The sequence below is a fragment of the Thalia democratica genome, chromosome 2, assembly GCF_965202585.1.
Source record: "Thalia democratica chromosome 2, ktThaDemo2.hap1.1, whole genome shotgun sequence".
In the NCBI taxonomy this organism is placed as follows: Eukaryota; Metazoa; Chordata; class Thaliacea; order Salpida; family Salpidae; genus Thalia; species Thalia democratica.
In genome coordinates this window covers 66,061,349-66,133,437 of record NC_139166.1, presented here as the reverse complement: position 1 = coordinate 66,133,437, position 72,089 = coordinate 66,061,349, and the positions used below count along the sequence as shown (strand labels likewise).

The window sequence follows — 72,089 nt, the reverse complement described above, 5'->3', positions numbered from 1 at the left end:
CAGCAATTTGAATTTGATTTGCTTGCTTTAAGAGTGTCTTTTGGATTATCAACTTTCTTTATGAAGCTGTTTTCACAGTTTTTGTTATCTTTTGATACAACTAAAATTTCTTTGTTAGACTTGTTTGAGTTGTAGCTAGTATCGCATTGTGCGATATTCTTAATATTAAGAGATTTTTCTGCAACCGATTCAATGATATTGTTTTCTTTACTCGCTAAGCTTTCTTTGCTACTGCTAGCATCATTCTTAAGACCTCCAAACTCTGCTACAGGCTCTTCTATTTGGTCTGACGAATTTTCTTTAAAATATTTATCAAGCGAGTCATTTCTTACGGAATTTAACGAAATTGAATCTTTTTCGTTAAATTTATCTACTGTTTCGTTTTTGCTTATTTGCTGATCATTTTTGAACATAGCCTTTTGCTGTTCAAACTGGCCTCCCAAATTGACGTCATGACTTTTTGGATATTTTGAATACGTATGATCTTCCAACCTTACATCATTTGTTGCGACTGAAGTATTACCATTGTTTTGTACTTGTTCATACAAAATTGTCTCCTTTTCTTTGGATTGATTGAGACTTTCATTGTCTTTATCAGAATGTAGATTTGAGCCGTTTTTGTGAATTTCTGCAACATTTTGCAATTTTTTATAATTATTTGAGGTCATTTTTGAGTTCTGTAGTTTGTTTCTTTCTAAATACCTTCTTTCTCTCCTTTCTGCAGTTTCGACTAATTCATCTGATTACAACAAATGCAAGGTATAATTTAACTTTAGTATTTGTTTAAAGACTTGTTATTAAAAGTACTTTAATAACCGTTAAAGCAAAATCTATAAGTAAAAGTTTTATTTAATGATGAAACAGAATTAAGTATCAAAATATATTTTTCAAATTATTTAGTAATTGAGATATTTTTTAAATAATGAACTAATTTAATAAAACTTGTAATGTTTTATAAGACTGTTATTATGTTTGAGTGTATTAAAAATTTTAGAATTGTCGTATTAATTTTTAAGGATTTCTAAAATTTAAAACTACATTTTTAAAGTTTTAAATTATAAAACTAGTTTTATTTTACAAAGTTTAAAAATTGTTATCACTTCTTAAAAACATATATAACAATTGTTAACTTTTTAAGATTTGAACTATTTGTGATAGTTAATTTTATAAAGTAATAAAAAAGTTATAATTAAAACTTTTTAAATATATACGCAATTAAAACTATTAAGTAGAAAATACTTGTCTTGGAAGATAAATAATAAAAGTACTTAATGTTTTTGAGCATGCTAAATAATTAAAAAATAAACATCTGTATAAATCTAAAATCTAAACAACACTTATAAAAAAATAATTTTTGTCAGTTCTTGTATGTTAAAATTTACAATTTCACTTTAAAACTATAGCATAAGAATATTATTTTATTAAAAAGCTTGATTAATAAACAAACTTGTTTTTTTAATGGATCTTCGTAGTCTAGGATCAGTAACAAAGTTTAGAGGGTTAAAATTTTCCACTGTTGAGTTGTTACAAAATGTTTGTACAAACAGTTTCCAGTGGTCAGCTTCAGCTATTTAATATTGTACAAATTAATGTTTATAATTTGAAAGTTTATTTTAATGTTTTTATTTATACATGGTTTAATATTGTTATTGACAACACTAGAACAAAAATACACAATTTTAACTTTTGTTCTATCAATATTTAAATACTAACTTAGAATGCCGAGTGATATTTATTACAAAAAACAAGTTGATAGTGAACTCGTTAACAAAATGAATTATCAAATTTCGTTCTACTGGTTAAATATTTGAAATTTAAATAAAACTGCCTAACCTAAAATTATAGAAATTTGTGTAGTTACAAGGAAATAACACTTTAAATATGAAGATTATGGAAATATCCCAAATTGTGTCTAAAAATAGTTAAGTGTAAACTAACAAGGAAAAGCTATTAAACCCACACTCAAAAAAATTCAGCTTATAAGTAAAAATGTTAAATTAAAAGTTTGAAAATAAAGCTTTCACACTTGTTATTTATGTATTAAAAATTATTAATGTATTTATTTTAAAAACAAAATACACTTAAGAAATTTTAGTTTTAATATAGTCATACTCTTAAAATATTGAAAATATAAAACGTTAATTAAACAATCAATTAAAGTTTGTTTAGAAACACCAACCAATTTTTGAAGGATTTTTAAATGAACGATATTTTTGTGGCGCTCTTGGAATGTCAATGTTTCTTTTAGAATTCCTTACTATCTTCTGTTTAAATTGTATTAGTAATACTTTATAACATCAAAGTAACAATAAACAGTTCTCTTAAACTATTTTCAGTTTACATAAATATATATGTTATGTAACAATAGACAATTTATATAAAGTTCGAAACAAAGCAAAATAAAGTTAAATAGTATATAGACTATAAAATTAAGTTTAGCAGTTGGAACATTTTAGTCAAACAAACTTTATTTACATCAAATTGAGTTTTTCTTTTACATTCAACTGTCTGAACTGGACTGACTCCAAGCTGCAGCTCTTCAAAGGTTTCAGCAGAAATGATGCTGAATTCTTCGAATAGGAACTCGGTGGGGCCTCTGTACTCCTTATGAATGAATTTTCTCTTTTGTTTGTTATAGCAATTGTCTGTAACAGTCAACTTTCTTTTCTTGCTGTTGTTTGATGAGGCAATTTTAAGGTTTGAACTTCCATCTGCTGGGTTTGTTACGCACCCATCATTTTTGTCACTAGCACCTGACGTGATTTGTGTTGAAGATTTTCGACTAACACTTTTGACGTCACCTACTTGAGTGACGTCAAATCTGGGCAGTTTTAACTTGGGATTCCGAAACTGCGGAAAAATTATCAATCAACCTTTAGTAAACTAACTTGTTAAGGTTCATAAGCAGGATAATTTTTTAAATAATTAAACTGTATAGTGTGTGCAATACATTTTTAAATAAAATAAGGCTATTTTTTATTTAAATGTCTAAAAAACTATAATAGTTTTGCATAAGTTTTTGATACTTTTATCTATCACTAAAAGTTATATAAATATCGTATTACGTATTCACAAACTTTCAACGATGAGTATGGAATAATTTTAGCTTCCTTAATGGGGTTAGACTTCACTTTTGTTGAAGCACTTTTATTTATCTCTGAGCTTTTCTCCTAAAAACATAAAAACCCCAAAAGAATTTTCAAAAACTGTATATGCTCATATTACTAATTTAAAAGTTTATGACTCATTTGTTAGTTAGCACACATAGTTTTTGAAAAATCTTAAATAAACTTAACCTACAATTTAATATTTTTATTTAAGCTCAAATTAATTAAAGATAAATATAAACTCAAGTTTGTTAGCACTAAAATAAGTATAATTGAACTTAAGTTTAAACAACCTAAAATTATAATTCTAAAAATAAAACTTAATGAAAAAAACTATGGAGCATTTTTGGTAAACTGAAACGATCTAAGCTATTTGATTTTTTATCATAACAAGCTATATAAGTAACTTTATTTTTTAGTACTAACTTTTTTATGGTATTTGCCACTTTCAAATTCTTGATTAATTGTCTCTAATTCCGACCCGAAATTTTCCTGAAAGAAATATAATAATTAGTTAAATGTTTGAAAAATGTTAAAAATTATGTCGTAACCACATAATTTTTTTTTTTACTTAAACTTATGTAATGTAGAACAATTTGTGATCAAACAGGGCTACTTTTTTCATATAACTATTTAGTTAATTATAAATATTTAAAAATTTTAAAATCAGATTTTTCTTTTTTTTTGTTTGATCAAAGCTGAATTATTCAAAATATAAAGAAACTTGAAAACATAAAAATCAAGATAAGTTACAACTAATTAAAATAAAAACAACATCTAATTAAAGTAACTGTTAACATTACATAATATAAGTAAACTAAATTTTAACATATAACAATTAAAACTTACAAGGCAACTGTCGGTAATGCTATAAGTTGATCTACCACTTTGATTTGATGTCATCGATAAGTATTTGTCAGACATTGAGCTTTTGAAGCACTTTCTCACATCTTTAAATAAAATTTTGTAGTTAGTTACTAACTAACAAAATATAAATTAATGAAGTTAGGAGAAATTTTGACAAGTCATATTTTTAAAAACATTTAAATGTCTCTGTTTTAAACTTCGATTATTCTTTAAACACACATGGCTGACATTTAAATAGAATTAGCTTTAATTAAATTTCGCATAGATAAACTAGTAAACTAACCATCTAGCTGCATCTCTTGATAGAAAGGGAAATTTTTCCTGATCCAAAGGATAGTTTCTATGAAAGTTAGATTGCGGTGTTCTTTGAACAGAGCAAATCTAAATAACATGCGAAAGGATATTTCAGGCCTCTCATGAGTTTCAATTTCCTAGATTAAAGTAACATTTATAATTAAAAATTAAGAAAAACAATTAATACTAATCTACTAATGGCTCACTTTGGGAAACCATGCTCTAAAGAATACTTGTTGATTTTTATTTTGTATTTGATTAAATTCGTTATTAATTAGAATGAGAAAAAAAGTATTTATTTTTTCAAAAACACTTTTAGGTGAGACTAATCAGTCGCACATTTAAAAAAAAATTAATCAAATAAAATAAAGCTTTTCCCTTAGTAGTAGAACTTTACTAACTGCTTCACTATGTTCTCCGCTTTGTTTTTCCTCCAACTCAGAGCTAGAAATTTCCTAAAAACCAATTTAAAATCAACAAACTAATCAAAAAGGCAAATTAAACTAAAGATAAAATAAAATAAATTTTTAGTTGTATTTGAAATCAAAATTTGATTAACCTAAATTAAAAAAAAAACTTTTATAGAACTAACTTTTTTATTAAATTCACCGCTTTTAAATTTTTGATCAATTGTCTCCAATTCTGATCCAAAATTTTTCTGAAAATTCTAATTGTCAGATAGCTTAAATTTAGTAAATAGAAAAATATTGACTATAATCAGATTTGTTTACAAGAATTTTTACACTGATTACGACAAGATCTAGTTAAAGTAATAATTTAAAAATCGTAAACGTTATGTAAATTATAAAAAATTAACAAGTTTATTAAAAAAAAAAAGTTATATTATTTTGACTTACTATAAATTTATAAAGCTGAATAGTAGTAATAACGGTTATTTTGTTTTCTTAAATTTAATACACAAAAATCAGTACATCTTATTTAGCAATTTTAAAATATAGTTAAGAAGTTTAATACTTTCAACTTTTGAAAGTTATCAGGCAAAAAAGATGAAACACTTGAAACTTATTAATGTAATTGTTCAAAAACACCTAATAAGCTAATAAAAAGTCAAAAAAAAGTAATAAAAAAAATTGAAATGATTATTGTTTTATCATAATTAATGTAAAAACCTAAATTCATTTATTAGAACAAATTGTTACAGAAAACTGTACAGAAACTTTATATTTTACAAGTAAAAGTTACTGTTTTTAGTTAAGTATTTTAAAAAGGGAGTTAAAAAATTTGATTAAACTTTTTTTTCTTTTGTTAAATCAAAACTAAAATACATTAATTGTATAACTAATTAAAAACCTACACATTTAGAGATATAGTATATGTTTGTATACTTGGTTTTTTTTTAGGCTGAATAAACATTTAAATAAATAAGTATATATATATATATATATATATATTTATCTACAAACAATATTTTAAAAATTATCTACTACACAAGTTTATTATTCAAAGGGTTGTATATTTCAATAAAATCAGGTAATATTATAAAACTCACAATACAGCCTTCACTTATACTGTAAGTTGTTATACCAGTTTCAGTTGCATGACTATTTAAGTGTTTGTCCGCTCTTGAATTGTTGAATTTTTTCCTAATCACTTTAATCAAGTTTCATAATTATATTTTGAGTTACACAAAAATAATAGTTTGTAAAATAAACTTGAAACTAACTATGCTTCAAAGATACTTAGTGAATAGTTAACATTTAATATATTTAGTTTTACGGATAAATAAATAATTAACTAACCATCAATTTGCATTTGTTTATAGAATGAAAAGTTATTTCTGACCCATTCTATCACCTCATTGAAATTCAAATCTGTTTGTTTTTTGAACAAAGCGAATCTGAATAACATCAAGTATGGTATACCCGGATCTTCAACTATGTTTTTCTAAATAAGAGTAAACTATATAAAGTACTATTATCCTAATGACAATTAATAGAAATATTCAGTTCTAGTTTGTTAATACTTGCAACTATCTTAATTTTCTTAAGTGTTTTCAGTAACAACCTTTACTAAAACAAATATTTATCTGTAATATTTACAATAGATGAATAATAGTAGGTTTTTATTTAGACAAACTAAAAAGATTGTAAACATTTAAAGACAAATGTGGATACAAGACATCTTCTTTAGAATTGTTTGATTTTTCTCTTTTCTTGGCAACTCCTTCTTCTGTATTTAGGGGTTTTTCCTATAACACAAGAATAACTAAAACACTAAAAAAATATTTTTAAAGAAATATACGTCGGTCATAGATAATATACTTTGATTTAATAATGTACAGTAACCTCTCGCATCTTTACGCACTCGTGACCTTATGCACTCTCGTTTAGTTACGCATTTTAGAATTCTAAAAAATTCAAAAGATAAAAATTTTAGTTTTTTTTTATATTGCACAATTTAGGTTTAATGTATATTCTATTTTGAAATATGCTTTTCAATGCTATCTCACCTCTATATATTTTTAGACTTTGCAAACTTATGTTCCTTGACTAACTAATAAACATTTAGTTGTACTTCAGTATATCAGAAACTATGTTAACAATAAGAGATTAAATTAAAGTTCTAAAAAAAATATTACTGTGTTAAATATTGAAAGTATAATGAAATAATGAGAGTTTAAAACACAAATAAATAATACAGCACTCTTGCCCTATGTATGAATAAAGCAACACAAATTTTAATATAGACATCACACCATTCCTTTTATGTAAACAAATGCTTAATTATAATTTGAATTTGTCAAGTAGAATAAGGTACAAATGTTTAGTATCAAATAAGTCACTTTTAAATAAAGATAAAGATAAAATCTATTTGTTAGAAAAAATAGTAAACTTTTTCTACAAGTATTATTATTTTAAATAAGTTAAAATCCTTTTTTTTAATGTATGTATAGTTGTATCTTTTGTTTTCATATTTATAATAAACTAAACAAATTTTTAAATGTAGGAAAGTCCCCAGTCTGCTTTTAACTAAAAGCAATATCAAAAACAGCCATTATAGTAAGTATATAAGGTACCTCTCGTATCTTTACGATCTCTCGCGTCTTTATGCACTTTTTCTGTGGACACAATGTGCGTAAATAAGCGAGAGGTTACTGTACTTGCCATTGACTTAATTAGTGTTTTGGGTTTAAATAACAACAATCATACAAACTAAAGCTAATTTAACCAATAACAATAATTTAAGTTTATAAATATTAGAAGTGATTAATAGTACTAACTGCTTTACTCTGCTCTCCGCCTTCAACTCTTTGTTTTTCCTGCGACTCAGAACTATAAGTTTCCTAAAAGTAAATTCGAAATTAACAAACCAATAAAAAAGTAAAACTAAACTAAATACTTAAAAAAAAATAACTTTTACGCTTGTTAAAATTTTGATTACGCTAAATTATTAATAAAGTATTAGATAACTATAATATTTAAAACTAACTTTATTACTGTAACCACCACTATCAAATTTTTTATCAACTGTCGCCAATTCCGACCCGAAATTTTCCTGAAAATATTAAATTGTTAGTTATATGTTTGATAGTTTTACAAAAGCTGTGTCATAGATAGAGACTTTGCTAACTTGTCAAAATTTTTAACGACTTAATTTCTAAAAAGGAACAAAACGTTATATTTCAAACTAATTTATTTATGCACATTTATAGATATAACATAAGTTTGTATAATCGAGATATTTTAAACTTTATGAATAACTAAAAATCTACATATCTACAAACGTTATTTTTAAAAATCACTACTACACAAGTTTATTTTTTCTAAGTGTATACTTAATATCAATAAAAACAAATAACAATAAAAAACTTACAAGGCAACTGTCAGTAATACTATAAATTGTTTTACCACTTTCATTTGTTGTCTTCGATAAATACTTGTCGGACTTTGAGTTTTTGAAGATCTTTCTCACCACTTGAATTAAATTTCACAATTTATTTTAGTCACTCAAAAAAGTGTTTAAAATTAACTAGAAACTAACACATGTTTTCAAAAATCTTAATGAAAGGTTTACAGTAAGCTAGTTTTTTATTTTTGGCTAGTTAGACCAATAAACTTACCATCAAACTGTAATTTATGATAGAATGGAAAGTTACTTCTGATCCATTGTATTACCTGATCAAAACTCAGATCGCGTTGTTCTTTGAACAAAGCAAATCTGAATAACATATTGTACGATATTCCCGGACTCCCATCAATTTTGATTTTCTAAATAAAAATTGATTATATGATTTAAATGTCAATTTGAGTAAACATTTAGTACTTTTTTGTAGTTATAGCATGAAACTATCTTTGAAAAAAGTAGGTTATTGTTTGACAACAATTCCTAACACGATACATATTTTTAAAGTTTCTGATTTCTCTTTGTAAAATATATATTGTAATAATATAAATTGCCTGAAGTTTGTTTTTTATAACATATTCGTTATTCAATAAAATTTTATAAAACTACAATAGATTTGTAATTATAAGTACATTAATGTTTTAAACAACTAAAAACTTTTAAAGAAAAAAATTAATTTAATACATCTTCTTTACAGTTATTCTTTACAGTTTCCTAAAAATGACTTTTTTTTTAGAACTTTACAAAGATTAAAAGGAGTAATTACAATCAACATAAAGTTAAATTTATAACCTTATTAAACAAATTTTAAATTATGAAATTAAAATATTTAGTTTTTATGACATACTAACTTTTTTATTGTATTCTCCCTTTTCCAGTTTCTTGGTAATATTTTCAAAGTCTGATCCAAACTTTTTCTAAAAGTTATTTGGTAGTTAACTTAACTATTTCGTCTTCGTTACAATTTATTAACATAACTGATAGACAAAAACAAATAGCTAGAATTTGTTAGAAATGTTGATATATGAAAATAATATTATTTTTTGTATATATTTCCAATAAACAAAGTTTTACAAGCGACTTAATTTAACTATGTTACTAAAAACGATCCTAAATTACCTCAATACTATTGTTTCAACTTATGGTTTTTTTAATTCAAAAACTTTTACCAAAAATCTAGTGTTTGCATTCAAAATTCATAATATAATTAATAAATGGACTTATGGAAGTAAAACAAGGGTTAAATAAATAGTTCGATATTGTTTAAACAGCAAGGTTTATATAAAACAGTATGTACTAAGAAAAATTAAATAACAAGGATAAATTAAACTTACAAGGCAATTTTCGCTTAAACGATAAGTTGTTACACTTGTATGGATTCCCGGGGTCGATTTAACTAAACAAATATCAGCCGGACAGTTCTTGAATATCTTCTTCATGTCTTAAATTAAGTGTTTAAGACATTTTTCAATTATCACAGTAAGATAGAAATAAAACAAGGACAATTTTATTATAAATTATTGCTTGTCTACAAAAATGTTAAATGTTTGGTTTTCCTTTTAAACAGTGATCATTCTATTTATACTCACAACTTATACAAATGTTTATATTAACATTTTTACTTCATAAAATTGATGAACTAACCCGCAATTTCCATGTTTTCATAATAAGGGAAGTTGCTTCTTATCCATTGTAAGGCCTGCATGTAAGTTTGGTCTTGCTGCTTGTACAGAGCGAACCGGAACATCATGAAGGAACCTATTTCCGGTTGCGCGTAATTTCCACCAATCTAAAATTAAACGCATTGAGTTGGTATACTTCTAACTAACAACAAATTAGCTTCATCGTTTTATGCAATTATTTTTTTTAAGATAAAAACTAAATTAACGTATTGATGACATACTAACTTTTTTATTGTATTCTCCCTTTTCCAGTTTCTTGGTAATATTTTCAAAGTCTGATCTACACCTTTTCTAAAAGTTTTTTGGTAGTTAACTATTCGTATTTGTTACAAATTTATAACATAAATAGTCGACAGAAAAAATAGCTATAACTTGTTAGACCAGTTGGTATTTAAAAGTTAATAATATATATTTTAAAGAGTTTTAGATTTTACAGGTTTAATAAATAGTTTTTTCACAAGCGATTAATTTTAATTATACTACAGTCCTAAATTACTAAACACTGTTGTTTAAAGTTAGGATATCTTTTTATTTAAAAAAAACTGTACCACAAATGCTAGTATTTGCATCAAAAATGCATAATATAATTAATAAATGAGGGCTTAAAAGCAAACACGGTTAAATTTAATAGTTCGTTATTGTTCAAATAGCAAGGTTAAGATAAAACAGTATTTACTAAGTAAAATTTAATAATAAGTACAATTTAAACTTACAAGGCAATTTTCACTTAAACGAAAAGTTGTTAAATTTATATGGGTTTCCGGGGTCGATTTCACCAAAAATGTATCAGCTGGGCAGTTCTTGAATTTCATTTTCATTTCTACAATTAAATTTTGAAAACATATTCAAATTTCATAGCAAGATAGAAAAAAACAAGTATGATTTTTAACTAAAGGTTGTTGATAATATTTTAAAACTTTATCTTTCATTAAAAAAATGATCATTATAGTTTTAACTCACAACTTATACGAATGTTTTTTTATTAACATTTTACTTCATTCAATTGATGAACTAACCCGCAATTTCCATATTTTTATAATAAGGGAAGTTGCTTCTTATCCATTGTAAGGCCTGCAAGAAGGTTTGGTCTTGCTGCTTGTACAAAGCGAACCGAAACATCATGAAGAAGCCTACTTCCGGTTGCGCGTAATTTCCACTAACCTTAAAATTAAATTTATTTTGCTTTGAGTGTACAACAGTAAACAACATGAAAATACAAAAGAAAAAAACAATAAGTAATAACAAAAAGTGATTTAGTGTAGTATGTATAACATTCAGGACTATATACTACTAAACACATTCACCATTCGGTCATTTCTTTCTGATCAAACTCATTACGAAAAAAGTTCCTTGTAAAATTTTTTAGATTGACAGGTAAAAAAAAAACTATCCGAATTCACCATCTATTATCATTTTGTTAGATGTTAAGGGTCTTAAATTAAAAAAAGTTGTTAATGTCAAGCTCGATACTTACCAATTACAACAGTTATATAAAAAGATTTAATATATTCTTAAAATACATCATTTTAATGAAAAAAATTGTTTCAAATTAGTCTAAACAGCTAAAGTGCATAAAAACCCTGCAGAAACTTTTTAAAACTTTTAAATTCAATTTGAAACTTTTGATTTGTAACTGCAAATAAAAGTAAAGATAAAGCTTATGTTAATTAACTTGTAAACTAAACACTAATGAGTTAAATGTCAAGTTTTCTTCCATATATGATATATTAATTAAGTCATGTCTAAAATATTCGATTAGTTTTAGTTACTCTTGCAAAATAAAACACAATCAAGTCAATTTCTTTAAAAATTAAAATTCAATCTACATATAATTTAGTAAATTTCAAACCAAATTTGATAAAAAATAAGAGCACAAGATTTAAAAGATTACTTAGACAGTTTAGTTATATATATACTGTACTGAGAAGCAAAATTATTAAAACCCTAAAAATAATGCGTTCTAAAGACTGAATTAAATTTATTAGTTTAAACAAGGGCTTCCTCAAGTGGGCTACTTTAGTAAGTCGGGGGCAATAACTAGTAAAGGGGCGGAAGGGGGCGTTTTTAAAATTTTAGGCAGTCGTAAAATTTTAAAACTTACACTAGATATTCTTGAGTTGTAGATGAAGAGGAAATAAAAAGGTTTTAGGTGTTTTTAGATGGTAGTTTTAAGAGTATTTTTGTTAGCAGGGGCTAAAGCGTTTTTAATATTTATAAAGGGGACAATTTAAAAAAGTTTAGGAAACCCTTGTTTAAACTTAAAACTTTATACTTGAGTAAATTTTTGGCAAGTTCTTCTTAATAAAATAGGAACTTTCTTAAGTTTTTATTATTAAAGTATATTCGAATCGTAAGAAATGTCTAAGATGTTGTAACTAATTAGTAGTCATACTTAAATAGGCATCATTAAGTATACTTTTTAAATTTAGAGGTTTTAATCATTATTTAAAATATGCATTATAAAGTTACTACTCTGTTATGAAATTCTTACTAACCAAGATCACCTACTTAAAAATATTTCGAAAATAAGCAAATATATGTGTTACACTAATGGTACTTAGCACAATTAAAAATGATGACAAGCATAACACACGCCTTGCTAGTAACAAGGCTGCCATGCTGCTCTCAGAGGCAATAGAACCAGCCTGATAGACCAAACATGAGTTACATCAAGGTAGTCTGAGTTGGTCTATTAAAATGACTAAAAAAAAGTAAGACTTTCAAGCTCAAACCTTAAAACACTACCTTCAAAGCTCAATTCCTTAAAATACTTTGTTAACAACAAAAGGACTCAATAAAGCACAACTTTAAAGAAATACAACAAATATAAAACTCCAGTTTGAAATTAAGCAACAGTATTCAATCCAGCCTGTGTTTCTAAAAAATAAACCTAACAAGCATGAATTATCCTGGACAACAACCCTGTAGTAAACAAAGTGGTAGATAAAAATATATATCAATATCACTAAAACATCTTTTAGTTTCTCTACTAACTTCTGCACCTACTTAACTAATGATGCAGAAAACAAAAACACGCAGGAAACGAATAGAGATCACAGAGAGAGGAGATTTATAAATAGAGTTTTGTTTACCATATTTCCAGTTGATAGCAGCTTGTAGAACTAAGACTAGACCTTAACTTCAGATATTTTAGACAAGTCTAACTGAATATCTCAATAATTTATACAAGTATTCAGTCCTTTTTTATGTTGAAATTAAATAAAGTTTATTAGAAAGAGATTTTATATTGTTTGCTCATAAATTTATTAATTGCTTTAATTAATATTTGTAAATGCTGTTTAAAGAAATTTCTATGATTAGGTTAGATTTAATTAATACTTTAAACAGATTCAAAAAACTTAAAACTGAATTATAGTATCTAAAGAATAATTTAACTTTATATAACTGAAAAAAAAAATCATCAAGAGCTATGTAAAACTTTTAAAATTATCTAAATAAAAATGGTATCTATAATAAAGCATATTTATAGACTAATAAACAGGTTTAAGTTTTTTATCAATTTTTTTTTCTTATTTCTAAGCTATTTTTATTTTAAATTAGATAGTTACTAGGGTACTACTTAAACCAATCTTCAAAAGTTTTCAACTTATTAAAAATTGTTTTTGCACATGGCAATTTAGTTTATGTTTTTTTCAAATTGAATACAATAACTATTAAAGTATCCCAACAACACATAAACAATTTGTTAGATAAACTATAGTTTAGTTTAAGTAACTTTTCTTTTTAATATTTTTAAAAGGGAAAATTTGAAAAAGTTTAGGAAGCCCTGGTTTAAACTTAAAATTTTATACTAGAGTCATTTTATGGCGAGTTCTTCTTAATAAAATAGTAATTTTCTTAAGTTTTTATTATTAAATTATATTGGGATCGTAAGAAATAAGTAATTAGTAGTCATACTTAAGTAGGCAAAAAAAAGTATATTTTATAAATTTTAGAGGTGTTAAACATTATTAAAAATAAACATTATAAAGTTACTACTCTGTTATGAGATTCTTACTATTCAAGATCACCTGCTTGTTAAATATTTCGAAATTAAGCAAACAGACGTGTTACACTATTAGCACTTAATCAATTAAAAATAATGACAAGAATAACACACGCCTTGCTAGTAACAGGGCTGCCATGCTGCTCTTAGAGGCAATAGAACCAGCCTGATAGACCAAACATGAGTTACATCAAGGTAGTACGAGTTGGCTTATTAAAATGACAAAAAAGTAAAACTTTCAACTAAAAACTTAAAACATAACCTTCAAAGCTTAATTCCTCAAAGTATTTAAATAACAACAAAATAACTCAATAAACCATAACTTTCAAGAAATACAACAAACTCCAGCTTGTAATTAAGCAAAAATATCCAATCTAGCCTGTGTTTAAAAAAAAATCAAACAAGCATGAATTATCCGGAACAACATGGGTGTGTTGCAACCCTGTGGTAAACAAAGTGGTAGACAATATTATATATCAATATCACTAAAACATCTGTTAGTATCTCTACTAACTTCTGCACCTATTTACCTAATGATGCAGAAAACAAAAGCACGCAGGAAACAAATGGAGATCACAGAGAGAGGAACTCTACAAATAGAGTTTTGTTTACTATATTTTCAGTTGATAGCAGCTTATAGAAGTAAGACTAGACCTCAACTTTAGATATGTTAGACAAGTCTAACTGAATATCTCAATAATTTATACAAGTATTCAGTCCTTTTTTATGTTGAAATTAAATAAAGTTTATTAGAAAGAGATTTTATATTGTTTGCTCATAAATTTATTAATTGCTTTAATTAATATTTGTAAATGCTGTTTAAAGAAATTTCTATGATTAGGTTAGATTTAATTAATACTTGAAACAGATTCAAAAAACTTAAAATTGAATTGTAGTATCTAAAGAATAATTTAACTTTATATAACTGAAAAAAAAAATCATCAAGAGCTATGTAAAACTTTTAAAATTATCTAAATAAAAATGGTATCTGTAAGAAAGCATATTTATAGACTAATAAACAGGTTTAATTTTTTTCTCAAATTTTTTCTTATTTGAGAACTATTTTTATTTTAAGTTAGATAGTTACTAGGGTACTACTTAAACCAATCTTCAAAAGTTTTCAACTTATTAAAAATTGTTTTTGCACATGGCAATTTAATTTATGTTTTTTTTCAAATTAAATATAGTAACTATTTAACTATCCCAACAACACATAAACAATTTGTTAAACAAACTATTGTTTAGTTTAAGACACTTTTGTTTTAAACCGAAAGATTCAAAAATTTATTATTAGTATATTTAAGATCAGAAAAACAGAACAAAAACTAATTCTAATACCTTTATTCATAAAAACATTTACTTATTAAAATATGTTGTAGTTACCTAATAAGAATGATATTTTAAAAAGAAAACACTAAAATTAAATTAATCCTAATTATCCATATTTAGTAAAGGTTGTTTTAACATACTTTTAATAACAACAATCACATTTAGAGTCATAATATAAGCAACAATACAGAAGCTTTAAAAATTGTCGATATATGCAAGAATTTATAAAAAAATAGCTTATGCAAAAATGTTAAAATAGTTCTTAAATTCATAATAAACATTTTGAAAAATGGTTACAAAAAAAAATAGTTAGCTAGTTTATACATTTATTTATTTTTTTGAATTTACTTGTTTAATTTTTTCTTTGGAATAAATTATAAGACTTAACAAATTTTCTACAAAGTTAAAAATTTAACAGGCAGTTAGTTACCACATAAGGTATGCAATTAAAGTTACTTCAAGATTAAAAAAATATAATATTAATAAAAAGCTTATAACGAGGTCATTTATTTTTCATGTGTTTATAAAACCTGTTTAAAGGTAAAACAAATTTTAACTAAAGAGTTAAAAACCAATAAGAACTTATGTAAGACTATATGCTAAAATGTGACTACAAAAAATGAATTTAGGTTGAAAATATAACTTAAGTAAAACAATTACTGATATACTCAAAATACTAGTGATTAAAACTTACATATAACAGTAAAATATAATTTTAAGTAGGTTAGGGTGAGCTGCATGAAATCTATATAAGTAAACTTAAATGCTAATACAAGCAAAGATCTTAATGTTAATCTTAAAGAATTCTCATTATATTATCTTAATTGATGCAAACTTAAGAAAAAGGAATAAAACCTAAAATGTTTAAAAATTTCTCTTACTTTATCCAACATGTCCTTTTTAGAACTCACCTTCTTAGAATGTTTTTTCTCAGCCATTTAGTTGATAAATTTATGAATTAAAGTTACCTATAGGAAACACATACAAAAATAACAGAATATATGTAAGATAATCTGTATATAATGTGTAAATACTTGTTAGATTTAAGTCTTTTATGATTTTGCACTTAAGTAAACATTGATAAATAAAAATCTAAAATAAACTGTCTGTGTTATTTGAAGTGGTTACATTATTTCTACACTTCACACGGCAGTTTAAGACTAACTGGCAAAATTAAGTTATTATAATCTGACTATTTTAGTAATAATATTTATATAATAATAATATTTATTTTCAGAATAATTAAAATTACTTAAATCTTACTGAATAATAAGTTTAGAAACTTATTTTAAATTAAACTACTAACATTTTATTATACTTCATAAATTTCCAAAATACATTAAATTTTTCCTTCTTTTTAATAGAAAGTATAGTCTGTAAAACTAAGAATCTTTGACTCTTAATTATATGATTCAACAAATAAAAAATGTATCGATATAGATTAGGTAACTTAACGTATCAGTCTTTAAACTAAATTAGATAAACTGTCTAATTAATAAAAATTAAATTATTTGTAGGCTGCTAATTTTTTATTTCTGTGGTAGGTAAATATATGTAAATTTATGTAATTTTGTGGATAACTTACAACTGAAAAAATATTTTTTGTTACTAAAAAATATTAATTTTATATGTTATATTTTAGCTTTTATTACAGATAGTAGTATTTTTAACAGTTTTTAGGTATTTTCTAATTTTTTAAATAGCAAAACTAATATCTGTTTAGCATTAAAGCCAGAATCTTTAATAGCATACAACTTGACAAGTTTCTAAACAGATTTAAAAACTGTTTATGCATAACTGTGATAAACATTAAAAATCTTCCTACTAGTTTATACTGTGATACTAAGTAGTTAGATTTAAGTTTTTAGATAACTATTAAAAAGTATAGAAAAATATCATCATACTTAGCTAAACGTTGTGCTTATAGTTTCTTAATTTTAAATTTTATCTGGAAAAGTACAGGCAAGGTATTAAATTAAAGAATTTGAACAAATGTATTTTTTAATTAAGTTTGACAAAAATAAAAGCAGTGTATACATAGTGAAAAATCATTTTAATTCTATTATATGAGGTAATTAAATATACTAAAAGTATCAGGTAAAACAAATATTTTTTACGAAATAAATTGTTTCTACGTTTATGTTATGTAGATTTAGTAAGCTATTTAAGCTTAGATAGTATGAGTATAATAATGTCTAAAACATCGAGTTTTATACTTACTGTTAGACCTAGTACCAACTATTCTTATTGGAAAAATAGTACAAATAGAATTAAATTATATCTTTAGCTTTTATATTTTTGACAGTTATCAAGATTTCTAACCAAATAGCAGCTGACAATATTATTTAAATGATTAACTGAAGTTCTTAAGTAAAAAATATTGCTCAAGAACATCATAACTTTAATTTTAACAAGGTATGTGACAAAGTAAACAAATTAGATTCCTAACATATGGCATTAGTTTTTATACATATATAACATTTTTTTCAAATGTAAAACAGTATATTTTAGTTACGACAAGTTTAACACTTATTAAGTCAGTAATATTGTCCTTAAACTGTCCGATACTTTCCTGAGTTTTTCAAAACCATGAAAAAATACTCAATTTTGCAAAGTCAATAAAAAAAAGAATTATTAAATAAAACTCGATTTCAATAAAATCGCTTTCAAATTATTAAAATTAGAACTAAACCAACTTAAGTTCATTTGTTAGATAGAGAAAAACGGGGCTAAAATTTTCAGAAACATTAAAACTATCCTGAGTTTTTCATATATAAACAAAGCTGGCCTTAGTCATCTTAAGTTTTTAAAATTTCATACTAGCTTAAATTTATCCTGAGACTTTTTAAAGTTTCAAACTTTCGAGTTACCTTGAATTAACTGAGTAGTTAAAGTGTGTGACAACTTTGTCACAAGTAAACTTAGTACAACATTAAAAAAAACTTTTTTTGACTAGTCTCAATTTTTATGTATTTGTAGAAAATCATAACTTTAGCTTTAAGGTGGTAATGTAAAAACATAAAAAGCTATTATGAATCCTAAATTTTGATAAAACAAAAAAATATAAATACATATTATAAAATTTTATAAACTGATTAGTTTTAAAATCAATTTATGTTACATTAAAACTTAGCATGACTTAAAAAGCCTGTGTAAGCCTTAAAAAACATTGTAAGTAGGTATATATATCTAACTAAAAAATTACAAAAGTAAGAAAAGGGTTAGAACTTTAGATTAGATAGAGCATTTTACGACAAATTCTAAAAATATACAGTACAGATAAGTGTTTTGTTAGCTTTAGAAAAATATTCAATAACTTTTTTGAGCATATTGTTTAAAAATTTGTTTATTGACAAAATGACAAACAAAAAACTAATCTTAAAATAGTTTATAGCTTTTCAAACGTATAACAATTTTTTATAAGACGAACTTAGTAAATAATTCTTATTTGAAAAAATAATCATTTCTTTCTTTTAAATCAATTGTTTTTTAAGTTATTCTATTGAATAATTAAATTTTAGTTTATAAATGTTTGTTAGAATACTAACATAATTATAGATAGTCTCCTATACTACAACTTAATGGCCATGCAGTAAAAATTCTTAGTAAACTTTATAAAAAGAAATAATTAATACTCTGAAACTACTTCTTGTACTAAAAAACTTGTCTAAAAATTGCATTTTATTTAAAAGTTATGTATAAGTTTACTAAAGTACTGATAAAATTTATATATTGAAAATACTTTATAAATTATCCTATAAGATAACAAGGTAAAATCTTAAACAATCATTCCATAAAACTACCACATTTGATAAGGTTATAATTTCCATGCATATTAATAAGCTAGATTTTTATTAACTTCTCATTAAACATTGGTATATGAAGAAAAAATCCAGAAAAATAAAAAGTTTAGGGAAAAACTTACCTTTTATAGAAAAATGTCAGAGAAATACTTTAGTCTAAAGTTTAAACTAAAGTTTTAATAAAACTCCTAACCAACTAGCAATTAACAGTCTTATTTAATAATGACTAATTTATGTTCTTAAGTAAAAATAATATTACAACTTTGCATAACAGCCTGCGTTTTTAAGAAGTATTCCAGCTAATCATAATTTTAACTTTAACAAGGTATGTTACAGACAAAAAAACGAAAAATTAGATCTCTTGCATATGGTATTAGTTTTTATACAATATAAGCTTTTAATCAGATGACAAACAGTATCTTTTAGTTACAACAATATTGCCTCTCACTAAGTCATTAATACTTTCCTAACTGACTTTAAACTGTCCTTTTTTAGTTTTTCAAAACCTTTAAATATATACCTAATTTTTAAAAATCAACAAAAATAAATTTTTCGAGAAAATTGCTTAAAAAAGTAACAAGATTGAAACTAAATCTCATTTAGAAATGAGATAAAAAAAACTGGCCTCAAATTTTCAGATTTTTAAAAGTAATCTGAGTTTATTTTATATAAAAACAAATCTGGCCTAAGTCATCTTGATTTTTTTATCAAGTTTTGTGCTTAATTTATCCTGAGACTTTTTTAAAACTCAAACTGTCGAGTTATCTTGAGTTAAATGAGTAGTCAAAGTGTGTGACAACCTTGTCATAAGTAACCTTAGTACAACATTTTCAAAAACTATTTTTGACTAGTCTAAATTTTTTATGTAATTGTAGAACATCATAATTTTAGCTTTTAGGTAGTATAGTAAAAACATAATAAACTATTTAGAGTTTTAAACTGTGATATAACGTTAAGATAAAACTAAATTTTTTAAAATATTTATAAACTGATTAGTTTTAAAATAAGTTTATTAACTATCAAAATTCAGCATGAATTAAAAAGCCTGTGTTAGCCTTATTAAGTAAACTAAAAAATTGAACCTATTTTATGCTGGTAAGACTAAAAAATTTAGTAAAATAAGGTTTAAACTTTAGATACAGAATTTTAAGGAAACATTCAGAAAAAAAAACAGATAAGTAAATTGTTAGTTTCAGGAAACAAAGTTAAATAACATATTTCAATATATTGTTTAAAACTTGTTTATGGAGATTATGACAAGCAAATATACAATTTTAAAATTATTAAAAGCTTTAGTCTCATATTTATTAAGCAATAAAGCTTGTTGTTAAACATTAGCTTTTTTTCTGTATAATAGCTTTATTTATATACAAATTTTTCTACAAAATGTACTCGGTAAAGAACTCTTATACAAAAATCAATATTAAAGAAATAAATATTTGCTATTTTCTCTCTTTTAAACTAATTTGTATTTAAGGTACTCTTTTGAATGATTTAAGTTATGTTTTTAACTATTTGTTAGAATGCTAAATCATCTATTCGCTTAATCACACTTATATTATCTGAAAAAGGTATACTTATCATTATGACGTTTAAAACTAAACGTGTTTTTTTATATTAAGTTTTTATTTTTGTTATAAGTTTATTTTGAATACATTTGAAAAAATTAAAAAAAATTGTATAAAACACTACACATGTATATGCTTTTTGTTATTCCTTTAAATAGACAAACACTTAGGTTTGTCTAGTTTTTTACTGGTTTCATACATATCTATACATAGAAAAAATTAAATTAATTAAGATATTGGTAAAATATTTATAAACTGTATGGTAATATGTTTTAAGAACAATAACAGTAATAAAAGTGTGGATCTTAACTAAAATCAAAGCACATTAAAAACTTACACTTATATGATTATTTGATTATAATACTTTAAAAATTATAAAAAAAATTAATTTTAAAATATTGAAAGTAAATCGTTATGATATACAAAAATAATAAGTACTAATAATAACAAAAAATTATTTAAGGTCAAGGAGAATTATGTTTCATTTTATACTGTAAGTATTTACTATAGCTATAGGATATAAATTTTGTCATATCATTAGCTATTAAAAAACAAAATAATTTAGTTTTTTAAACTATTTGCTCAGATTTAAACATGTAAGTTAAAAAAACAATTATAAAACTTGTCAACAGTAATAAATTAAAACAATTTATTATAAGCCTATGATACTTAACATGATAACAAAAAATATATAAATATTATCATTCATAAACATTTATTATTAAGTTATATGGCTTATTATTCTTTATAAATATCAACCTAATATTTATTTACCTATAAAAAAGACCCTTAAACTTAAGTATACATAAAACTTTTATAAGTACTAGTTTTAATATTACATGAATTAGCTAAATATGAAATACAAACATTTATTTTAATGTTTAAGAAATTAAATATCAGTGTATTTAAGAATTAAAACATACAATGAAGTATTGTATTTATATTACGCTTGTTCGAAATAAATAAAATAAGTACTACTGTTAGGCTAAAAAATAATTGTTTTACTAATACTTTGTAAAGGATTAAATAAATATTAAGTACAAAGCAAATTAATTGACAAAAAAATTTAGATTTATGAAAAAATTGGTTAATATAAATGGACACATGTAAATTTTTAAAAAAAATTGTACTATTTTATACTTGTTAGTGATTTGAAAACACTAGATGAGACCTGATTACATGTTTCATACCAAAAATTTTGTCTATCACTTTTTTCTTATTAAAATAACTAGTTTAAGTATCGTTCTCGAAATCTAACTTTTCATTTTCATTTTTTTTCTGTACATTCTCTCAAATTCTAACTTGTTTAATGTTCTGGTTTTTTCAAGCTTTTTTACTTTAGAAACCTCATAACAAATTATATAGTGTAAATATACCTTGGTAACATGAAAACACTTTACAAAAATATTTTTTAATTTGTATTTTTTACACAGTTCTTAAAAAACATTAGTTAAAGCAAGCTTTACAAATACAGGTCTATTTTCTATAAAATAACTTCTTACTAACTAACAATTAAGTTGTTTTAAGTTTAATTCTTACCCTATCAACTTCAATGAGAAGTACTTTGTTAGAAATAATAAATTAAAAGCAACAAAAAACAGAACTTTATTTTTGTATTGTTTAATTTATATTTTTATGGAGAGAATTTTAAAAATATATTTTTTATTTTACTTTATATAGCATGGACCATCAGCTTTGAAAACATCACGCTTGATTGAACAGCTGCAACTAGTGAAAATATATTTATGAAAAGTGTTGTCCGTACTATAGTTTCAGTGTCTTAATTTTAAAGGTTTTGAAGTTTTTTATTTGTACATTTTTGGCTCTATGTTTTTAAGAAAACCTAAATTTAAGTTTCAAAATGTATGTTTTTATTCATTTTGTTAACTTGGTGAGTTTAGTTAATATCAAATGAATAAAAAAAGCTTTGTTTTGTAGTTTGTACTTTATTAAATAGTTTTTTACTCCTATTTTGTTTTAAAATGTTTATCAAAATTTATGTTTCCCTTTATTTTTTGTACAATTGATTTTTTTTAAATAGAATTTATTTTTTCCAAATAAAAAGTATTGTTTTTATTAACCTTTAAAAAAAGTACTGTATAAGTTACTGAATTTATGTCTTACAATTCTGAATTCATCAGTAAAGTAGTATGTGTTTAAAAGTTGAATATATCACCTTACCTAATATAGTACTTTCTGAAAATTAGACGTAATGAAACTTATTACATTTTTTTTTGGTGAGGTAGTAGCACCCTATGTTGTTTTTATTTTATGAATGTTAAACAAGTTGGGTAAAAATAATCTGATTTTTAGTAGTTAATAACTAAATAGATTAATGCATTTCTTCACGCCAGGATTTAACAAACCTTAGATAGTTTGTAAAAAAAACTAGAAAACCAGTGTTAAAATTATTCAAAAATCAAAAAAAAAATTATAATAACTAACTTTTACAAAGCAGTAATATAATTAATTTTGTCAGTAATAAAAATTTTATAGATAGTTAATAAAAAATACAGCCTTAAAAGACCTAGTTAATTATTTTGAACGTTTAAGTTTTTTTACATTACTGACTGTTGATATAAAAAACTGTTTTATTTTACATTTAACAGTAAAAAAATATTGACTTTACATTAATAATTAGTTAAACGCAACTAAAGTAGAGTTAAAACTAATAAATTATTACTAAATTGATTTTAAGTAAAATTACTAATAACTGTATATAGAAAAAAAATTATAAGCTATTTATTTTTGCTTCTTTGTTAAATGAATAAGTAATTTTGGTAAAAAGAAAATTTAAATATGGCTCATAACTTACAAAAACTCAAATTTATACTAATTGGTGATTCTTACGTTGGGAAAACTTGTGTGATGTACAGATTTTCAGATGACTATTTTGATACTATTGAAAGACCTACAGTAGGTAAGAATACTTGTTATGTCAATAATTGACATCTAGATTTACAACTTATAATTTTAAAATGTTCTTAAAATGACATATTTATCAAACAACAAAATCTAGTAAAATATTATTTTAGTTATATGATACTTTTTTACTAATCTGTTGCATGTACTTGTCTTAAAAATAACTAATTAAAAAAAAAGTAACTTTTATATGTATTTAATAACTTTTCTTAATAAAAAATATTTTTACCTATACAATACTAACTATACCAAAAAGAAGTTATTTTATTCTTTAAACTTTTTTTTATCAATATTTATTTTTATCGTCTAAACTTGCTAATTTTTATACTTAGGTTTAAAAAATACTATTAGTAGTTTGAAACATTTCAATCATTCAAGTTGAAAATTTTAGGTGTTGACTACAGATTGAAAACCATAGAACTAAATGGAAAAAAAGTAATACTTACAATTTGGTAAGTTTAATCTTAAACTGTAAACGTTGTATAAATTGTTTTTTATATTATTCTTATTGTTTAGTAGCAACGAATATAAACGTTAGATGCATTTAAGTAGTATACATACCGTCGTTTATTTTATTTTTTTAACTCTTTCTAAGTTGTAGTCTAGGTGGTTTCAAGTTTTTTTACAAGCTTTTCGTAATTTTAAATACATCTTATAAATTTATGTAAAGCTATATAGTCTAATTTAATGTTTTTTGAAATACCAGAGTTTTATTTCAGTAAAAGATATCTAGTACTGCTAAAAATAGTCTTATAACTGAATTTCTTAATGAAATACCAGAGTTTTATTTCAATAAAAGATATCTAGTACTGCTAAAAATAGTCTTATAACTGAATTTTAAAAACTATAGTGTACATGTCCTGAGATTGTTAAATTAATTGTCAAAAAGTATAATAAAATGGCTGATGTGATTTAAATATCAAATATACTTACCTTCCTACAATAAAATTAAATTATTGGACTAAATAAACATAAAAAAGCAAAAATATCTTTTTGGCTTAATTTTTGAAATTTTTACGTGGTTCTTCCAAATGATTATAAAGCTAAAGTACACTTAACAGTATTTTTTGTATGGTTTGAGTTAAGTTAATTAGAACTCAAGTAGAATTTAAATAATAAAAAATATTTTTACAACTTAAATAAAAAGGTAAATTAAGATCAGCAGATAGTCCTTTAATAAAATAGTAATACTTTTCAACTATTTTAATTTTATTAAGGGATACTGCAGGTCAGGAACGATTTAACACAATTACTACGTCATATTACAGAGGTAGTCACGGTATTATACTTGTTTATGACGTAGCTAGAAAAAAGAGCTTTAACAACATATCCAAATGGCTGAATAAAATAAAACAGGTAAAAGTTTTTGTAAAAAATAATTTAATGTTTTACACGATTGATAAGATTTAGAAAAATTTGATTAAATGTTTTATGTATTTTTAACAGCATTCTGATGAAAATGTTGAAAAAATATTGCTTGGTAACAAATGTGATTTGGATGATAAGAGAGAGATATCAAAAGAAAAAGGAGAAGCTGTTAGTTGTTACTTTAACAAAACAATCAAAAACTGTTGTTTTTTAATTTTTACTTAATATTTTTTTTGATGTCTCAAATTCTATTTTTCACTAAGTGCTACATAAGCTGATTTAAATATTTCAATATCGATAGATAGGTATTAAGGTGAAATTAAGGTAGATATGCTAACGACAAAATTTAAGTAAATAAATCTTAATAAAACTGAATATATAAAGTCTTTTAATACAAAAATTAATATATTTATAGCTTATATTAGTTGAAATTTTTAGTGTTGAAAAAAACTTAATAAAATTTTTTGAATTTTTCTTTTTAATTTTAATATATTTGTCAGCACAAAGAATTTCATAGCTTTATTACCGAAAAACTTTATATTAACTAGTTAGAAAAAAATGTTATTTGTTGCAATCCATATTTATATATTGAGTTTAGATTAAAACTTTTCTTTACTTAATTATTTTAAGTCATAGGTTTTGAAATATATGTTATTACTTATAAAACCGATCATTTTTATTCTATTTAATTAACTTACAATTGAAAAAAAATACAATAATTGTTTTTTACATTGTTTAATTAGATTGTTTATTGAACGACAAAAAAAGCGCTTAGGTAGTTGCTCCTAGAACCTGGTGCTCGAAAAAACCTTTTTGTTATCAAGTTGCACACCATTTGGATACCTGTTGACATTTAGGGGAAACACGTTATTATTTTTTTGAATGTTTATGCAGTCAATTTTATTCCTACATCACAATATTTTTTTTCCAGCTCGCTAAAGAACACGGGATGAAGTTTTTTGAAACTTCAGCTAAATGTGACGTCAATATACAAGAAGTTTTTCTCACTCTCGCCACTGACATTTTGAACAAGGTACGTGTTGGCTTTTGCTACCTAACCAACGCATATCTTTACTACATATCCTTTTTGAATCTAGGCTGCTATGCATGTTGAAGATATTAATAGTTTAATTGTTGTTTATATAAACTTTACAGATGCCGTCAGAAAAATGTTTTGCAAACCAAGGCGTCCGAATTACTTCTATAACCACAAGCCACAGTGGATACTGTTGTTGAGGGTCTAATCTTGAAATTTAAATATTTTTCTAGGCCTTTGGAAAACAAGAAATTTACTAAATATCAATAAAACAAACTTATTTATTCTAGCTGTTTTTTATTTTGTATCTACCATTAAACTTAAATAAAATGAAAAAAGTGTATTTAGTTTTAAAAATAAAAATTCAGGGTGTTTGCTTCGTTAATAAATATCTACATGATATCAAACATAGTTCTAAACATTTAAAAACTTTCAAAAAATAAGTGAACCTCAACTTAAAAACTTAACCCATAAAGTTTTATTTTTGTTAAGAATCTTTAACCAGCGTTTAATACCTGTTGATAAATAATACTATTGTTACCCGGACTATGAGCCTCACTGGTTTACTTCGAAATTGCCTCGGTCTCAGGCTCGACAATCTCATCAGATTCCAGGTTAGCAGTAGTCTCGGAACAACTTATTTCGGTGCAGGAATGTGTGCATTGCACTTTCAAGACTAATGCCTTTTTTAGGGGTTTTAAGGACATAACTATATAATTTGTATAATTAAATATAATAAAACTAAGTAATGTTGTTTTATTATGTACAAATAAACGCAATGACAGCTCACAATAAGTCTAAACACTTAAAGTTAACAATTAGAAAGAAAACGTGCTCTGGATTCCCTCCTTGACGTGTCACTGGTCTCCGGTCGCTCAGTTTCTGGCACTCGACGTTGGTCCGTCTCGTTTACAGAATTTTGATGAACGTGGCTTGATCTTCTTTCGTTTCCTTTCCGTAACCGGAGCGTGGCGATAAAATACAATATAAATAGGCACGATGATATAAATATGTATGAATATTACAATTCAAGTACAATAATAAGTAAATACGATAATATAAATATGTATAAATATTACGACAGAATTATTTAAAAGTACGAAAACAACTTGTTTGTAGAAGTGTAGCTAAGGTTGACGCCACAGTCTGTGTGGGCTTGCTCGATAAGATGAATGTTCAAGTTTGTTTCCTTGAACGCTGTGGACTCAATCGTGGAATTCAATGTTCAAATTGATCCAAAGAAGTTGTCTGCTACAGTATGCGTATGCTTATGAGTATGGCACGTTAACAACTCAAATCGAGTTGTTCGCCCCGTCGACATTGTTGAATAAGAAGGTTTTCTCGGGTGTCATCTAGCTTTTCCAAGATGGCGACTTATGTTCAGAGCGCCAAGAGAAGTTTTTTCCAAAGATTAGCTAGTTTTTCCAAGATGGCGGCTAACGCTCAAATTTTCGAGCAGCAGAGTGTCGCTTCGTGCTTGTTTCGAGGTAAATGACCTGCTTCACGCTCTGATTGGGCGTATTTATAGTTTTTCGATTCTTTTTCTAGAATTTCCAATAATCACGCGATCTCTCATTTGATTCTCTCATTTTCCTGGACTTTGGACTGTAGATCACTTGATCTATCATTTGATTCTCTCATTTTCCCTTAGCCACAACCATAAACAAGCTATTTCCAGTTCAATCAAGAAATCAAAGACAAAAATCATTTTAACTAGCACTTATTTTGTTTGTGAAAAATAGTTTTTTAGGGAATTAGTTTTACTATATTTATTTGTTGTTTTTTTTTAAAGGAAAAATATAATATCAAGTGATTAACATAAATTTCTTTAAGTTATTAAAATTTGGACACAAGGCAAAATAAGATTTTGCATAAGTGTCCTACAATACTTTCGAAAAAACTTTTTAAAATGAGTTTTAGTTTAAAAGTTTTATTTAGTATGTCTAACCATTTAACTAATAAGTATATTAACTAAGCTTTAATAACTATTTAACTCTAAAGAGATAAAAAAAACTATGAAGTTTGATATAAGATATTTTTTTTTCTATTTAGAAGTAAAGCTGTGAAACTCTGACGACGTTTTAGTTATTTTTTTGTTATAATTTATAAAAAAGAAAATAAATAGTGAATGCTCACAAGTTCTAACTATGTTCAATGGGTTGTCATAGAGAAAGACCTTTTGGCCATTTAACTGCGTATCATTTGCTTTGTAACAATTTTTTGATCTGTCTTAATTTTTATAATAAAAAAATATTTAGATTAAATATGTAGACATCTTAAATTACGAGTTTAGAGTTATGTTATTAGTAATAAGGTTTCGTCGAAATTTAATACTTAAATTTATACAAAGTTTTAAAATATCTGAAGAAAATATTGAACCAATACTTTAGCTATCTTAAATTACTTTATTATATAAAAATCTCAAAAACCTGGTTTTTACTTTTAAGAACTTTTAAAAATACTATGTGAAGAAATAAAGTTAAGTTTAGAACTAAATGTACTTAAAAATAATCTGCTAAAAAAAATAATTTTTTCTAAAAAATGTCATAATTTTTTACTTTAATATTATTTAATTTATGAAAACAAATTATTAATTTTATAATCAAATATTGTAAAACAACCTTATTTATGTAATTGCTAGCTCATAAAAGTTTAAAACTTATACTATTTTTTTTCTAATACAACACTCCTCATTTAAAAAAGAACAGTAATAAACAGTAGAATCTAATCAAATTCCGTCTATAAAAATATAAAGTACGTTAAAATATTTTATTTTGTACTTTAATTATTAGGTAAATTAGTTCTCTGCTGGAGTACGCATTGTAAACACTGAAAAAGTCAGTATAATAAACAAAGTAATCAATAAATGCAAAACTAAATTCTAAACACAGGTTTTAATTTGACTGTGCTTACTCAAAAGCAATTTCCTAATTAGGAAATGCAGATAATATTTTTACAAGACTCTATAGGTTTATTTCATACTTTTACTTAAACATTTACCTATATAAAGAAAAAAACGGTTACAACTTTGAGTTACAATCAAGCTAAATTTATTATTGTGTTTATAAACATTTAAAAAACTATAAGTTATGTAGAAGTTTTACCAAGATAGTTGTTTATACATTTTTTTAACACAAGCTGCAACAGAGCGCCAATCATTCAATTAGAATATTTATCGCTGAAATAAAAATTTTATAAGAATTATTTCCTACGTACAATAAAATTAAGTCTTAATTTAAATTAAGTCTTAATTTTGTTTATCAAAAAATTTATGAAAAGTTTACGGTTAAATTTTTCAATGTTACGTAATTTTTATATTATTTTACAAAATAGTTCTACTTTTAATGTTTATTTATTAAATCTTTTACAAGTAATTTCGTATAAAATAAATATTTTAATTAACAAAATGCTTAAAATATATACATAGGATTAATTAACAGTTTTAAAATTATGTATCAATACTTTAAAGTGATCTAAAAGTCTCAACTCTAAATTACATCTATAAAGTTTAAAGAAAAAGAACTTTAACAAACTTAAAATGCATCTTAATTGAGATTTTATATCTTTATAAATTTAGATAAAGTAGCTTTTTATACTTATCTTCTTTTCACTACTTTACTTTTTACTGTATTGTATGCTAAAGGTGGGTAACGTGCAACTCGCGGAGCAAAATCACCCACAATTCACAAAGTTAAAACGGAATAAGCCCGCAAAACATAAAACTGCATGTAAATTCGGCCTACTAAACCAAATTACAAAACTAATTAAATATGTTTTCTAGTAACTTTCCTCAATAAAGAGAATAAGTTAAATTTCCTTTTAAAATAAGTAAGTATTGTGCAAAAACTGAATAAAAATAGTTTTGAGAGCAAATTGTAGAGTTTTTCATTGAGTTATTATATCATAAATACAGTATTTATTTTTATTACAGTTGTGAGTTTTTAAAACTGCGATATTATAACTAAAGCTATAAATTAAATGATAAAATAAAGATGTTTTAGAGTGTTTTAAGCTATATTAAAAAGTTTTGTTTACGTTTAGTTTTATTTTCTTTTATTTTGTTTAATTGATTATTTTATTACTAAGAATTTAAATGTTTAGATGATAAATAAATTGTGTGTAGTAGCTCGTAAGATATTTTTTAAGCATGTGGTGTACGACTCGATAACCGAAAGGTTCCTTTGTACACTAGGTACTTAGACCAGACTTATAAGCGTTTTATATCGTTTAATAAACAGTATAATATTACTATGTTTCTATACATTTTAAACTGTTCAAAGTCATTTTTAACATGTTTTCTTCTGTTATTTAAACCAAAATATTTAGAAATTACTTGAAAATTAAGTAAAATGTTTTTATATTAAAAAAAAACAAATTATTTCACTCCTAATAACAATTTTTAGTATTCTATATTTTAATCGATATTTCTGAAATACTTCGACGTAAAATACGTTCTTACTAAAACAATAAAAATATTTAGTTTGCTAATTATTTTGTGTAATGAAACAAAGCAACGAATTATTAACTATTAAAAAAGTTATCTAAATTATTAGTTGTGTACTAGTATATAAACTTAATTGTCTTCTAAATAACGAACACCTGTTTGTGAATCTTTAAATGATAATTATACATTTTGTTTTATTTATACATGTAAAAATTTCATTTAATTCAAAACACTAAAAATGTTCATTTACGTCAAAGTGTTAACCGAAAAATATTCGAAATTATACAATAATCAACTAAATACTTCAAAGATATAAAATTAAAATTTTAGAACAATTACTTAAAACAGTCATTAAAAGTTTTTGAAATTGTTATTCAGCAGTTATAACTAAAAAATAACTGTTAGTATTTACATTATTATAATTATGAAAAGTTTTATTTTACAATTAAAAGTGTATTCTTGCTTTTTATAGCTCGTTTAAGTAGCTAATTTAACTAATATTTTTAAACAAAACCTTTAAATAAAAATTATTTTGAAACTTGTAACAGATGATCTTGTTTAGTGTATGCATAGCGTATCAAAATTTGTTTTGTCCAAGTTTAATAAAAAAGTACAGATTCAGTATAAATTAACAAACTTTTTACTTATTGGAAAAAAAATTGAAAATAAGTGTTTTAAACTCCAAAACTTAGTTTTGTTAATTTTGCAGCTAACAATAGGTTTACTTCAAAGAGAAAACTACGAACATTAACATATGTAATTTTGACGCACCTAAATAATTTTTATTTTAATTTGGCACATTATAAAAATTAACACTAATAAAAGCACATTTGTTTAATTTTTTGCATGCAGTTTAAGAATTTTTTTTTTCAAAATCTTTGTTATAAAATTAACCTATTAAAAAGGTTAAATGTGTTCCAATTTTTCAGACTAGGATGTTTTTTCTGCACAGTATTTTCGATACCTTTGTAGTATTTTGAACGAGATTTAAATTATTCCTACAATAATATAATTCAAACACTTTGTTTGCATTTTTGTTTAAGTAATTTTCAAATTTGCATTTATCAATTTACAAATGTTGCTAGTCGCTACAATATAATTTTTTGACAGTTTTTAATATATTAAATATGTTTGGTGTAGTAATTTTTTATTACTTTCTAAAGTACACTGTTATTCTTGGACTTTTTATCGGAGCAGCAGTAATTGCTTACTTTTTTTTCGCGAAGTGCAAAAATAAAATGCGCTCATCCGAAACAAACATCGGAGTGGAACATAACGGTTCTAAAGAAATAAGTTCCAACAAAAACAATTTAATTCCGTCTCAATATCACGTATTCGATGAAACTTCATCAACCGAAAATAAATCCAAAAACAAAGATAAACACATTTTGAGCAAAAGTTTTGAAACAGTGTCAAGCGAAGGGCTTTACGAAGTACCATTGAACTGTACAAGTGCCAGTTGTTGTGAAAAACAAATACCAAAAGTAAACTGTGACGTCATAGAAAGAAATCGAAATATGGTTCAGTTGCAAAACTTTTGTGATGCCGAGGATCATGTATACGATGAAATTCCGTTGAAAAGTTGACAACTTTATTTTTAATGACTTTTTTTTTTTTAATGATTCTTTTTTGTTATACTTCTTTATGCTACATGTGTAGAATTTTAGCGGTATCGAACTTAAGTATAGTACTATGGCTATATATATATGTTTGTTATCAAAAGTTGTTAATTACAAAAATGAGTGACTTAAACAGTTTTTTTTTCCTACTTAGCTTTTACCTGAGTAGTGTTTTTTTCTATTTTAGTATTAAAAGTTATAAAAATAAATCGTATTTACTGATTAACGTACAACGTTAAGATATTTTTTCAGTATTCAATTTAATAAGAAAAACAATTTAGTCACATCACAGAAAGTAAAACGTTGTATTAAAATAAATCTTTAAAAGAATGTGTATGAATATGTAATATGTATAGTTAGTAGGGAGAGTACATAATATTTTAAAAACTAGCTGAATGTACTATATTAGTTTTCATTTCATTTTAATGCAGATTTTTTCGTGCAATGTGAATTCTTTTGGTCTTATTTAATCTTAAATAATGCAATTTTAGCTGTTTACTCATTGTTAATGCTTTATATAGGTATTATACGCAACACAAAGTAAAAAACTAAAGGTGCCTTATAAACAAAATATTCAGATCAAAACATTATTTTACATTGTTATTAACTAGAAGTTAAACTTTAAGGCTTATTTTGGTAAAACCGGGATTTTTGAAAAAATAAACAGTTAATTATTTAGTTGATTATACTTTAGCAAAACTAAACAAAAAAATTTCTGAATGTACAATATGTAATGTATTAGTGTGGTAAGTAAATAAGTTCAGTTATAACTTTTGAATTTACATTGATTTGTATTTTTTTTACTTTTTATGAACTGATGAATGATATACAGACACAACTGCTCATTTTATACTAAATTGTTCAAAAATTGTTCAAAAAAATATAAAAATAAGATAAACATGGTACTTGTTATTACATTTGTATAATTAAAATTTTAGGAAGTAACGAGAACAACTAATATCAAAGTTATTGAAATTCAGCAAGCTTTTATACTATTATATTAAAAAATGTTGGTCTAATTAAACTTTATCTTGCACATGATAATACGAAACTTCTTTTTAACATTTTATAAAGTTAAATCATAGATATACATTTATTAGCTATCATATTATTTTTAGTTTTTATTTTTTCTTATAAAACGCAAGAATTAAGTTTCGTGTCAAAACTCGTTTTCGAATTTCGAATTTTCTTTATACACTTAGCAATGGCTAAACAAACCATTACTGTCACAGTGATCACACTTGATGTGATTACAGTTAATACAACAAGAACATCTTAACTTTTCTTTTGTTCTACTTCCAAGTCACCTCTTATTATTATCGGTTCTATTTCCGAGTCGCTTTTGGTTGATTGTTCTTTTTCCGAGTCGCTTTTGGTCAATTGTTTTATTTCCGAGTCGCTTTCGGTTGATTGTTCTTTTTCCGAGTCGATTTTGGTTGATTGTTCTATTTCCGAGTCGCTTTTGGTTGATTGATTTATTTCCGAGTCACTTTTGGCCGATTGTTCTGTTTCAGAGTCACTTTTGGTTATTTGATCTGTTTCAAAGTACATTTTGGTCGTCTGTTCCATTTTCACGTCAACATAGCTTGTTTGTTTTATTTACCGATAAACTTTAGTTGTTAGTTTTATTTGTTTATCTTAGACTACACTCAATACGTAGCCACCGCACAAATTTCCCACGTTTTCCAGTTTTTTACCACTCAAGTAAAAATACCCTGGTCTCTTTTTTGAAAGTTTTTCAGCAGCAAGTTCAACTTGTTTTCGTCAAAATCAGTTTTTCATGTCATTATTCACACCATCTTTATTTTTTCCACACTTTTCTTTGCTTCTACTGCAACATGACAACCTGTGTTGGTTTTTGTGTTTTGAGTTTCGTCCGGCTAATAGTACCAGTCGATGGTAATTAGTTTTAATCTTTCAGCACATCCCACGTAGCAAAACAGCGTTTTGTTTTTGTGTTCATGCGTCACAACATAGTTCTCAGCCGGTTTACAGCGACATCATCTCCGTCTATTGTGTAAACAAATGTGCCCTCACAATATGTTATTATGTTCAAAAGTAAAATAATTTCGACAAACTTGAGTTATTTTTCCATTTTTGATTTGGTTAGATATTAACAATAAATATGTAAGGTTTAATCAATTATATTAAAAGCTTTTTTGGTTTCTAGTTAGTATGTTAAGGACTGGTTTCGATTTTGAAATTTTAAGGGGCGTAGAGTCATCAAGTTTAGATATTTTAAGCATAAAACCGCCTTTAACATTTTGTTTATTAAACTACGTTTATGGTCAAGTTTAAAAAGAATTAAAATGTGTATCGATAAGCTTTGTACTAGAAAAGTTAGTAAAATTTAGTAAAGTTTTATTCTTTTTTTTTTCAACTATAATATAAGTTTTTGAAGTCTGTTCTCAAAGCAATAAAACTAAATACTTTCATATACTAATTTTTTGATCTGAATTTTACAGAAAACTTAGTTTTTAGTAAATCTAATATTTTTTAATATTACGAATTTTTTTTAAAAGTTAATCTGACAAAAAAACTGAGTTATTGCTTGTTAGCAAAATTTAAGCTAAACTTTTGGAGTTGTAAAGTTTGAATTAATAAATAATAAAATGTTTTATTACATGAGTTTGACTAGCTATTTCTTTGTTCTTTTACTCAGCATACATAGAACTCTGTTGCCTCACAGACAAGTAGTTGTTTAATTATATAATGCGTCATTGTAACTACTTTGAAAAGTTCTTGTTACCAAAAGTGATTTTGAAAAATTTCAATATTCTTTTTTATCGTTACAATATATTTAATAAGTTTAAAAACTATTAGTATTATTTTTACTTGTAAAAGTAGGTATTAGATTTTTTCGATTAGTAAATACTTTTTTCAATAGAATTTTTTCAAAAATTAAGTTTATTAGTAAACTTCTAAACTATTTAAAAAAATATGAAAAATTTTATTACAGTTAATTAGTAAACTTTAAAGTTATTTTTTCAATATAGAATAGAATGTTAACAAAACCTAATTACCTAAGTATATAACTAGTTTCTTTAAAAGCTATAAAATTAGTAAAAAAACGTATTTTTAGATTATTCACTTGAATGCATAAATTTAAAGTAAAATTACTTTTTAAGCAAACTTCTTATTTATATTTTCTAGTTGAATTGGTAATACTTGCTAAAGACAGAAAAGTTTGTTATATTTCTAAGTAGAGCTAATTAAGTAGTAAATGTTATAGTAACTACTTTAATTAATTATACAACATTTTAAAATAAACTATTCTGTAACCATATTTAATTAATGAAAAACAGAAACAATATACTAGGTGCTTATGTACGCTTGTTAGTAAACTTTTACAAAATAAATTATAGTTTGTTTTGATAGATAACTGTTGAAATTGACAAGTGCAGAGGAAAAGCTTATATGAAAATGAAATTAATTTTTCCCGAAGAATAATATTAGATTTACACATACAATGTATTTTATAAAAAACTTATTAGCATTTATTTAAATGAAATTAAAAAGTTTTTTTTTTGACTTAAAACATAACTACTTAATTAAAATCAAAATACTTTACTAATGATAATCTAAATTTAATCTATGCTGTAAAATGCAGCAAATGCTGCTTTGTAGTATTCTTAACTTTTAACAAACACGTCTTAAAGTACTTTAAGCTTAATTTAAATCATTTTTAACTTAATTAAAAGATGATGCATCAGTAGTGTATATTTTCTCAATATTTTCTTGATTGTTTTTAATAAATTCTACTACACAACAAAAAAACGCTCAGTTTTTCTATCTTTTAAAAAAACACTACAAAATTTATTTTAGTTAAGTAAAACTTGTTTTTTTTTTATAAACATATTTTGTAACTTAAAATGCTAATAGTTCAAAATATTAAATAATCAACCTAAAAACTGAAAACAGATAACCAGGGCATGTGTTTTTTGTTTAAAATTCTGTGAGAATTCATCATCAGGAATTATTTATGACGTCATTTAGTGACATTTAGTGCTAGAATCATTACAACAGTTAATGTTTTACATTTTTCACCAGTAGGACTATAAATGTCTGTTTGGGTATAACTTTTAATCAATATATAATTCAAAATTAATTAACTAAAATTTAATATGTCGTTGTTTTTTGTGTAATAAACAGTTAAGTACACGACTCAAAAAGCAATTTAAACTTTATGTTAATTTTTATTTATATGACAGAGTCCTATCTATCTTATTATCAGAAAAACAGAAGAGAATCAAAAATAAAAAAGAACTTAGAATTAGTAAACTGTTATTTATATCATATTAAAAGGTTTACCTGAATGAGCCACAGAAAATCTTTTTGATTCATAGTTATTCAAAAAATAAATTAACTTTTTTTCTTATATATTAGGTAAATAAAAACATAGCTACTACTTTTAAAATAAATTTAGAAATTTATTCACACCAATACAATATTCGAGTCAGTACTTTTCCAAAAGAAACTTATATGTTTAAAAATTAGTTTTATCGGTTCACCAGTAGTAACTTGGTACAAAATAAAACATATTTTCCTTAAAAAGACTTAATAGAATTTAGTTAATATATTTTACGCAAATTTATATACCAACTAATCTTATTTCTATTTATTAAATCTTATTTAAAATAAAAATATTTAAAATCATAAAAAATTATGTTTTTGACGAGCAGTATCAGTTTACGCTCTTTAAACCTTTTTATCATATTTTACACAACATGTCAAAATGACAGAAGGTTTGCAAAATAATTTACTTATTTACTATTAGTAATATAAGCTGTCTACAACTATTGTTTTTTTTTTAACAACCAGCATAACACTAATTAGTTTACAGTATACTTAATCATATAATGTAAATATATTGATTAATAGTTCATGATTACATTATATGTTACAGCTTAAAACACAAAGTAAATCTACAATGTGTAGAATTTTATTTCTTAATATTTTATAAATGTAATTTTACTGTATTTAAAACGTTTTAATATAAAGTTAGCTGTTGAGCTAAGTTTTATTATTATTTTAGTCTATTCTACTATTACTAACATAAAGCATTTTAAGTTTGTAATATCACTTTAAAAATATTAGTTAAATTATTAAAAAGTGTTTGCAGTTTTTCTCAAAATATGTACTTACGGTCTACAATTTTCAAATATTTATCTATATCATGGTTTAGAATTTATCTAAAACTTATTGAATAAATATCACAAAGTGTTTCAAATGGTTGATCTAACACCAGAACAAATTGAAGATAAAAGAATAATAGATGAACTTGAGACAAGTAATATTTTTTAAATAATAATAATAAATAGATTTATGCAAATTTTATATTTTATTCGCGACCGGTTTCGGTGCAATAGATTGCGACCTTTTCAAGCAAAAAAAAAATATGAAACTGCATATAACAATGTTAGTTAATTAAACTGTTGTTTAAAAACTTATTCATGAGTGAAGAATATAAACAAAAACAAAAATGTTGCATATTCGAAAATTCAAGTATGTCAGAGTATATTTAGGTAAAATTAGTACTAGTTTAAAACAAAAAGGATTGAATTAATATTAATATAATAAGTCAAAAAAAAAAAAAAAAAAGAACTGAACTCAGAGCTTTTCTTTAAAAAAACAATAATAAAAAAAATAAAATATTTATATCTTTTCTTTAAAAAAATAATAATAATAAAATATTTATACCTTTAAATTTATCTAAATGAAATTAAGAATTGTCTTAAATTGTGGTTTTAAGCCAAGAGTCAACAAAACATTAATAAAACTCAAAGTCGCTGAAGATTTCAAAATCTAATTTGTATAAGTTAACATAACAGTCAAAATTTAAACGGATTTAATAACTATCTAAAAAAAAAATCTAAAAAATTTATCTAAGTTGAATTAAAAACTGTTTAAATTTTTTTTTTCAATTTAAGTCAAATGTCGACAAAAACTCAATAAAAAAATCAAGAAAAATAACCTATTTTTTACTTTAATTATGATTTGGTTTAAGTTTTGTCTGCTTTCCAATTTATTAGTAAAATTCTGTTTCTGTGTCTGCATGAGTTCATTAATTCCGTTCTTTTGTTGATGCAATTTGTACCGGATTCAAGGATTAGTAAAGCTTCTTTTAAGCACAACCTGCATGTCATAAATCCTGGTTTTGGTTTTTTCTCCCTTTGTAATATTTTCCAATTTATTTTGTATTTCTTATTTTCATTTTTTAATTTATGGGTTAATTTTGAGAGTTCAGTTGCTTGTTTATACTGGAGGTAGTTTTTGTCATTTGGATTGCTGTTTATTGTTGTGTGTAGATATGCGTTTTTTTAGTTGTTTACCACTTAGTCCAATGTATATTTTTGTTAAATTGTCTGTTTCTATTGTTGCTTGGTAGATTACATTTTCTGCTCTACATTCTCCTCCTTCAAGGGGGCAAGTTTCTTTCTTTCTGCAGTTGCATGATTCATCTTTGTTTACTTTATTGTTGTTTATTACTTTTTTGTTGTGGTTTTTTATTATTGTTTCAATGTTTGACATGCAGCTGTAAATAATAATAATAATAGAAATACTTATACATTAACTAATACTAAGTACTAAAAAAACTACTTTTATTAAAACTTGTAACTAGATCAAAGTACAGTAGTTTTACTAAAATATCTTACATCCACATTTAATATTATCTATAAAGTTCTCCTTTTTGTTTCCAATCAACTGATTAATGATTTAATAGTAAGTTAAACTCAGTTTTTTATCATTTCTAAAATACTCATGCCTAACTGTGAACCTTTTTACTTTTTACTGATATAATTGGTTCAGGACAGAATGAACAAGATGATTTTCCAGCTGATCTAAACAGATGGTTTGTGAAAAGTATCAATGTGGTCCAGGAAAAACTAAGTAAAGCGGATTTTGACCTTGATAATTTGTTATTATTAGAGTCTTAATTAGATATTAGCTTGTTGTAGATTTTTTTGTGTTATGAGCAGTTTCATCATAATTTTACATTGAAACAATAAATTAAATAAAATTAATAAATAACTTTTAAAGTTTTAAGTCATCTAAAAGTTTGAAACTAATGTAGTTACATATTTTTTAGTTAAAATCAACTATCATTTTTACCTAGGATAAATTAAGAAGGAACTCAAGGAAAAGTCTCTGTGATAAAAGTAAAGTTTATTATTTATTTTCTAATTTTTTGTATAAAATTTCTTTTAAACTTGATTTCGGGTTTCTTAACACTTTACTTTTTTTAATTTATTGCGATTTTTTGTTATATTAACTTGTTTTTAAATGTACTGTCCTGGAAAAGACGTAAGAAGGTATCTGTGATGTGCGACTAGATAATCGAAAGGTTCTTTGTGCACCAGGTTTTAATACCAAATATTTTGAGCACCGTTTTTTTTTTGTTGTTCAATAAACTATAATGATACTTGTGTTCGTTTTTAATATTTAATATCATATACTAAATTAATTTAAGTGAATAAGTATTAAATTTATTAGTTGCTGCAATAAAACCTTTTTGTTATAATGTAAAGTTCTTCAAGTAGTATATAAATTAAAAAAAATTTAAATTTAAATTGTTCAGTAAGTATCATGAAAACAAAGTATATTGATTGGGTGAATATTTTTCAATTAAAATTTTTTCATGCAACATATATAGTGTTTATATCTATATTGCTATTTATTTTAACTAAAATAGATTGCACAATTTACTGAAATGTAAAGAGAGTATTTGAATAGAGATGTGCAAATTAAATATTTTATTTACAACCAGGTTTCGGTGAAAAAAATTTCAACCTATTCAAGTGAAATAAAATAGAAAACTGCACATAACAATGTTGCTTATCTATAACGTCATTTAGAAACTTATTCATGCGAGAAAATTTAAACAAACAACTAAAATTTACATATTAAAAAATACAATCTTATCAGTATAAAACTAGGTAAAATTAGTACTAATTTAAAAACGAATTTAATTTAATTCATATAATGAGTCTAAAACATTTAAATGAATTGAATTAAGAGATTTTAAAACAAAAGTTTAAAAATATTAATACTCTGAAGTTTATCTAAACGAAATTAAAAACTATTTAAAATTTAAATTTTAAGCCAGGTATCAACAAAACATAAACAAAACTCAAAATAACTGAAAGTTATAAAATCTAATTTGTATAAAGTTGATGTTACAGTAAAAATTTAAGCGATTTAATGCTTAACTTATGACAAGCTTAAAATCAGAAAAAAAAGAATAAATTACTTAATTATTAAACTAAACTTATGGCATAGATTGATTGTTATCAAAAATATCTTTATAAATTCTCATTGCAGTTGTTACATTATTATCATTACAAAAGGAAAATAAATATTAAACAAACTTCTTTAAGGTTTAAAATTTTGCTAGTTTACAAAAACTATCATTATTTAAAAGACTTAAAATTTTCGTGCATTATATTTGATGCGTTGATAACAGCATAAGAATAAAGTTGTTTGTATATATGATTTTATCATAAACTGCTTTTCTGTTGTAAACTCATATTTTCAATTGATAATTGATTTTAATTCAAAACTTCATTTAAATATACATTTTACCAAATATTTAAAAAAAATGCTGTATGAAAGACTAACCCTAAATGATATATTGTGCAAATTTCAAGTTTACGCAAAAAAATATCTTCTTATGTAAAGTTTTAAAAATAAAATTATAAGTTAGTGTCAAATATATGAATTATGACAGCCTGCTAGCAGTTATTAAAATATTAAACTTTGATTAAGTTTTCAGCTCTTTAAATATATAACAATATATATAATTTTTAATAAATATTTTTTGTGTTGTGTTTTTTACTCGAAATAAATTTTCAAATATTGTTTTATAGTTGTTATAACTAAATTTACAAATGTATAAATATAAGTAAACAAATAGTAAAAGTTTTAGTTATTTTTACACGACTGTTTTTCACTAAACAAATAAAAAATAAAACAATTTCAGTATTTGTTAGATTGATAATAAAATCAATGATGGTAAATTAATATTACATAAAATGTGTTTATGAACTTTTAGAACTAATAAATCAATATAGATTAGTCATAATAATGTTTAAACAATGATTAAACCATTGATTAAAGGAAAATTTACATATATTTTGATTAGTTAACCAAATAAGCTAAATTTTACTTGGTTTACTTTTTAATGATGAAGGTTGACAATTGAGTCTTTTTAATTAAAGTTGTAGTTTTAATGATTAACTACACAAAAGTAAACAACAAACAATGCATTAAGTAAATAGTAATTATTTCAAAAGTTTAGAAGTTGATTATCTAAAATGGATGTTTTCTAAAAAAATATGTTTTAAATATTTAAAAGTTGTTAGCAGTCATTAATTCATTTATATACCTTAAAAATAAATAAAACATTTCAAATTGTCTTAAATAAAATTTTTATATGAAACAAAAGTAAGATAATTCAAGTAACATTTTATAAATAACAATTAAAGAAGTTGTAAATTTCTGTGTTTTTTATAAAAATACTTGAATTAATTATATACTAAACTGCCTTTAAAGCTGTTAAAGCTACACATTTCTTTAAATTATTTTATTGTAAAATTTCAAGTCTAAGTTTTTTTTTAAGAAAAATTAATGCATAATTTGTTATTTAAAAGTGTTGCACAAATAAAATATAAAATAAAACTTGTCAACTTAAACTATGTTGATTTTTAAAAGTTAAATGTCTAAAATTTATTATTTGTCAAACTTAATAAAAAATAAAAAAGCGCTCTGACACTCCTACTGACGTCGTGCGTTAATTACCGAGTAAAATTTTGCTGAATTTCTATAAATACAAAACTCAAACCTGATGTTAGTTAGTTTTGTTATTTCATTCTTGAATCTTAATTTGATGCGAGTTGTAATTCTCGCAAATATAATGCTTTAACAAATTAAACGTGTTTGTAGATTTAGTTTGTTGCTTTACTGTTTCATCCGTGATTATGACGTCACAATCGTAAACACACTGTTATATAAACATGTTAGTGTGCTCGTGAGTGAGAGCCCCTTTGGCGCAGTAGGCAGCGCGTCAGTCTCACAATCTGAAAGTCGTGAGTTCGATCCTCACACGAGGCATGTTTTTATTGACCATTTGACATCTAGTTATTAAATATAGTAAAAATAAAAAGTCATTTAACGTTTTTGTGAAAACTAGAAAACTTTACTTACATATAATTGCCCCGTTTTTTTATTATTTTAATGCTAGTAGTATACTAGTTCTTGAATTATTAACAATGAGAAAGTTTAAAACCATGATGGAAAAAAATTATATTTTGAACAACTGCACTTGATAAATTTAATTATGTATCAGCTCTAAAAATCAGCATAAAAATGTTAAAACAGAGACTTGAAACTGGAAATTAAAAAGTTATAAATGTTTTTAATGAATTACTATTTCTTATTATATTTTGCTTTTAATTTGTATTTTTAAAAGTTATCATTTTTATATAATCGTTAATTAGTTTAGTTAAAGGTACATAACAAATTTTGTTTATCAATCAACGGTCTCTGACTTATTAATTAAACCAATGGCAAGATAGCTTTAAGATTCTTAAAAAAACGTGTTTCTACCATAAGTAAAATTTAAACTTTTTATGACTTTAGTTTTTAATATTGTTTGTTACTAAACTAATTTACTGCTAATTATAGTAGTTGACTCTACTTAGTTCATATAAACCTAAAACTTATTATAGACTAAACATTTAAGTCTTAAAACGTAAAGCTAAAAGAATATTTTGAAAGACTTTTTTTGTTTTCTTTCTAGTTGACGCTATTTTACTAGTAATTTAAATGTAAAAATCAATCAATTCTTTAATTTTTAATTTTGTACAAATATTTCTTATATTTTAGTTAAAAGTGAATATTTATACCGTTATGTGTCAATAAAATGAATATTATGAAGGCATAGTATTAGTGTTTTTTTTTTAATTGTGAATAATTCCATTTTTAGTTAAATTTTAATACTAAAATGTTTATAGTAAAGAAAAAAGTGCTAACATTACAAGTTTTTTAACAATTTATTTAGTTTCGATACCCTTATAAGGTCTTTCTATAAACTAAGTCAATTAAAATATGTTGTAAGGGTTAGTTTTTTTTTCTCTTTAGAAACTAGAAACAATATAAATTAATAAAAAAAATTCTTGAGGTTAATTTGAATTGTTTATCGTCAGTTGAACAAAAATTGAAAACTTAGAAATAAAATACGTTTAATCATTTTATACTAGAACAGTCAAAAACAAAATTATAGCCTTAAACTAATATAACTCTTGTTAAAAGTCAAATGTCTAAATATATATTATAAATACTTTTAAAACTGCATTAAGTTTATTATAGATATCTTTTTAAAAGTATTTGTTTAGTTTTGTTTCATGTAAAAAAAAAGGTTCAAAAATAATTGAGAACTGCTTTTGATACATATTACAATTATATCTATTAAAAAATAACCAAAGTTAAGTTTATGTAATTTTTCTCTGAATAAAATAACTTTTTTAAATAAAGAAGTATTTGAATAGTTGTTTAAGCTACAAAAAATATAATTAAAATTTTAAAATAAAAGTTAACTGCAGCTTTTATCTATTTTAAATGTATAAAAATATTTTATTAAAAAAAAAAAATTGTTCAAATTAAATTATTTATTTACAACCCGGCTTCGGTGGCAGAACAATTGCGACCTTTTCAAGTAGAATAAAATATTAAACTAAATTTAACAACCAGAGACAATTAAATTGAGCAATCTTTTTTAGTTAAAACAAATATCTATATACAAAATAATAACAATACTCATACGAGCGTAACAACTTTTTTTAAAGTTTCTACTTGAATGTTTTTTACTAGTTATTATTTTTCAAAGTTAATTATAGCTATATTTATGTAACAACTGTTATGAAATGATTGCAACTAAGTTTATGAAGTTAAATGATTTTCAAACTTAAATTAAGATTATAAATAGTATATAAAAAATCCTAGACAAACTACTTTTTATAAGTCCTCTTTTATTTTTATTTATTTATTTAATTTAATTTATAAGCTAGAGTAAATTTAATTAAAAAATGTGGTTACTTACTCTACACTATAACTTTGAATAAGTCTTTAAATAGTTTTAATAACTAATTGATAATACTCGGATGTTTTTTATGTATAAATCATATGCAAATATAAGCAAATACGTTTACTTTAAAAATTATGTCGTAAAATAGTTATAAAATGTAGAAACATAAGTTTGTTTGAGCATGCCAAAAAGTTTTTATACAGTAGTTTGTTAAGTTAATAAATCTTAATTTTTTTTTTACTTTTAATACTCTGCGACAAATAATTTCAAACTTAATCCTTTAAATTATAAGTAGTACTGACCCAAAAATAAAAACATAAATTAAAAATGTAATTAACACTGATTTTAATTAAAATTTGATTATCTGTTTTATATAAATTATTAAATATAATACAAAATTATTCTTTAAAGTACAATCTAACAATTATTAAAATCTGCTTTCGTTTCAGTAAAAACCTGTTTGTAAAAACCGTGGTGTAATGGTTAGCACACTGGACCCTGAACCCAGTAATCCGAGTTCAAGTCTCGGCGGGACCTTAACTTTTTCATGGAAGTTTAATGTTTTAGGTTTTAAAAAAGTGTATAACTTTACAGATTTTAGTAGAGATTACAGAAATTCGAGTATAAAAATTGGTGTCAACCTTTTACTGCAAAACTTAAGAATAAACTTTTGTTTAAATTGATTAACAGTCTAAATTTTATAAATTCAACAAAGTTAATTGTTAGTATATCCTCAAATATTGAAAACTATTTTAGATTAAAAGCTACATTTCTAAATAAAATGTAAATACTAAAAATCAACTGAATTTAGTGCATTTTCAGAATAAATGAACACGTCTAAGAAAACTAAACTTTATTATTTAAGATTCTTCTAAAATATATTTGGTTGAACTTAAAACTACTCTGAAGAAATTTTATTTATCTAATAATTTTTGTGCAATATGCCATCACTTTAAAATAAGTGAACTAATAAAAAATTTATAAAATTTTAATGTTTTGGTACCAACTTCTGCAAATGTTATGAAGTGTTTAGTTTTTAAGACTTTTAAATAATTTTTTTTTTATTTAGTTTTATAAACTTATTTTTAAAATGCACTAAACTCAGTTTATTTTTATATGTACTTACATTGATAAATAACACTAAAGTGAAATCATAGTTTTAGTTTGATGGTTGATTATACTATTTCATTCAATAATACAAAAAATTGTTTTTGTTAATTGATCGTATAAAAAGAAAGGGTCCCGACAAAACATATAGCGAATATAAATATAACTGTTTCACTTGTTTATAGGGTGAGCCAACTCATTAATAATTTCGTTAACCGAAAACACTAAAAGTTTAATTTTAAAGATAAGAATACAAACATTATAACGACATAAAATTAATAACTTTTAAAGTAAATAAACTAGGGTAAGTTAATTGCCAATTTCATTTTTACATATATATATATATATATATATATAAGGTGTATTACTTAATCCTCAAACTTACCTTTATAAACATTATTGCATTTGTTTCAAGTTTTATATTATCATATTAAACCAATTGATTTCATTACAGAAGGTAGAGTTTCTATTTCTCTATTTTTTTTCGATTGCTAATAATATTACTTGTTTTTTATTTATGCTATTTCCAAAAGATCTTAGAAAAACTGACTCTAAGAAGTTAAATAAGAATAAGTGAAAAGTTATTTTTCTTGTGAGTTTTTAAAAGCATTGAAAAAGTTGTCTTAAAAAATTTAGCTTTCAAACATTTTGTTTTGGATCAGAAACATTTAGTAAAATCTTTCCACACACTCAGGATAACTCAGGATTTTATGAAGTTTTGGAAAACTTTAGTATGACTCGGTAAAAATCATGATAACTCTGAATGTTTTAAGTATTTTTAAGCTCAGGCTGACTAAGGATAGACTTGTTATTTTATTTCAACTCAGGGTAGATTTAGTGGTTTTAAAAGCTTAGTTATAAAGCTTAGTTTCTATTAGTTTAAAAACAATAAAAAATTCTGTAAAAGAATTTAAACTGCTTATGATGACACATGACATTTTTAAACTAACTCAGGACAGTTATTTTGACTCAAAGAGTGGCAAGGCAATCCTGATATCTTCAAAGTTAATTGTTTTTTTCCAATTAACTACTTCATTAAATGACTAGTAAATACTAAGTACTTATATTTATGACTATCAAAATTTTTTTACTATTTTACTAAAAATGTTTAAGCACGTGAATTTTTAATAGAAAAGTTGTTAATTTAATAAAAATTAAAAATAAAAGTAATTAGTATCAAATTCAAATAAAACGGGCCTGTCCGGGATTTGAACCCGGGACCCCGCGCACCCGAAGCGCGAATCATACCCCTAGACCAACAGGCCACACGTACTAGGCGAATGTTTGCAGTTTATAAAGTGCAAAACATTTTATGTTGAAAATAGGTGATAAAACTAGAACGTAGTGCAATTTCTGCTGTAATATCATACTTTTAAATCTTGTAAATAGTCATCTGCAATAGCTAATTTTTTTTTTGTTTTATATTTAAATTAACTGTTTTTATGTATATATATTTATTTTACATTTAAACTTATTACTAGCTTATGTGTTTAGAACAGGGTTTCCCAAACATTTTTGCAAATTGCTCCCTTTAAAGAAATAAAAAAGCCATGGCCCCATTCAACAAGATTACTTATAAACTACCATAAAAACCACCTAAGACCTTTTTTTTGCTCTTTATCTGCAACTCAAGATTATCTAGTGTAAGTTTCAAATTATGACCTCATGGCCCCCCCTATGGCTCGTTTACTGCTCATTGCCCCCCTCTTACCCCTTTGCTGCTCTTGGCCCCCTGAGTATCTGGCATGGCCCCCAAGGGGGCCACTTAGCCCACTTTGGGAAACCCTAGTTTTGGATTAAAAGCAGCTTGTAGTCTAAAATAGCAGAGTGTATAACATTCACTGAATAATTTTTTTTTGTAAACAAATATCAAAAAAGTATAACTTAAAAATAAACAAACAGTTGCATCAGTAATTAAACTTAATCATTATTGTATAGCAGGGGCGTAGCGTGGAAAGGGACGCTGGCGCATGCGTGCCACCCAAAAAAAAATAAGTAAAAAAAAAATGCAGTATCGTTATCCTTTATTGTTTTTTTTTGTTAATTTGCCTTTTTTCAACTATGTTTTTCTATTATTCGAAAAGTAGAACGAAGTTTCGAATACCAATTAGTGACAAGTTAGGGAAATTATCCAGTATACTGATTCGGTGCGTAATTGCAAATGCGCACCGATGTTGATGGAAAACTCCATAACGAAAAATTTTATAACTTCATTTAGTTCATAAGAATTTAGACTCCAACAGTGCGCAACTAGTTAGTGCACCGCAGTAGTATAACCTTATGACAGATTTTTTTATATAGACAAATGCTAACATCTTGTTAACAAACCATAAAGCTAAACCTGTTGTATAGTGATAATGATTCAAGAATAAACAAACTGTAGTAGCAATAAATAACTGCTAATAAAATAAAAATAAATTGATAATAAAAATAAAAACACAAACAACATAATTTAAAAGAAAAATAACAAAAAAGTGAAATTAAAAATTAAAACAAATAATAAACAAACAGTTCATACTGTAATTACAGTTTTAATCTCACAATACAAAAAATACTGTTTAAATTAACTAAACTTAATTTTTTTTAAGCAATTATTTGTTTATTAAGATAACAAACAAACCAAACTTTGTTATTTTATCAGCCATAAAGTTTTAAAATTAATCAATTTTTGTAGCAAAATATTTTAAAATTTCTTTAGTCACATCATGAATAAATTTGTAGCTACTTGTAAAACAGAATTTTTTACAATCAATTTTTAGTCTAAAAGACATAATTGATTATTTTAAATTAAAGTTTATTTTGTTTTAAATCACATTTTAAATGATATTTAAAAAAAAAAATTCTACCAATTGTTTGTAGTATTTAAAAAATGCTATTTCCAAAAGATCTTAGAAAAACTGACTCTAAGATAAGTGAAAAGTTATTTTTCTTGTGAGTTTTTAAAAGCATTGAATTTTGACTCAAAGAGTGACAAGGCAATCCTGATATCTTCAAAGTTAATTGTTTTTTTGTTTTCTTTTTTTGTAAAATATGTTTTAAAAAACTAAAGAAAAAGTAAACATTTGTTTTCATTAATTTTTAGATTATTATTTTAAATAATATGCAAAGTAGTATTGTATGAAATGTTGCAAGTATAAAAATATGTCAGGTAGAAAAATTATCTGAAGTTCAAAAGCTTGAACTGAAAAATAGCAGACCAACACCAGATATTACTGTTACTCAAGACTGCAGTTCAAGTGGTATGATATTTTTTATTTTAATTTTGTTTATATTTTAGATTTTCTTCATTTATTAAGATTATATTTTACAGTTTTATATTGTAGTATAGGTAAAAATGTAGAAGTTAAAAAAAAACTAGCTCTGTAGATTTCTCCTACAAAAAATTTAAAATTTTCAACTTTAAAACTAAATATTTAACATTTTTTTATAAAAGATAAAGATAGTATATTAAAAGCTGCAACAAACTAAAAGTATGAGTTAATTTCAGTTTAATACAATTCTTTTTTGTTGATATAAAATAGATATTGAACATTATTAAGAAATTGCACAGAGAAAAATGCTTTGAGGTATTAATTGTTACTTAGTTGACTATTTATTTGTAGTTTAAGGCCATAGAGGGGTGGCCAAGTTTTTTAAAATTTGATCTTATTTGAAAATTTGTTTTCAAGCTATAAGATGCTTTTTATCGTTTTAAAAAATTCGGATTATTTTTTGAGATATGACCAGTCAAAGTAGTGCCGCAAAGTAGGTTATCTATTGGAAGGAAAAACTAAAACAGCAAAAAAGGCTAGATTGTTAAAAATCTATTTCCTCCTACATTTTTCAAGCAATCTTCTTCAAACTTTAACAGTTTAATCTTTATACAATAACAGAAAAACTTTACTTGTGAATTTAAATATTTGTTGTAAAAATAAATGTTTTTTTTTTGAAAGAAAAAGACTTTTTTTAAAATTTATTTTAAATATCTAAATTCATAAGTAACATTTTTTTCTTGTAATTTAAGAAACATTTTCTGAAACTTGAAGAAGATTGCTTGAAAAATAAAGTAGGAGATATATTTTTAGTACTTTTGAAATTTCCGAGAAAATTGACCCTGAAAAATTTACGGCCCAAAAGTTTTAATTTAGGAGATTTTTTGAAAAAAATTGCGTACCCCTGACCAAAATACCACGCTACGCCACTGTTGTATAAAAGTTAATAAAGAGATATAACGACATAACAAAACATAAAAAAAATAAATCTAAACATGTCTAACTTAATATGAAAATCAAAATAAGCGAATATAGTAAAATAGTCCGAGTTAGTTTTATAAAAAAATACTTAATTATTTAGTACACTTATAAAAGTGTGTTTACGTAACTATGTTTAGATTACTTTGTAAGCAAAAACACAAAGTAAATTTAAAAAAATTAATTCAAAGTAATACAGATAAGACATAAAAATGGAAATAATAAAACAAAATAATTTAATTAAACGGTTTAATACTACAGTAACCTCTCGCTTATTTATGCACATTGTGTCCACAGAATAAAAATGCGTAAAGATACGAGAAATACCAAATAAACTTACTATAATGGCTATTTTTTTATATTGCTTCTAGTTAAAAGTAGACTAAGGATTTTCCCACTTTTAACAATTTGTTTATTTTATTTATAAATATGAAAACGAAAGATAAAACTATACATATATTAAAAAAAATATATATATAAAATAATAATACTTGTAGACAAATTTTACTAATTTTAATAATAAGTAGATTTTATCTTAATTATATGTAACTTATTTGATACTTAAGATTTATATTCTATTTTACTTAGCAAATTAAATTAATAATTAGGCATTTGTTTCAAGTTAAGAAATGGTGTGGTGTCTATATTAAATCTTGTTTCTATAGCCTTTTACAAAAATATGCATTTGGTGCTGTAATGGATTTTGAACAAATTTATATTACTATAAAAAATGTTTAATAAAAATTGTTTATATTATTCAAGGAATATAAGTTTACAAAGTCTAAAGATATAGAGAGGTGAGTTAGCATTTAAAAACAATATTTAAATAAAAAATATACAATAAACCTGATTTTTGCACTGTTACAAAATAATAAAATTTCTATTTCTTGAATTTAATAGTATTCTAAAATGTGTAACTAAACGAGAGTGCGTAACGTCACGAAAGCGTAAAGATGCAAGAGGTTATTGTAATTACTAAAAAAAATAGAAAGATTTAATCCAGTTTATAATTAAAAAACTGTTAAATATGGGCATAATGAAAATAATTAATATTTTTATGTCAAGATAATGATTCTAAAACATTATTTAACCAGTTGTATAATATTTATACTAGCCAACTCGATTTTAATGATAACTTTGAGGCTAGTGAAATGTAAAACAACTTTAAAAAATACAAAGCTATCAACAATTAGTATCAAGTTTTTAACACTTAATAACGTTATTATATTTTTAGTAAATTTTTAGTTATAAAACTCTAACCTATTTTTTTTTCTACTTAAAAGTAAAATCTTTTTAAACATTAATGAAAATTATTAGTAATTTTCGTACATAAATAGAAAAATTAAATTAAATTTATGAAACATTTTCTTATACACAATAAAAGGTATTGCATGCATTTATACTGTTCGCAATGTAGACAGACTTGAAATTGTTTGCATAAGATCAATTTTGTAGGTATTAGTTAAATTCAGGCTGCTTTAGGATAATTCATATTCACTCAGGTTACATTTTGGTTACTAATTTTTTTTTTTAATCTGAAAAAGTGGCAACTATATCAGCAACATAAGCAATTTATGAACAAACAACTTATACAAAGTTTAAAACTACGTCCCACTTTAGTTTTTTGTTTTTCTCTAAGCGATTATTTAATCGAAATGTAATCGAGAGAAATGGCTTATTGACTATCTGATATTTTTTAAATGGTTTATAATTAGTGAAAAACTTTATTTTTACTCCTATAAAAATATTTTTCATATGTTTTTTTGTTTTAGCAGTTCAAATTAATAAATACTAAAAATAAATAATTTGAAAGTTTAGTCAACTATAAAGATACTAATTTTATACAAATTCTATATTATAATAAAGTATATACAAGTAAATTAACGTAAAAGAAAGTAAAAGAAAGCAATTTAGGCATGAATACATATCTTTTATTATTATAATAAGTTTTATTCAGCAAAAATTGAAAAACAATAAATCTAGATTCCGACTTCAACAGTAGCAGTTTAACAGCAGTATTTATTCTTTTTATTGGTTTTAGAAGCAATTATGATACCTTGCTTTGTACTAGCTTGATCAGATGGCTTCTGTAAATTAAAAAAATAATATTGTTGTTTATGTTGTTTTAAATCATAATACAATTAAGAGTGAAAGAAAAATCCTGTACATTTTAAAATTTAAATAAGTTTAAATTAACTACATGATCAAAGTTCTGTTTACAAAACAACAATGACATACACGTACCTTGTTCAAAATATCAGTAGCGAGAGTGAGAAAAGCTTCTTGTATATTGACGTCACATTTGGCTGAAGTTTCAAAAAACTTCATTCCGTGTTCTGTAGCGAGCTGTAAAATAAAATAAAAAATGACTTCATATACATCCAATAAAAAAGCAGAATGTATTTTTCCCGGACAAGACGTTTAAATGAGACCAAGTGATGTAAAACTCGATAACCGAAAGTTTTTTTTTTCCTGCACCAGGTCCTAAGACTAACTAATTTAAGCGCTTTTATCGTCGTTCAACAAATAATGTTTTTATAAAATGTAAAAAAAAAGATTTTTTTGTATTCCATATTCAATTTTGAGTTAGTTAAATAAGATTAAAAATGACTTTTGTATAACTAATAATACATGTTTTAAAACCTAAGACATAACAAAAATTTAATTTAAAAAAAAATTTAAACTTAATATGTAAATACGAATTTTAACATAAAACTCTTTCTTCCAATTTATTGAGTTTAAATTTTTTGTTCTGAAAATATATTATAAATCAACAAAAACATTATCAGAATTTAAAATCTTTCATAAATTAGCGGAAAATGCTTATAGAATATTAAAAATATATTTACTTTTCTAAAGCAATTTCGTGTTAGTTCTAAGTATTTGTAAAGATATTGATAGTTATTGAAAAATAACCCAAAACCTAAGACTAAAAATTAATTGGCTAAAGATAATCTTAGACTAAATATATATGTATAGTGTTTAACTATAATAACCAAACAATGCTTTTAGTTTTTCAACTCGTACAAAGTTTTTTAATATAAGGTATCAATATATTATTTTTATTTGTTAAAAGACCTTAATTATACAGTTAGATAGAGACTTATAAAATTAATTCTAAGACTTATCTTAGCATATCTACGATAAATTCTAAATCTATCGAATTTAAGATTTTTAAATTAGTTCATGTAGAACTAAGTTTAAAATACAATTTCATACATTAAAAAAAATATTAGGTAAGTGATACGAAACAAAAGTTTTTTTTATTGTTTTGTGTAATTAACAACTAACAGCTTCTCCTTTTTCTTTTGATATTTCTCTCTTATCATCCAAATCACATTTATTACCAAGCAATATTTTTTCAACATTTTCATCAGCATGCTGTTTAAAAAAAATACTAATATCTTTATTTAGTTTTTAAAAATGGTTAATTTAATAGTTGTATTTAATAAATTGTATCCACGTGTTAAAATTCTATAAAATAGTTAAGGAAGTCTAGACAATGGATAAAAGTGTCAATGATGAAGTAAATTAAATATTTTTTAAGTACGACATAGGTTATCTATCACATTTGATATTTTAACATACAGTTTAATGTCAATAATTTTATGTGAGATTTTCTTTTTTAAACCCAAACAATAACACCTAAATAAAACTGATAAGTTTTTATTGTTTATAAAGTTAAACTTTCATTATTTTAATCCATAAAAAATCTTTGAATTAATTTTGAACTATTATAAATATTTTTCTAGCACAAAAAAAAAGTCTAAAAACTTTACACTATTTACCAATGTTACTGACTTAAAAACAGAAACAATTATCTGTTATATACAGTTAATGTTTATAATATTAAGAAAGATTTTAAACTAAAATTTTTACTTCTTTTATTTTTTTCAGCCATTTTGATAAGTTATCGAAGCTCTTTTTCTTAGTGACATCATAAACAAGCATAATACCGTCAGAACCTCTGTAAAATGACGTCGTTATTGTATTAAATCTTTCCTGACCTGCTGTATCCCTAAAAATATTAAGGTCTATAAAATACTGTATTTATTTTTAATTTAATTTATTTTACTTAGGCACAGAGTATAAGACTCAACATTTTTGCCGGCATAAACTTTGCTTTATAATGAAAACAAAAAATATTTTACTTCACAACCTTTCATTTGATGATAAAACAACTTAAATAAACTTTAATTAAAAATTCAATTTTTTGAATGTTACTTTAACTAAGCAATTCTTTGGTAGAATAACTTAAAATTTTTACAACTAGACAAAATGAATTTTTTAGGTGTAACATATATATATTTATTTCAAAAACTTGTTTTTTAATAAATGATGAAGTATTTTAACATTCATATCGAATAAAATTGAAACTTCACATTTTTAAGTATACTATAAATACTGTTGTTGATTTTAAAGAACTTTGTAAAATACAAATTTTTACTCTTTAAGAGATTTACAGTTATATAAATTTCTAAAATTAAAACATACATAAATAAAGACAATAAATCTTGATAATATACTAACAAGCTATGTTAGAAAAAAAAAACATAGAATAAAACTTTAAAAGAACTTTCTTTAAAAAAAAATTAAATACTATTTAAAAATAATCAACTTGTAATAAGTTACCTTGATAATAAACAACAGGTATTTAAATTAGACTTTAGACTAAATTTATAATTTAAGGTTACACTAACCAAATTTTAAGCAATATTTTGTTTCCATTCAGTTCCAGGGTTTTGAATCTGTAGTCAAGGCCTAAATAATTTATTTGATGACTAAAGTATTTTAAATCACTAAAAGTTTTACTCCATTTTGATTAAAAAACCAGCGATTATACAGATTAAAAAAAGTATTAGTAAAAATAAGGTAAAAGGTAAAATTTTAGTTTGATTGATACGTATTACTCAGTGTAATCCATCTAAAGCTTGACAAAACATTTTTCGTTAAAAATTAAATAAGAACTAATATAGTTTTTAAATAATTAATTTGTTTCTAATCAGGTTTTTAGATAATTAGTTGCAACAGATTCATTTAAAGAATTAGATACACACTAATATTTTTCTTATGGTTTTTGTTATTTAATTTATTTAATTTAATTTAATTGTTTAATAAGTTTGTTAGTTACATCTTTTATTTATCGTATAGTTTTTGACCTTGCCTTTTAAAAGATTAATATTTGTTTCTTTTTATATACCTTATACTTATTTTTAAATCTAGAAAAATTATAAACAATTTTAAAAGCATATAACACATCATCTAAATAATAAATAAAATAATTCTTACCAACTGTAGGTCTTTCAATAGTATCAAAATAATCCTGTGAAAATCTGTATATCACGCTAGTTTTTCCAACGTAAGAATCTCCAATTAGTATAAACTTGAGATTTTTTAATGTAAGAGTCATATTTAGGTTCTTTTTTTTTGTGCAAACAAATTTACTTATCTAGTAAAAGAAAAACTAAGGTATATAATTACTGTTCTTTTTCTATTTACGCTTAAGATAGGAGTAACTTTAATTGAATTTTTAAAACTTAAATCTTTTTGTTTTATTGTTAACTTTAATATTCAAGTAATAATTAATTAAGTTTAAAAAAGTATTTATTTCTAAAGAAAAAACTTATCTACAATACCTGCATAATAAATTTTAAAGCCTTTTCTTAATGTAAAATGAATAATAAACTGCTAATTTAGGATGAAATCTAAAAAAACTCTAATAAAACTCTTAAAAGTTTTTTAACTACTTATCATCTTTGTATTCTTTATTAACCAACAAAAAAAACTCTCAAAATATTTCAAAACCTGGTGAACAAGTAAAACCTATCACAGATACCTTTTAAAGTCATGTGCAGGACATTTATTTTCTTTAAAAATTTAGAAAAAATGTTTTGAATGTTGAACATATAGTTTTAGTTTTACTTCCAAATTGTTATATTTGGAAATAATATAAATATTTTATATTTCTTTAATCCAAACACTTAAAATTAACTATTATTTTTTATTAGGTTATAACTTAGTAAAAACAAAATTAAATCATCTTCTTCAACATTCATAAATTAAAAATTGTTATACGGTTTGAACAATTAACTCAAAATAAAGAAGATTTATTCAAAATACTATTAAAAAACTTTATAATAAACTTTTAGAAGGTAGACTAGGTAAAAAAAGTTAGGCTATTTTGAAGAAATGTAAAATTAGTTATGTTAAAACATTTGAATAAAATTAAACATTAGGTGTATTCAAAAGTTTAAGGCTTTTTAAAGTAAAAAGAAAAAAATATTATAAAAAATGTAACAATTATATAAAACAAAACTTATAGTACAAAATAATGAAACTGAAGATTAATTAACTATTAAGAAAATAGGAAATAAAATATTAAATGAATTACAAACTGCAAAATAAAACTTTTTTTTTCATTTGATTCTAACTCACTAAGTTGTCTAGAAATAGTTTACAATTTAGAATCAAAAATTAAGTTCTGTTGAAAACATAAAGTCCAAATTGTATAGCCTAAAAGTTTGAGTGTAGGTAATATTTAGACAGTTTTATAAACGTCAGAAATGTCACGAACAAAACTTCACTAAATAGAGCTGTTCAACCAAGTGTGTTGTTATTCACACTGCTGCTAATGCTTTTGTAAGTAGTAGGAAACATTTAGCATGTTTTGTTAATATTTTCTTTACAAAATTTTCAAGAGTAATTTGGTTTTAGCTTAGAGCTTAAAAAAAATAATGTTTCAAGTACAAATAAAACCTATCAGTTCTTGAGTCGCCTACCACAGATACCTTTTAAAGTCTGGTGGAGGACATTTAGTTTCTTTAAAAATTTAAAAACAAAAAGTTTTGACTGTTGAACATATAGTTTTAGATTTATTTCATGCTTCTTAAATCCAAACGCTAGAAATTAACTTGTATTTTTTAAATTGGTTATAATTTAGTTAAAACAAAATTAAACCAGCTTCTTCAACATTCATAAAATAAAAATTATTATATGGTTTGAACATTTAACTCATAAAAAAAAGAAGATTTATCAAAAAAATTTAATAAAACTTTATAAAAGTTTTTTTTTAGATAAAACTTAATAAAAAAATAGGCCATTTTTAAGAATTGTATAATCAGTATATACATTAGTTATATTAAAACATTTAAATATAATTAAAAATTAAGTGTATTCAAAAGTTTAATGCTTTTTAAGGTTAAAAGAAAAAATAGTATAAAAAATGTAAAAACTTTATAAAACAAAACTTATAGTACAAAAAAATGAAACTGAAAACTAATTAACTATTTTAAAAAAATGAAATAAAATATTAAATGAATTACAAACTGAACAATAAAACTTCTTTGTTTCATTTGATTCTAACTCACTAAGTTATCTAGAAGTAGTTTACAATTTAGAATCAAAAATTAAGTTCTGTTGAAAACATAAAGTCCAAGTTGTATAGCCTAAAAGTTTGAGTGTAGGTAATATTTAGACAATTTCATTAAAGTCAGACATGTCACGAATAAAAATTCACTAATTACAGCTGTTCAACCAAGCATGTTGTTATTCACACTGCTGCTAATGCTATTGTAAAAAGTAGGAAACCTTTAGCATGTTTAATTATTTTTTAATAATTAAAGAATATGTTTTTTTAATATTTATTTTATAATTTAGCATGTTTTGTTTTTATTTTATTTACAAAATTTGCCAAAGTGATTTAGTTTTAGTTATGAGCTTTAAAAACATTTTTCTGTTAGCCTGAATATTAAAGTTTTACAAAAGCAAATCTAGTTAAACAAATGTGATGATTTAGTGACATTGTGTACTGAAATTTTATTAATAGCATCAAAAAAAAGTTATCCTTTAAATAGTTATTGCTTTTTTTTGCAAACATTTTAGTGTTAATCGTTTTTTGTAGTAATGCAAATTTTACAAATAGTTATATTTATAAATTAAGTACAAATAAGAAAATAAGTAAAACATTAAGAATTTATATGAAGTTATTCTTGATAACAAAACGTCTAAGTTATAGTTATTTGAATTATAATTTTAATGAAGTTGTTATAATTTTTACTTTATTAGGTTAAAAAACAAGTTTTAATCAATTTAAACGAGTCTAAACTAATAAAATATATATATATATATTCTCTATGTGCACATTTATCGTATAGTTAGAGTTATTTTGTTTAAAGATTAAACTGTACTTTATTGAATAGTTTTACCATATATCTTAAATACAACCTAGGTTATTAACTTTTATAGTTTTAGATACATGAAAACTAAATTTAAACTTTTTTAAACTTTATAATTTAAAAAATATTTTATGTTAAAAATAAAAAATGATTTTAAACAGTATAGATAGACTATAGACCTCTTACATAAAAATAGTTTATATATAACTGTTAATATTTAGTTTTAATGTTTTAATACCACAACTAAGTAAACTGTTGATTTTAGATTGACTTAAGATTCTGAAAGAAAGAATTATGTTTTAGTTAATAACAATAAAGAAATTCGATTACTTTCATGTCAATTAATATCTTGAATGAATAATTTAAGCAAAAAAGTAATCAAATACTTCTTAAACTATTCTTTTATTAGTAATTTTTTTCATTTATTTATTATTTTACTAAGCATATACTTAATTTTGTTAATTTGTATTGAAATTAAGAATAAACTTGAAAATATTTAAATATCCTTACACGTTATACAGAGTTTTCTAATTATACAAAGTGTTAAGCTATATTTGACGCAACAACTTCAAAGCAAATATTTTTATAACTGTCCAATGATTCATGAACATTTTTTGTTTTATCCTTGATTCTTTTAAAATCATAAAGATTTTCTGCTCGGTAAACTATAATTTTTCAAAATTATTAAAACAAATATTACAATTTTATCATAATTTGTAATGAATTCAAAAATGTTAAATGAATACTTTACATAAATCAAAAGTAAAGTGCTATAAAATTTCGAAATACTCTATATAACTCCTGTACATTATAATCAGACAATTTGTACCATGTTTTTAATCTCAACTTTACTCAAGAAACTTTTAAGCTGCTGGTATAATTAGTAAATAAATACTCTTATTTATAAACACAAAGTCACTCACATGAACATATTACTTTCGACAACGGTTTAAAATAAGTCTTTTATAACACAAAGTATTTTCAGAATTTCAATTATTCTTTTTTATCAAATTTACTAAAAAATTTTAATGCATGGCTATTAAGTTGTAGTATAGGAGACAACCTATAATTATGTTAGTATTCTAACAAGGAGTAAAATTATCTTATAATCAATCAAATAAGCAACTTAAATACTTAATTAGCGTTAAAGAGAGAAAATAACAAGTACTAAATCTTTAATAATGACTTTTTTTGGATAAGAGTACTTTAGTGAGTAAATTATAAAGAAGAATATAATATCTTTAAGTAGGTTTTCTTACAAAATTTTTAGCTTTTGTTCTACAGCAAGCTTTATAACTTAAAAAATATTAAACCGAATTTATAAAAATATCTAAAATTAATTGTTGCTTGTCATTATGTCCACAAACAAGTTCTAAAAAATATACTCAAACAAGTTACTCTAATAATTTAGTAAAACAAATAATATGCTAATATGTGTTATATATTCTTCTAAATTTGTCTTAGAATTCTCTATCTTAAGTTTTAACCATTTTCTTACTTTTGTATTTTTTAAATTATACGTACATAAAAAAATATTTCTTATTTTAGTCATATTACGGCTAAATCAGGCTTTTTAAGTCATGTTAAAGTTTGATATTTCTTAAATGTATCTTAAAACTATTCAGTTTATAAAACTTGATATAAAGTTTATTTTTTTTAAAGATATATCATAATTTAGGATTCTTAATAGTTTGTTATGTTTTTACTATACCACCTTAAAGCTGAAATATGATATTCTACTATTACATAAAAAACTCATACTAGTCAAAAAGAATTTTTCAAATTGTTATACTTAGGTTGATTATAACAGGGTTTCCAGACACTTAGGCTAGTAAGTTAAGTCATGGGAACTAACAATAGTTTGAAGTTTTAAAATCTCAGGATAAATAAGTCCAATAGAAAATTTCAAAAAAAATCAGAATGACTTAGACTAGATTTGTTTTTATAAAAAAAACTCAGGGTAATTGTAAGATTTAAAAAAAATTAGGTCAGATTTGTTTTAATTTTTAAATTAAATACAATTGATTTAGTTTCAATCTCGTAAACTTACGAGCAATTTTGTCAAAAATAAATCATTTTTTATTGACTTAGGAAAGTTATATATTTTTCAAAATTTTGAAAAACTAAGGATGGCTCAGGACATTTCAAGTTCACCTAGGGCAGTACTTATGACTTGATGAATGGTAATTCTGTTCTAACTAAAAAATGCTTGGCTGATTTTAATAAGAAGTTTATAAATGTATAAAAACTAATGCAAAACTAGAAATCAAATTTGATTTATCTGTCTGTATCAAACTATTGTCTGTGTGTAAGCTAGAACTATCATGTTCCGAAATACTACTGAATAACTAAAGCTATTCTGTAAATTTCTTTTTTTTTGCACTACTTTAGTTAATGATCATTAAAATAAACTGCTAGTTGCTAATTGTTTAGAAAGTCTTAATAGAATGAACTAGATCTAAAACTTTGTTTTAGTTATAATACTTTATAAAAAAATGTATGGACATTTTATCTAGTAAAAATAAAAACAAGATATATCGTTTTTTCTACCTTTTATTTTTAGTATTCTAAATAACCAAACTTAAATGTTAAGACAAGTGTAATTAATTAATTTAACTATTCACTAATAAGTAATGTAACATTTTTTAGATTAAAAATTTTTTTTTTTCTAAACTCGTAGGAAAGTTAAAATTATTTTTAACAATGTACAAGTACAAACAGTTTTTTTTTAATTTTATTAGTTTTAAACTTAATGCCCTGTACTTTTCCAGATAAAATATAAGACTTTGAAGATAGAAGTACATTATTATTTTAATTATGATGATACTTTTTTACTTTTTAAAAACTATCTAAAAAATTAAACAAATTTCTAAGTAAAGACAGTATAAAACAGTAGGCGTTTTTCTGAATTTTAATGCACTTATTAATACACAGTAATTTAATCTATTGTTAGAACTGTTCAAATAATATGTTGTTCAAGGTTCTAGTATTAATACCAATCATATATCAGTTTTGCCTTTTAATTAATATTTTATAAGAAAAAAAAACATGTTACCCATTTAAAATGTTAAAATCTGTAAAAAAAAATTATAAAACATATTAAGTTTCTATCTTTTAGTAACAAAATAATATTTTTTTTAATTCAAAGTTATCTGCATTTTTTTTTCTTATTTAATAGTTTAAGAAAAGTAGAAAAGTTAGCAGATTATTGGTTAGAAAATTAAGAAATTGTTTTATTGGTTAGTATATATATTTTCACTAAAAGAAAGATTAATAACCAGTTATATTACCTATTAGACTATTGTGATCATTAAGTTTCAAATTAAACAGTAAATATATATTTATTTAAAGATAGATACTCAAGTATATATAATCTCTATCATTACTCAAGTATGAGTAACTCTATTAAAATACAAGTATATCATGAATTTGCCAAAATAAATGTTAGAGGCTGATATCTTTCAAAGCTTTATTTCAAGCGGTTTAGTTTTTTTTCGTGTCTTCAGGTGAAATCCTTAAAGGCGAAAAGCTGTAAAAAGATGTAGTGAACACACACTTGTCTTCAAAAGTTTGCATTTTTTTAAAAACTATTGTATGTACATTTAATTACTAGTCTATTGTAAATTTTCAAAAGTTTTTTGATCAACGAATTTGTTTATGAAAATTTCTTTACTCAATTTATAATACTAATAAGATCCTCAGTTAGACTCTTTTTAAATAATAAACCTGAAATTATGAAACATACGTTGTTATCAATTAATACCTTTTTTAACAAAATACTTTTATGCTATTTACACTAAAGTATTGAATGTTTATATTAATTGAATTTAAAGTCATATAATAAATTTTTATTTCGAAAAGAAAAATTGATGGCAGTCCGGAAATATCATACCTTATATTATTCGATTTGCTCTGTTCAAAGAACAAAGAGATCTGAGTTTTGATCAGGTAATACAATGGATCAGAAGTAACTATCCATTCTATCAATAAATACAGTTTGATGGTAAGTTTATTGGTTTAATAGGCGAAAAAGAAAAAAACTAGCTTACTGTAAACCTTTTATTAAGATTTTTGAAAACATGTGTTAATTTCTAGTTAATTTTAAATACTTTTTTGAGTGACTAAAATAAATTGTGAAATTTAATTCAAGTGGTGAGAAAGATCTTCAAAAACTCAATGTCTGACAAGTATTTATCGAAGACAACAAACCAAAGTGGTAAAACAAGTTATAATCTTACTAACAGCTGTTATGTGAGTTTTTTTTATTGCTTTCTGTGATTGTTAATACAAAGTATGGACTTTGAAGAAATAAACTAAAATATACGTTATAGATGTTTTTCAAAAATATCATTTGTTGATATATAAATATTTAGTAATATACTTAGTTTATAAACATCTCAAATGTAAAAGCTTATGTTACATCTATAAATTAATATATATAATATAGTTTACTATATATAATGTATTTCTCTTTATTTTAACTTAAATACTAAAAATTTCGACAAGCTAGCCAACTTTATATCTATGACGCAGTTTTTATAAAAGTATCAAATATTTAAGTAATAAAAAAAATACATTAAGGAAAATTTTGGATCGGAATTTGAGAAAATGTAGAAAAAATTTGAAAGCGGTGAATATATATAAAAGTTAGTTTCTATTGATTAAACTTTTTAATGCTTTATATATAGTTTAGTTTTATCAAAATTTAATCTTTAATACAATTAAAATTTATAACTATAACATATTTAGTTCTTCTTTATGTTTGATTAGTTTTTTGATTTCCATACTTTTTTAAGGAAATTTCCAATTCTGATATCGAGGAAAAAACAAAGAGTTGAAGGCAGAGAGCTTAGTAAAGCAGTTAGTGTTATACTATTAATCACTTTTATTATATATAAACTTAAATTATTACCTTTTGTTTTAATTAAATTATGCTTATTTTAGTATTGTTATTTATACTTATTCAATTATTGGCAAACTAGTCTCTATGTTAAAATACAACTATACCAACCTTTTCAGACATATAAATATTTCTTTTATTGTTCTATTGTATTTTAATTTTTTTCTCTTTTCAGGAAAAATCCCTAAATTCAGAAGTAGGAGTTGCCGAAAAAGCAGTGAAATCGAAAAAATATAAAGAAGATGTCGTAATTCCGCATTCGTTTTTAAACGTTTGCAAATTTCTAGTTTGCTAAAATAAAAACTTTTTACTACTTATCTATACTACATACAACAGAAAAATAATTGTTTTAGTAAGAGTGGTTTATCAAAATACTTTAGAAATTAAGAAAGCTCAAAGTTATTACTAAACTAGAACTAATTACTTTTATTAATTGTAATTTGAGTGATAGTACGTAATATTTTCTACTTTTATTTAGAAAAGCAAAGTTGGTGATCCAATTATATCATACCTCATGTTATTAAGATTCGCTTTGTTTAAAGAAATAAGGGATCTTAGTTTTGATCAAGTGGTAGAATTGATAAAAAGAAACTTCATGTTTTATCAAGACACGGATCTAAATGGTTATTTAATATCTTTATTTTATCAAAAAGTATAAAATTATACTTATTATTCTAGGTCTATAACTTTTACTATCATGTTTTATTTTAATTCTTTTTTTCACTAACTATTCTTTTGTTCTGATCAATAAAAAAAATTTAAGTAATGAGAAAGAAATTCAAGAATTCAAGATCGGACAAATACTTAAATAAGTATACAAGTGAAGTCTTTTAAGTCTTTGTCCTGGACAAGACGTTAAAATGTATCCGCGGTGTGCGACTCGATAACCAAAAGGTTTTTTGTGCACCTGTTCCTGGGACCAAATATTTTGAGCGTATTTTTGTCGTTCAATAAACTGTTATTATTATTGAAAGCGGTATAACACTTATAATATAAGTTACAGCTGTCTTGTTAGTTTTTACTGTTTTAATTTATTATTGATATAAAGTATGCACTATGAATAAACTTTTTTGTGTAATAGAGGTTTATCAAAAATATTATATACAAATATATATTTATCTTTCTGTTTTTTATAAACCTCAAAAAATAAAATTTTTATACATATTAAAATGTTTAGTTGCTTAATAAATTCAATTAAAGTCTTACACTATACTATTAAAACAAGCATCAATGCTTTTGTTTTTGATTTTACATGTACTATTAGTAATAAAACCATTAAGTAAAAAGTTTTAAGTTAAGTTGTTATATCAATCAAACATTTTAAAATAGTTTTTTGTTTAAGAAAAGTTTGCCTCATAAATAAACCTATTTTTTTAAATATTAGAATAAAAACAACTATTTTTGTCTGAAGATTTAAAGTATGTTTAGTTGTCTTTCCTAATAATTTTTTTAAATAAGTGTATTTAAGCTTCTTAGTTAATAACCTAAAAACTATCATCACATCAAAGTTATTTTTTGTATATATCTCTTATTATGTAGTAGCTTGAAGAAGTGTATTTAAAATAATTATATTTATATTTTTTGTGTATTTAACTTTTTTTCAAATTTTATGTTTCATCGTTTAAAGCTGTGGACATATATAATATATTTTAGATTTTTAAGTTTTATTTAGTTACTGTGTGACGATCGCTCGGCTCTGCTGTACTTTCCTTCGACGGAGCCGGCGGTCGAGACTTATCTTCTACGCTAATAACGGGGTCAGGCGCATTACCTGACCCAGAGCGGGCGGTCATTTTGACCTTTTGTTTTATAACAATCTTAGTACTCATTTAGAGCTACTTATCTATTATAATACCGCGAATGAATGGTCAAGTAAGTATAAAACTAAAATATAACAAAATATACAAAACACAAAACTATTTATTAATTGAACTCACAATATCAAGATAACACACAATTAAGACTTAATAATCGTAAGTAAATGAACACAAGTATAATAGAAAACTAAAAAACTAAGCAAAAGTAAAACAACGACTTCATTCTCAATCGTCTAGGCGATAAAAAACCGTAATCGTTCATGCGTAGTATATACAGTGTTTCAAAAACTCCTTTTTCCAAATTCTCTCAATTTATAACAGAGCATGTCTCTTAAACTGCTACAACTGGTGTATTCAAAGCGAAATAATACAAAAAAATGGTTATCGTAACTATATAGTTTCTTAACTTATAGTAAGTCAAAATAACAGTATTTAACTTATAAACCACTTGTTGATTATTTATTTTTATACCATGTACGGTTTTCAAGTTATTACTATAACTTTATCATGTCGCAATCAGTATTAAAGTTCTAGTAAACTAATTTGATTATAAATATACGTTTTGCTCTTATTTTTTAAATTTAAACATTTAGATTTTTGACAAATACCCTAGCATCTATCAATGAATTGTAAAAAGTTTTAAATAATTTTCAGAAAAATTTTGGGTCGGAATTGGAAACAATATATCAAAAGTTTGAAAGCGGTGAAAACAGTAAAACAAATAAAAAAGCAAAATAAATAAACAAGTAGAATTAATATTTTTAGTTGTGTCTGAATTTTAAATGTAATGATTATGATGCTTATTCGATTTTATTAATTCTTAATGATTTATTTATACTTTAATTATTTTCACAACTTCCAAAAAATATTAGGAGAGTTCTAGTTATGATTTGGAGAAAGCTTTTGAAGAAGATGAAACAAATGAAAGTGGTAATGAAGTTAGTTTTATACAATAGATTTCTCTTATCAATTTTGTTTAAAATACTTAAAGTTTATAGATAAATTTTTCACTGGTTCTGTATCCTAAGTTAAAATTATCCAGATGTCCGAACAAAATTCAAGTAAGTCACATCGAAAACTTCAGTCCAAAATCTTCTACACCAATCACGTCAGATGCTAGTGACAAAAATGATGATAATGTGGTGAAACGATTAGATTATAGTTTTAACCTTAAAATAGCCTCATCATTCAACAACAAGAAAATAAAGTTGACTATTACATACAAATGCTATAACAAACAAAAGAGGAAATTCATTGATAGCAAGCTCACTCATGTGGAGTACAGAGGCCCCACCGAGTTCCTATTCGAAGAATTCAGCATCATTTCCGCTGAAACCTTTGAAGAGCTGCAGCTTGGAGTCAGTCCAGTTCAGACAGTTGAATGTGAAAGAAAAAATCCATTTGATGTAAATAAAGGTGTTTGATTGAAGTGTTTCCTTCGGTCAAAAATATTTCTATATTATTAATTTGATTTGTTCTTAGACTTTCACATTTAACTAAATATAAAATGTCAAATATTACATAACATATATTTACATAAACAGGAAATTATTTAAAAAACTGTTTATTAGTACATTGATGTTATAAAAAATTACTAAGTAAATTTTAGACAGAAGGCAAAAGGGAGCTTTAAAAGGAAGTTAGACATTACTTAACGCCAAAAAAATATTGTTCCTTTAAAAATCCTAAAATAATGGGTTAGTTTTTTTTTGAACAAATTGTACTGATTGTTTTAGTAAGGTTTTATAGTCTCCAAATTTTGAAAAATAAAACTACATTAAAACTAATATTCCTAAGTATATTTTGTTTTGTAATGCTTTGTTTAAATACATCAATATCAAATGTAAATGCATTTTTTTGTAATAATTTTTATTTTCAAACTTAGAATTTAACATTTTTACTTTAAAACTAAACTTAAGCTGAATATTTATATGTTTTAGTTCAAAAGCTTTTTCTTATTATTTTGCACTTAATTATTTTAAAATATTATCTGTAATACTTCCACATTCTTCCTACTTAAATTGTTTTTTTTTTGTAACTATACAACTTTCTACAGTTATATTTATTGGTAGTAAAGTTTATTTAAATTTAAAATCTTTAACCACTACAACAAAATTTATTAATTTGTTTAGTTAAAGAGTTCATCATCAACTGATTTTCATATTAAAATACTACTTTGCAATCTAAGTTAGGTATTTGTATAATGATAGAACGAGAGTTAAAATGTGTATTTTTGTTCTAGTGTTGTCAATAACAATCTTAAAACATTTGTTAATAAAAGAATTAAGATAAATTTCTAAGTTTAAGACATAAATTTATAAAATATTGAATAGCTGAAGCTGATCACTGGAAACTATTTGTCCAAACGTTTTGTAACAATTTGAAAGTGGAAAATTTTGACCCTATAAATTTTGTTACTGATCCTAGTCTACAAAGATCCATTATAAAAAAATTGTCATTTATTTAAGCTTTTTTAATAAAATAACATTGTTATGTTACAGTTTTAAAGCGAAGATGTATCTTCAATATATATGAAATGATGAAAAATTATATTTTTATAAGTGGTACTAAGGTTTAAAACTTATATATCTGTTTTTTAATCTTATTGGACACGTTTTGAAAATTTAAGTGCTTTTAGCAATACTTTCTAAGACAAGTATTTTCTAGGTAATATTTTTCCCTGTGTATATATATGCATATTTAAAATGTTTTAATTATTATTATTTTATTACTTTATTATATTAACTGTATATTTAGAGTTACAATTTAAATTCTAAAAAAGTAAAAATTTATATCTATGTTTTAAAGAAAAAGAAATTACAAAAAAAAAAAAAAATTATAACAGTTTAGTATGTTTATTAGTGTAGTTTTCAAGTGTTATGTTTAAAAAATTGTATAAATAATATTTAAAATCAAAGGCTAAATTTTCTATAAAAAATATTAAAAAAATATACACGTTCAGGACTGCTTTAAGTTCAGAAAAATCAGAAAAAGCAGAAAAAATTTTAAAAATGAAAAAAGTCAGGAAAAAATGGGGGTTTTTGAAGAAAAAGTCTGTTTTTTCAAGTTCAAATTTATAAAAATATACATTTTCCAAAGCAATCAAGTGGTAAATAATAATTTAAAACCTTTTAAAGTTAGGCGTAAAGATCAAAATTTTCCAAGATGTTTACATGTTACCTAATTTTCGGTAACCTTAGAACGAATTTAAACAAATAAGAATTTTACTCAAAATATAAAATAATTGAGAGCGCAAAGCGAGAAGAATTGTTAGAACTTATGAATTTGCTTGTGTAGATAAAGTATTTCCAAAGCGATGTTGTAGTAATAACAAATAAGTTAGAGACTTACAAAATCAGAGAAGTTTGTTTATTTTATTTTTTAAAATTAAAAAATAGTTAAAAACTATTTTTGGTATTCAGAATAATTAAGTAAAAGTTTACTCCTAAATAAGTTCAAACTAAATTTTGTAACTATCTCAACCCATTTTAATTCATGAGTAGTTCCTCATGTATAAAAAAAGTTAAGTTTTCTGTATTTTATCAGAAACTTGTAAACCATTTGTATAAATTCGATGATGCTTATAAGAAGGTCATGAGCATTAAAAATGAAAATTCAATATTTAAAAGTAAAACCAACATTTTACATAACTGCAGTATAAAGAAGTCTAAAAAAGCAATAGAATCACTAAAAATAAAAGTTTTTAATTATTATAATGCATAAATTATTAGTTGCCAACATTTTTATAGCATTTTTGTTTTACTACATATAAAAATTCGTAAACAAGCTTAACAAGTTTTATTTTTACAATGAAGGAATTATTTTCAAAATCCAATACTGCATGTAAACTAAGATAGCATAAATTCATTTCAAGTTTAAATAGTTTTCTATAAAATAGGAAGAATGTTATCCTGAAAAGAAACTAGATTAAAATTTGAAAATGAAGATAGAAATTGAACCAAAGGAAAAGCTGATATTCGAAAATAACAAACTGAAATAAGAAATTTTTGGTAAAGATAACCAGATAAAAGCAATGGAAGAAAAATATGAAGAACTTGTTAAGAAATTTCAACAGAAGAAAAACTAAAGTTGGGATTAAATATGTAAAATGAGTTGTATAATTTAACAAATTTAGGTTGAATATATAAATATTTATATATATATATGTTTTATTTTTATACATCTTTTCGTTTTTATTCTTTTAAACAGAGATTTTTTTTACAATTAAATATAGATATGGTTTTTGATTTATTATAAATGTTGCTAAATATAGTTAATGTATAGTTTAAGAATAATATTCACTTTGGAAAATTTAATTTTCTCAGCAAGTTACTTTACTTGAATAAGTATTTAAAAGAAGCATTATTAAAACATGTTATTTTAAAGTAATTGTTTGAACGTAGATAAATTTTTCATTACGATAAAAATAATGGTCTACTAATGTTTATTAGCAACCATATATTTTAAAATAAAGTGCTAAAGTAAATGCGACTTTGTTACACTTTTTAGTAACTTCAATTTAAATACGTTTTAATCTAGTGAATAGGTAATTTTCATTGCTACATAATTGAGTTTTAAAATGAGCTGCTTATAAAAAACCACCTTTATATTGAGTTTACTACTCGATTTATTGTTTTCACCGTGTTATTTAGTGTGTTTATACTGAATAAAGTTTATAAAACCCTTGTTTAACAATTATTTTTGTTACTTTATACTTAATTTGTAGCAAAATTTCATGTACAAATGCTGTACATTAAATGGTATTCTACCAAAACTTTTTGGGTCAGTTAAATTTTAGATTTCTATTTAGAATATTAAAAAGTGTTTTAAAATATTATGATAAACAAACAAGGGCAGTTTAAGTGTTTAAATTGAAATGTTGTCAATGACTTCGTAACGTTTTCTTTAATTTTTAAAATGCTAAACTACAATTTTTAAATAAATATTTTTTAATGAAAAGACATCATAATTTGGTAATCATTTTATTGATGCTTTTTACGTTAGAATTTTTGTTTGTCAAAACACCTTACTCACCAAAGTTTTACAACTAGAATTAGCTTTTAAGGTATATATTTTTTTACAAACGACAAAGTTATAGTTCTTACTCAGTTTCATAAGGTTAAACATCTTGTAAATAACTAAGTTAACTGGTGCTCTTTATATTGAAAATTTTAACTGTCAGAGTTTATTTATAATCTGTATACTACCATAAAATAAAAAGTATAAAATTAAATTTTATTATCAACAAGTTAGTAAATAACAAGGTACTATTAGAGTAATTTTTTTTTGACACGTAAACTGTTTATACCGAATGGTAAAAGTCGAAATATTCGTCCGCCAATGTATACGTCATTGATAACAAAGCGCAAAAAAAATTAACGGTCATTGCAAGTGTAATTTACAATTTTATAACTATTTAAGGCACTACCACAACTAAAATTGTTTTGTTGACGATATTTAACTTTTAAATTCAAACACGTAAAATTAAAATGTCCCTTGAAATATCTGTTAATCGTGTTTGCTACTTATCAAATGAGTTTATAAAAACTTATTGATTATTATAGTTTATAATATACAACAATTCAAAATAAGTAGTGTTCTGTAATAAAACAACACACAAACTAAGATGTACTTTTAAACTAAAAAACTAAAGCAAGTTCTTTATTTTAGTTTTATTAGATAAATTTTATTTGAAGAAGTATTTTTAGTTTTGTTTTTAAGATCTGTGCACATAATACTACAAAAATTTCAACTGTTACTAACAAAAAGTATTTTTTTCCACGTTTTTGTAGTTGTCTTAATCTAAATCTCTGTAAAAAAATCAAAGAACTGTAAACTAATGTCGATGATTATCTTTTATTTTAAATAAAAACACATTAAAAATTCATTACAAATTTTCTGTGTATAGTAACATAAATTCTATGCTCACTACTGTAAACTAGTGTTTGTAACGTAAGACCACTGTTTTAAAACTTAAGTTAATTTTTCAGTGGTTTTAATTTCATTTATAAAAATAAATGATTTAGATTAATTTAAAAATTTGATCATTTTAGTAAAACAGAATATCAAATTTTTTTCTGCTTTAAGAACAAAATCAATTTTGATGGTTTTGCCACTAAAATACTTGTAAGCTTTAAAAGTAGAGCAAAAAAATTATTATCTGTTTATGAGATGGATCATTGAACTCTTCAAAAGTGACGTCAATAAATTAAAACAACAAACTCTAGTTCTCAAGAGAACTGACGCGTATAAATACAAGGTGTTGTTATACATATGACAGATAACAGAAATCATTCATACAGTTGATAGCCAAAGATTCGTTTAATGATTCCTGATATCTCCTATTACAATTTTATTTTAAACAAAATTAACTGTTGTACAAACTAAATAATTTAATGCAACTTGATAATTTTTATAATAGTTAAATTTTTCTCTTCACTAAAATTTTTAAACTAAGTTGCAAATATTAGTTGTTGTTTATATAAGTTAGTAACACAGTATTACTTTCTAAGTTATTGGTTTTTATTACATTACTTTTTATAAACTTAGTTTTATTTCCAAGGCAGGGTGAAACTTGTTTTTTGCTTAATATTTGTCTATTTTATGAACTTTGATTGTGTGAATTTTTACATAGATCGATGTAAAAATAACTGCTCAATAAAATAATCTTACAACTTTTTTTTTACAAAAAACATTATAGTTTTTTAGAACTTAATTTAAGATGTTTTTAAACAAAGTAAGTGCACAAATACTAATTTAATTTTGTATTGAATAATAATGTTACAAAAGCAATGCAACCAGTTCTATAAACAAAATATTTAGTAACTTAAATTATTTAAAAAACAAACTAAATTCACAAAAAAATAAATTAGAACCAATCACTTAAAAAAGATTAGTTTGAAAGTAAAATCTCAACAAAAAATATGCTTTTTTTAACATGTTTTATATGTTTTTTTTTTTACATGTTTTCCTCTAATTTTAGGAGGTTAGGTGTAGTGCTAAGCATGACTTGGCTGAAAAATATTTTTTTCAAATAACACTGAATATCATTGTTTCTTTTTTTTTTTGTTTCAATCATGAATTCAAACAAATGCTGCGGCCAGGTTTTAAGTAAGTTTACAAACATTTTTACAAACTAATGCCAATGCTAGATGCATCAAGTACCAATCTTTTTATTCTGAAACTATAAAATTTAACTCAATTTATGGAAAAACCCTAAAACAACTGTCGAATAACAGCTTATATAATTTAATGACCTAACAACAAAATACTACTGACATCATGCTCACTTTTAGTTTAAATCATATTAGGTAAACAGTTCCTTTAATTTTCATAATAATTAAATTCTCCCATAGAGTTTAATTGATAACAGTCGTTATCTCCTCCATTAACAACAAAAGCCGCACAACTTTTTGCTCATTTAAACATGCAATTATATGCCATGTATTATTACCAAATAGAAAGTAAATACGAAATAAGAACTTTTCACTGCTTTCAACATTTTCTACGATTACAAATACAAATATTTTGTAATTTTGATAACTGTTTACTCATAAATGAAAAAAAGTTATAACAAGACTGTAGGTCAACTTGCACACACTTGTGATAACAGATATGTTTGTTTTTAGAGCAAACTCGAAACAGACACCACTGACTTTTCCAACTTTTCGTTTTATTTTGCACCAACAGTACGCATATTAGATTTAATTGAAGCAAAATCTAACAAGTTACTTTGTTTCGCAATTTAAGGAAACTTATTAGCACCTAATTAAATACTAACAACTAATAAAACTGGTAATGTGCTTTATAAATTTTACTTTTTTCATTTTTAAATTAATAGAATCTGCTATTATAAAATAAAGTCTTAAAAA

At 23.7% G+C, this 72,089-nt stretch overlaps 2 protein-coding genes and 2 non-coding genes across 4 annotated transcripts; 2 read left to right on the top strand and 2 right to left on the bottom strand.

The window, feature by feature from the left end:
- The first annotated feature begins 23,319 nt into the window (after window positions 1-23,319).
- On the top strand, window positions 23,320-26,054 carry LOC145828875 (ras-related protein Rab-10-like). The gene is made up of 6 exons (XM_082936620.1): window positions 23,320-23,440; window positions 23,834-23,894; window positions 24,660-24,798; window positions 24,889-24,978; window positions 25,742-25,919; window positions 25,966-26,054. Exons 1-6 carry the CDS (start codon window positions 23,320-23,322, stop codon window positions 26,052-26,054), a joined length of 678 nt encoding a protein of 225 aa, XP_082792746.1.
- Window positions 26,055-41,946: 15,892 nt separating this feature from the next.
- On the top strand, window positions 41,947-42,019 carry Trnav-cac (transfer RNA valine (anticodon CAC)). The gene has a single exon. It is a non-coding gene; the product is annotated as a tRNA-Val (tRNA).
- A 4,272-nt stretch (window positions 42,020-46,291) lies between these two features.
- Window positions 46,292-46,363, bottom strand: Trnap-cgg (transfer RNA proline (anticodon CGG)). The gene has a single exon. It is a non-coding gene; the product is annotated as a tRNA-Pro (tRNA).
- Window positions 46,364-51,333: 4,970 nt separating this feature from the next.
- LOC145828874 (ras-related protein Rab-10-like) lies at window positions 51,334-64,194 on the bottom strand. Its single transcript, XM_082936619.1, has 7 exons — window positions 64,078-64,194; window positions 54,617-54,710; window positions 54,028-54,088; window positions 53,207-53,345; window positions 52,619-52,708; window positions 51,566-51,673; window positions 51,334-51,414 (listed from the first exon to the last, which is right to left on the bottom strand). Exons 1-7 carry the CDS (start codon window positions 64,192-64,194, stop codon window positions 51,334-51,336), a joined length of 690 nt encoding a protein of 229 aa, XP_082792745.1.
- Window positions 64,195-72,089: the final 7,895 nt, after the last annotated feature.

Coding starts and splice junctions, on each gene's coding strand:
- LOC145828875 (XM_082936620.1), top strand. CDS start 23,320: ATGGCTCATAACTTACAAAAACTCAAATTTATACTAATTGGTGATTCT. Junction 23,441..23,833: donor TATTGAAAGACCTACAGTAG/GTAAGAATACTT, acceptor TGAAAATTTTAG/GTGTTGACTACAGATTGAAA. Junction 24,799..24,888: donor GGCTGAATAAAATAAAACAG/GTAAAAGTTTTT, acceptor TATTTTTAACAG/CATTCTGATGAAAATGTTGA.
- LOC145828874 (XM_082936619.1), bottom strand. CDS start 64,194: ATGACCGCCCGCTCTGGGTCAGGTAATGCGCCTGACCCCGTTATTAGC. Junction 54,089..54,616: donor TATTGAAAGACCTACAGTTG/GTAAGAATTATT, acceptor TAAATTATTTAG/GCCTTGACTACAGATTCAAA. Junction 51,674..52,618: donor CAAAAGAAAAAGGAGAAGCT/GTTAGTTGTTAA, acceptor TTTATTTTACAG/CTCGCTACAGAACACGGAAT.